The sequence below is a fragment of the Lutra lutra genome, chromosome 1 (assembly GCF_902655055.1).
Source record: "Lutra lutra chromosome 1, mLutLut1.2, whole genome shotgun sequence".
Classification (NCBI taxonomy): Eukaryota; Metazoa; Chordata; class Mammalia; order Carnivora; family Mustelidae; genus Lutra; species Lutra lutra.
Window position 1 is genome coordinate 86,231,138 of NC_062278.1, and position 71,453 is coordinate 86,302,590.

The following is a 71,453-nucleotide window of genomic DNA, read 5'->3' on the forward strand; positions in this document are numbered from 1 at the left end:
ATTATTTTGGTGAATACCTTTCCACACATTCTTGTATGCACAGATACATACAAAGTATGATAGAATTTTATTAATTTGTTCCACATGTGCTATTCCAGAATCAATTTTCCTCACCCCCTAATATGTTGTAAATATTTTTCCATGTTGATAAACATTGACCTACATATCATAATGTCAGTCTGCCTACATCACAATATTCCGTTAATGGAGATTTAGATTCTCTCTCTCTCTAATACTATAAACAATCCTGTGATTAACCTTATTATGCATATAATTTCCCATCTGTATAATTATCTCCAAAATACAATCTAAGAGGTTGAATTGGCGAAGTCAAAAGTATATATATGGGGCGCCTGCGTGGCTCAGTCATTAAGCATCTGCCTTCGGTTCAGGTCGTGATTCCGGAGTCTTGGGATTGAGTCCTGCATGGGGCTCTCTGCTTGACAGGAAGCCTGCTTCTCCCTCTCCCACTCCCCATGCTTGTGTTTCCTCCCTCGCTGTGTCTTTCTCTCTGTCAAATTAATTAATTAAATCTTTTTTAAAAGTATATATAATTTTATGTTTTGTTACTTCCAAACTGCCCTCCAGAAAAGTACATCCCTTCATTTATTTACTCAAGAACTATTTCTGGAATATTGACTATGTACCACGCCCTTTTCTATATAGTCCCTGAGCTCAGGGGCTGTACATTCTAATGTAGAATAACAGACAATAAACAAACCACTAACATGTAACATAATGTCAAGTAGAGGTAACTAATAGGAAAGCAAAATAAAACACTAGTGGGCTGGAGAGTCACAAAGTGCACGGAGGGAAAAGCATGTTTTACACAAAGTGGTGAGGAAGCAAAGATAAGGACGAGCCATGTGATCGGCCCTGGAAGGTAACCGAGGGTAACAGTGGTACAGAGAGAAGGAACAGGAAGTGCAAAGACTCTGCCATGGGAACCTGCCCGGCGGCGTGCTTCAAGGCCAGAAAGGCAGTGACGCTGGAGAGTCTTGGGAAATGTGGGTGCACAGGCAGCCAGATCAGACCTGAGAGCGCACACGAGTAGCAGTGTCCCTGAGGGGCTTCCAGCCATTTGCAGAGCTGTTTGGATTCATTATGATATTGGCCAAGGGGATCTGAGATTCCAGTCTGAGGGTATTAAAAGAGAAAGGAGAAAGATGGGACAAGATCTACTTTTGTGTTTTGCCCCTTCTGGGTCTCCTATTCATTAGACACTGTTGAGTGGATGTCTGTTTTCCTCCCCACCTTTCCCCCCATACACCCAGGGGCTGGTGAGGATGGGACACAGGTAATAACTACCTGGGAGATAACTGAAGCTTTTCTTAAGTTCATTTTACAAGTCTTATTATGAGGTCTTACTATACCTTCTAACTTTAAGCAAATGTGCAAGCTCCTTCTGCCAGCTTAACTAAACTGAGAAATTCTCCGCTTCCCTGATTGGAGACCTCTATCACCTTTTTTTTTTCCCCTTAAGATTTATTTATTTATTTGAGAGAGAAAGAGTGAGGAGAGGGAAAGTCTTAGGCAGAGTCCCTGCTAAGCATGAAGCCCGACATGAGGCTCGATCTTGTGACCCTGAGATCATGACCTGACCGGAAACCAAGAGTCAAATGCTGAACTGACTGAACCACCCAGGTGCCCGGAGACCTCTGTCATCTTAATAAAAATTCAGGCAGCAACATGGGCTCATTATAGCTGATTTATAATAATTTTCCCCAAGCCACCTAACACAGAATCTTTAACACAGAAGGTGGCATAAATATAAATATTTACTGGATAAACAAAAGAATGTATTGACAAATCTTCTTTAAAAGTACCTATACTTTATAGGTGCTCTTCTATTATTTTGATTAGCATTGATTTCAGAGGATACATTCTGACCCTCTTCTCCAATTCTGAACCTCTTTGATGATAGCTCCCTGAGTCCTGACTTTGGGCATCTTCTTACATCTGTGGGTAAGGTCCAAGGAATTTAAATGTGATAAAAGAGAGCACTGACAGTATTTAGGACACAGGTTTGAGTAAACCCAGAGCTTCACTCTGCCCCAACATACCTGCCTGAGATCACAATTTCTGCTACAGTGATACTTTAGAAGTCACAGGAAAAAAAATAAGACTAAATAAAACCCAAAGAAAGTTTTAAAAAATTAACTTCAGGAGAAAAGGTTATTTGCTGCCAATAGAAATTGCAATGTTAGTTAATTTACTGTTCTTCAAACAAAATTAATAGTAATGTTTTCTTTGGGTTATAAAAGTAATTCATATGCATTGTAGAAAAATGCTTCAATACTGAAAAGCATAAACTACACAATAAAAATTACCTAATAATCCATTATCCAGGGACAGCCACTGCTGAAATTTTGTTAGATTTCCTTCCATTTTAAACGTAATTTTGATCCTACTATACACACATAGTCTTACATTTTTCTTTTTCCCCTGACAAGTTCTGACTTTTTCCCAATAACACGTTTCTTTTTTTAAGATTTATTTATTTGAGAGAGAGAGAGGTGGGGGAGGGGCAGAGGGAGAGAATCCAAGCAGACTCCCCACGGAGGGGGCAGCCTGACGCAGCTCCATCACACAACCCATCAGACCAAAACCTGAGCTGAAATCAAGAGTCAGATCCCCAACTGACTAAGCCACCAGGCACCCCCTAATAACATGTTTTTAATACTATTAGTAAAAGATATGTAATGTTTTAACTATGCCTCTGTTATAATTTATATTATTACAGACAATTGTTTTCAACCTATATTATAAACTCTCACAGTGTTGCAGTGAACACTCTTGTACACGATCATTGTCTCTTTTCAGTGCCCTGAACCAGAGCCCAGAAGTGTAACTGTTTGGCCAAAATATATGATATTTTAAAAATCTTTTGTCAAGTATTTCAAAAGCACTTTCCAAAAAGGTCATATTAATTTACACTCCCTTCCTACTACTCTCAACCCTCCCTGTTACCCCATTATATGCTAAGAGACTTACAAAGATAGGCTGGATTCAAATTCCAGCCCCACTCTCCTAAGAAATTTATTTAACCTCATGAAAGCTCAGTTTCCTCATCTGTAAAGTGGGGATAGTAACGGTATCCAGCTCTTAGGATGTTATAAAGATTAAATGAAAGGATAACATTGAATTGCCCACTATAGTCCCTGGCATATAACAAGTAGTCAGTAAGTACTATCAACTGGTATCAGTAACCAGTAAAATCACTCCTCCCGATTCACTCCTAGCCAACGTAATATCTGGGTGCAAAATCCCCTAACACAGTCAGGAAAAGTACCAAGCTTCCCAGTTTAATAAAACTGTTTATAGCTGAAGTCATGCAATTGTTGTATCCACAAACGAAGCCTCAGTATTCTGAAAATAGCAGCCTCTGTAGTTACCACCTGGAAGCAAAGAGGATCTTCTGAAAGGTGTTTTCTGCCCTTTTTACATTATTTTCGTAATGGTATTTTTCTTATTCTTCAAGGGAAACATATTTACTTCAGGGGCAATGGCTACAGTTTGGAAACTGTTGTTGCATAAGCAGCTGCGTAATTCACCAACAGTCCTCACAGGTATGGACCTACTACATTTTGGCAGTAGCCTCTCAAAAGAAATCAATAGTTTTAGTTTTTTGGTTTTTTTTTTTTTTTTTTAATCTCCCTGAGCAACTTAACTAAGAATTTCATTCCAATGAATTTGGAAGGTCTGCTGGAACTGGGTGTGGAATTCAATGAGTTTCTTGTTCGGCTGTCCCAGAATTTTTGGTTGAGGAGATCCCAAGATAAATGAAACCATTTGTAGAGAGCCTTTTATCAGATGGAGGCCCTAAACCTGGGGCATGAAATCGGTTTAGCTCTATTGAAATCCAAAATAGATCACTTTCAATTGTTTTTTTTGAGAATACATTCACATTATTTTTTTATATAGATACTTACTGAGTGTGGGAACATCAATCTTCTGCTCTAGAGAGGAACAACTGTTCTGTGTTTGTTGTCTGAAAGGATATTACTACCACTGGAATAAATATACAGAATGTGTTCTAGATTCTTTGAAGTCCCTTGACATCAGGTAAATTTGTGTCATTATTTAGGAGAGAAACACTGGGATATTTCATGTTGTAAAAACAACAGAGGAAATGAAATTGTAGGATATCAGTAAAGGTCCGGGCTGCTATTTTCACCTGGGGTTTCTTTGGAAATCTACTAAATAAAAAGCTTTGGTCTCCTGCCAAAAGGTAGCATTGGGGAACAGAAAACTGATTCAGCTCTTCCCTTTCAGAAGTACAAATATGCCCAGTGTTTTCCTGTCCCATTTTCCTTCTCACTCTGAGATCAGTGTTATCAGACCCTATAAATTTCCCTGCTGCAGTGGGTCACCAAATAAACAGAGGTATATGATAACAAACAGTTGAGTTGAATGTCTTCCTGTCTAACTGTGTTGGCCAGAAGAGATAGGTCATTCCTCCTATGAGACGGATTCGGAGAAAATTCTAACTTCGAGTTGTCCAGAACCTGATCCACCCAGATTACTTCTAACTCCCCACTGCTACAAAGAATGACTTGCTGGACATTGTCCTATATGTCCCTGTGTGAGCCTGTGTAAGAATCTCTTGGGGAGAGACACCCAAGGTAGAACACTGAGTCATCAGGTGTGCACGTATTTAATCTGACCGAGCCACATGACTGGACATAGCTGTATCAGTCTACTGCATTGTATAAAGCATTCTAGAATCTGACATTTCCCCCCAACACTTGTCAGTATCCAATGTTCTAATTTTTGCCAATCTAATAGGTATGAAGTGATCACATTTTTTTTCCATTTGTGTTTTTCTGATTATAATATATCCGAGCATCTCATTATGCTGGTTAGCCTTGGGGGTTTCCTCTCTGTAAATCATCTGTTCATTAGCTTTGCCAGTTTTTACTGGAGTTTCTTTTTCTTGTTGACTTGCAGGAGGTCCAGGTCTACTCTCCTATTGGACAGTGCAAAATGTCTTCTCCCCATCAGTCAACGGTCTGTTAACTGTCCATGATTAACAGGAATTCATACTACAGAAATTCTTCATTTGGGGGCACCTGGGTGGCTCAGTGGGTTAAAGCCTCTGCCTTCGGCTCAGGTCATGATCTCAGGGTCCTGGGATCCAGCCCGATATAGGGCTCTCTGCTCAGTGGGGACCTGCTTCTCCCTCTCCCTCTGCCCTTCCCTCCTGCTTATGCGCACACGTGCTCTCTCTCTCTCTAGCTCTCTCAGATAACTAAATAAAATCTTTTTAAAAAAATTCTTAGTTTTTCTGTAACCAAATTTGTCAGTATTTTCCTTATGGCTTGGGGCTTTGCTGTTTTTGAGAAGTCCTCCCCATTCTTGAGTGGCAAAGATAGCCTCCTACATTTTCATCGAGCACTATAACCATTTTACTTTTTCCTATTTTTCCTATTTAGTCTTCCAAGTGGCTTTACTACCTCTGTATGCTGTTTTAGGTTGGAATCCAGTTTTATATTTCACCACATAGTGAACATTTTCTGCTAAACAATCGATGCTTTCCTCATTGACCTGGGTGCCATCTGAATCTTATACTAAATACTCATATGTACAAGTCTGTCTCTAATTTCTCTATTCTGTTTCAATGGTTTATTTGGCCATCCTTTTGCTAAACACTATTCTTATTACTATTGCTTTGAATGGCATATTTGTATCTGGGCTAATCCCCCTGTTTATGACTCCTCTACAAGTTTAGCTTGGATATTCACAGACTTTTATTTTTACATATATATTTTTAGAGTAGGTTTATTATTAAGTTCCTCAGAAAATTATTTGTAATTTGCATTGGGATTGCATTGAATATGTGAATTAATTAGAATAGACTTGAGCTCTTTATGTATTAAGATCTTCCTCCCAAGGGTATGGAATGTGTTTCCATTTAAATTAAATCACTCTATGTTCTTGATTAGATTTTTAAATTTTTTTCCAAAGACTATTCTACACTTACACTAACTCATGTAATAATCACAATCACCATTTAAACTTTTCTCACCATCACTTTCCAAATGAAGAAACAGCCCAGAGAAATAAGGGACTTGTCTAAGAACTCATAACAAGTAAGTAAAGTAAGTAACAGAGCCTAGCTTCAAAGAGTTTATAGTCCATACTCTTAACCACTGGACTGCCTCTCAATTTACAGGGAGTAACTTTATAGTTTGGCTGCTACTGTGAATGGTATCTTCTTTGTATTGTCATTCATTCATTATCTGGTATATTATTTTTATTATATTTTCTAATTGATTGTTGCAGTTGTAGAGAAATGTAGTTTGGGTTTTTTTTTTTATTTTAATTCCAGTATAGTTAACATACAGTGTTATATTAGCTTCAAGTGTACAATACAGTGATTCAACAATTCCATACATTACCCAGTGTTCTTTTTTTTTTAATTTTAATTCCAGAAATGTAGTTGATTTTTAAAATTTGGTATTTGCATCCAGTGAATTTGCTGATTTTTCTAAGTAATTCCAATTAGTTCTATTACATTTTTCTCTTGTTTCTGTTGCCCCCCAACTTTTTGGGGATATCTACTGTCAATAATGACCATTTTGTCTTTTCCTTTCCAATTTTTAAGTCTCTCTATTCTTATTCTTGCCTTACAGCATTGGCCAAGACTTCCAATAAGTGGTAGACTCTCTGTAGTAGTGATCACGGGCAAAGAATGTGTCTTTAAAAAAGCAGCGTTGCGGGACACCTGGGTAGCTCAGTTGGTTGGGCGGCTGCCTTCGGCTCGGGTCATGATCCCAGCGTCCTGGGATCGAGTCCCACATCGGGCTCCTTGCTTGGCGGGGAGCCTGCTTCTCCCTCTGCCTCTGCCTGCCATTCTGTCCACCTGTGCTCGCTCTCTCTCCCTCTCTCTCTGACAAATAAAAAAATAAAAAAATAAAAAAAAATAAAAAAAAAAAAAAGCAGCGTTGTCCCAGAAGAAAGTTTTCATTTTATCTTGGTTGTACTATACACAGCACATCAGAGAACTGTTTCACAGAGCATAGGTTAGAAATTGTGTTTGGGGGGCGCCTGGGTGGCTCAGTGGGTTAAAGCCTCTGCCTTCGGCTCAGGTCATGATCTCAGGGTCCTGGGATCGAGCCCCACATCGGGCTCTCTGCTCAGCAGGGAGCCTGCTTCCCTTCCTCTCTCTCTGACTGCCTCTCTGCCTACCTGTGATCTCTGTCTGTCAAATAAATAAATAAAATCTAAAAAAGAAAGAAAGAAAGAAATTGTGTTTGGTGGTCCAAAATCCATTCTAAGCAGACAGGCCCTGTGCTATCCTATGCCACAGAAATTACTTTTCCATAGGGGAGAGTCCTTCCAGAGAAGACATAGTTCAGTTGTTATGAATCCGACTTCATTCTGACTTGAAGTATATTTAATTCCATCCTAGTGCCCTATAGCAACAACACAGCTCTGCACCTGTCACTTGCTTCACACAATCTGCTAGATGCAATTGTTTCTGACAACACATCAGTCTCCATCCCCATGGGGGAATTCACAGACAGCACCACTGGAAGGAGCCTTAGAGAGCAACCAGTGCTCTCATTTCACACACATCTAAAAGTCCCTATAGTGGGTGCCTCCTCACACTTGAGCAGATGATCCGCCTTGGGAGCCTGATGCTAACAACTGAGAGAGCTTGAATCAGACCAGGGCCTATCATAGCTTTCTTCTAATTGGCTTCTTCACTCCATCTTCAATGGGTCCTGCTTAGTATTCATGCGGTGTCTCAAGGTTTACAGTGACTCGTCCATCCTGACTTCAAAAGGGACCTAGAGGAGAGAAAGAGGAAGCATCCACTCTTCTTGTAGCCTCAAGGCTTTTCCCTGTTCAAGATGGGCTCATCTGCACAGAAGCAGGTACTGATGGCTCCATTATGCAGTCCTGGGGCCTGAGCACAGTCAGACCCATCAGAAGCTCTGAGTAGGTGACCAAACACACCCCTCCCTTTTACACATACCCAGGGTGACTAACACTTGTGGTCGAGATGAGTGAACTGAAAAGTCCCACAGGAACCTCACACCCAGTACATCCAAAATGGAACTTCTCACCGTCTCCTCCAAACTCACTCCCCTCTTACACTAACCCCTGCCTAGGCCCTGGAACAATCCCCATTCCACCATCCTCAACACCTTCCTGCCCATCACACCTAAGGAGTTACCAAGTCTTGGCCCCTCAGCACCCTGAGAGTCTCTCTGACCCACTCTGTCCTCCCCATTCTGACTGAGGCTTTGGCCATACTTCCCAGCTGCTCCCTGTGCTCTACTCCTCACGCCTGGGATCCACCTTCCATACTACTGCTGAAGGGAATCTTCCCATCATGCCTCTCTAACCATGCCTCTTGCCTAAAACCTGAGAAGGCTCCCCACCACCCTCAGAGCAGATGTTCCTTAGCATGGCATCTACTACCCTCATAGCACAGCCCCATAGCTCTCTCTGACATCACACCCTGATAGCAAGAGCCCCAGATCCCCACTTCCCACTACCCTCCCTGACTGTGCTTCAGACCCCTGTTCCCCGGACCTAAAACCTGCATCCCATTTATTGGGAACAGTCTACTGCCCCTAGAAGCATACTGGGGGGCCCTGCTCCCGGGAGCCTTCATTGCCTCCTCACCACCTTGTCCTGCTGATGTGTCCTCTCTCTCGGCTTCTTCCAAGGCCCCGTGCATCCATCCCACTAAACAATAACTTTCTCTCCCTGTAGGAAACTGGACTCTCCGGAACAACGGTTTATTGCATCGCTAGTCTGGTTTCATCCCTTTTCATATTTAAAATAGGTACTCGAATAAAATACATTGAGTCAGATTTAGTGTGGGAGGGTCCCCCAAGGGACCTGTTCAGCAATGGGTGTCAAACGCTTAGCAGTGTCCAGCCGGCACCGGCGGACCATCTGAATGAATACATGGCGAGCGGACGACTGATGAAGGCCCTTTCAGGGCTGGGTGGGCGGTTGCGATCAGGGCACATCCCGGACACAGGTGGACAGTGAGCAGCACTACTCGGCGCTCCGTGGGAAGGGGGCGCTGCAGGGCGGCGGGGCGAGGGCCGGAGGGCGAGGGGTGGGTGGGCCTCTGAGGCCGGGACCGACGGCGGCCGGCGAGGGGTCGGGCTGGCCCCGGGACCCTGAGCCCTGACTCTGCGCCAATTTCGCTTTCGCTTTGGGCGGGCTGGAGGCGGCGGGGCCGTCCCCAGAAGGCTGCGGCGGGGCACCGGCGGAGTTAATCCGAAAGCGCCGCAAACCCCGCGGGCCCAGCTCCACGTGTCACCGAGAAGCTGATGTAGAGAGAGACAGAGAGAGAAAGCAAGCAGGAGACCGGAGTCCCGGGAAAGTCCTGCCGCGCCTCGGGACAATTATAAAAATGTGACCCCCCGGGTCGGCCTCCCACCACCGCCCTCACCTGCTGCGTCCTCAGTCCGCGTCCAGCGCCCGCCCGGGGTCCACGCCGCGTCCGCTCAGCATGTGCCCGCCGCGCGGTGAGTAACCGGCCGGCCGGGAGGCTCGGCGCTCGGCTGGAGAGGGGGCGGCAGCCCGGGGAGATGCGGCAGCAGCCCGGGACCCGCTAAGCGGAGACGGGAAGGCAGTCCGCAACCTCGTGCAGGCGTGACAGAGAGAATGACTGCGTGCTTACCGCGCGCTAAATAGGACATTGTCTCCTTATCTGGAAGCAGTCTTGTGGGCTATCATCAGGCCCACTTCACAGATTTGAAACTGAGGCCCCACGCGGTAACTTTCTTTCTCGGGGTTCCTCAGCTACAGCTATAAGAGGGCAGATCCCAGCCAGCTTCAAAGTGAGGCTGTCACCCCACTGTTTCCAAAACACTTGGCCGAGTCTGGGCTAGTCACTTCACTACCTGGCCTCAGTTTCCCTACTGGTGAAATAGAGGGTGAGCTCTGAATTCAACCCCCTTGTCGGAGCTCATTAGGGGGCCCTCACAGGGAATTGCCTTCTAGCCCTACAACAGAGCACTGCCCTCCAAGAACTTGATTCATTTCTCAGGTGTTGAAGGAAAATTGGAAATGCTGGAGGGGGGTTGGTGAGGTTAAGATGTGGATGGGTGCGGACGACCAGAATGGATGGAAGGTAGCAGTAGGACAAACCAAGCTGACGAGCTCAGCCTGCTACTCTTCCTTTCCAGGCCTCTTTCTTGTGACCATCTTGGTCCTCCTAAACCACGTGGACAACCTCAGTTTGGCCAGGAACCTCCCCACAGCCTCCCCAAGCCCAGGAATGTTCCAGTGCCTCAACCACTCCCAAAACCTGCTGAGAGCTGTCAGCAACACACTTCAGAAGGTGAGTTTTTCAATATCCTTGTTCCAATTTGCAGCCTCTCTAGGGAAGGGGTTTCTCTGAACCCCTGGTCACCTGAAAAGAACTGCAGAGAAATTGGGGACGTTAATCAGGAGCCGTCAGGACGGGGAGAAGGAACTTTACAGAGGGCCCAACTATTAGCTAAAGAGTCTCAATGAAATTGTGTCTCCAGAGAAGGCAAGAGTGGTAATAAATTATAATGGCACTCATTTTGGCTATGTCTACACAGAGGAAAGTGGATATTTACAGTGTTCCCTGTAGCCTGCCAACAGAGATGGAATTGTGTCAGGCCCACACTCTTTCTCTGACACACTTATCAATCCAGGAAAGCGTTATTAGGTGCAGCCCCTGTGCTCCAGGGGCTACAAAGATGAATTAGATTTGCCCCTCGCACCACTCACCAGCTTCCAATGTGGTGACACAGTTCTTTGTCTGAGCAACATGTTCCCAGGGGCCTGTGACAGTGGGTGTGTCACGGGTTATCTAATACGATTTACAGCTTCATTCACTTACTTAGGTTTCATATTTTAATGCAAAAACGTCCTTTTTTTCCTTTTAAAAAGTGCTTCAATACCTATACCTTCTGCTGGAACAGCCAAAGACTGATGTTTTAAAAGCTGTCTTTTGGCTCCCTGTTCTCTGGTAAATCTTTCCTGAATATTTTCTAGCTTGTTGTTTTATGACTCTCTTAAAATATACTCAAGGCCACAAGGCCTTCTTAAAGAATTCTTTCCCCCTTCTAGACTTTCACAATGCCAATTGCTCCTCACAGTTCAGTCAATCTTAATTAAAAAGGCAGCTCAGCAAGTGAAAACTGCAGAGAAAAGTGCTTGGACTCCTGAAGAAAGTTTCAATCTGGATAAAATTTAGGAGCTGCAATTTAAATAGATGCTTTATGTGAAAAAGCTAATCCTTCGACTCCCCAGTACAGCTCTAAAGGTCAAAAGATTGCAGGACTCAATTTGATAGTTTTTTATAGCATTCCTTTGTCAAATTTGCTAGAACAAATCAGCTGGCTTCTTACAGAAGAAAGAGGTGGCAAATGCATGCAGCTCACAGCCCACAGATGTGTGGAGTTTGACCCGTACATTTTGTCTTTGATTTTGAGTTTGATACCATTGGAAAAAAATGGACCTCTCATATAAGAATCCAAATTTCCGGCTTCTCTTGAAGAGAGAAGCGCCCATATTTCCAAATCTAACTCTACCACCTGCTCAGGACGGCGGCTGCCTGGGTGCGTGTGTGTGTGTGTGTGTGTGTGTGTACCTCCAGGAACAGTGTATAGCTCCAGGTTGCTGCTATAACTAAATACCTCAAAGTAAGGGGCTTCAAACAATACCAGTTTATTATCTTACAACCCTGGAGTTCGAAATCTGAAATAAGCTAGAACCCAGATGGGAGCAGAGTGGTGTCCCTTTCTGGAGACTCTAGGGGAGAATCCATTTTCTTGCCTTTTCCCGCTTTTAGAGGCAGCCCACAGTCCCTGGTAAATGGCCCCCTTCCAGCCTCAAAGCCAGCAGTGGCCTGTTGAGCTGCCTACACGCTGCATGACTCTGACGTTGACTCCCGGCCGCCTACCATTTATAGCAACCCAGCAATGACATTGGACCTACCCAGATAATCCAAGATAACTTCCCAATTTAAAGCAAGCTGATTAACAACCTTCATTTCATCAGCAACCGTAATTCCCCCTTGGCTATGTAACCTCTTCTCAGGTTCCAGAGGTTAGGAAGTGGATGGAGGGTGGGGGGATGGGGCATTATTCTGCTTACCCCAGAGATTTTGCTACTTGTTTCCAAACATGCTCTGCATCTCAAGCCTCGATTATGGCTCCTGCACTTCCCTCTGCCTAATATTTCCTCTCCTCTGCTGGTAGGCCTTCTAATCCTCTTAATGCCGTTGTCTTATCTCTGGAGAAGCCTTCATACCCTTCTCAGTACTTCTTACATGCTGACATGACTCCTTGTCATTTGGGCACTTTCCTGTCTCTGCAGTTGAACTTGGAATCTGGGAAGGGAGCGGGGGATGACAGTCCTCTTCTTCTGTTCCTTAGTCCTGTTCCTTAGTACCATGAGTCCCCCCTTCTCCAAGGAGGATGCTTTCCGAGACCCCCAGTGGACCTCTGGAACCGCAGACAGTACCAAATCCTATATTGTGTTTTTTCCTATACACACATATCTATGATAAAGTTTAATTTCTAAACTAGGCACAGTAAGAGATTGACAATAATAATTGATGATAAAAATAGAGCAATTATAAGAATCTAAGTTAAGGGAATGTGGTTTCTACGTATTTTACTGTACCATACTCACCCTTTTTCTTGTGATGATGTGAGATGATAAAATGCCCGTGTGATGAAGTGAACGGCACAGGCATTGTGACATGCTGTTAGGCTACTAGGAAGCTTTTGACTCCGAGCTGGAAGGAGGATCACCTCCTTCCAGACCACAGTTACTGGCAGGTAAACCAAGGAAAGTGAAGCCACAGATAAGAGTGGGGGACTCCTTGGACACCTTAGGCTTAATGAATGGAAAAACGATCTCAGTCTTCAATCAACTTTACTGACTTCTTAGATAAATTTCATAAATCTATTCAACGGTGCTTTCCAGCATGCTTATAAGATGACATCCATGTGTGTGGTTGCGTGTGTGTATGTGAACCACTTGTCTTTAGGTTACATGTTTGTTATATCCATCAAGTTGGGACCTTAACAGTTCTGCCTTTAGACATTCTGCTTGAAAAGGATATTCATAAAACCCAGGTGCTTTGACAAAAGGAAAAAAAACCTGTTTTCACCGGAAGCAAGTGTCACAGCGTGGTGTAGACGCTGATTAGCATAACCTGTTGAAATGATTTATAGTGTTTACATAGTGGAAAAACGGATCATTCAGAGAAATTCATCCTAGGCAAAGGGAGAGGAGGGAGGGAGAGAGAATGTAAATAACCTGTTTCCTTTTGTCTTAGGAAGATCCCAAATTTCCTACCGGTCAAAGAGATGGATGTCAGAAGCAGCCCGCGGTGTCAGCCTCCTATAAGGCCAGGTGCCTTATTAATATTATAAACTGGGTTACTCTTTATGTTTCTTACAGGCCCAACAAACCCTAGAACTTTACTCCTGCACTTCCGAAGAGATTGATCATGAAGATATCACAAAGGATAAAACCAGCACCGTGGAGGCCTGCTTACCATTGGAATTAACCATGGTATGGATGATTTTCTTCCCCAAGCAAGTAACACAGTTAAGAGCTAGGCATCAAACCTCATCTTCTTCCAAAAATGTGCATGTTTCTGGTCTCCATCACCAGGAGATTTTAATAGGTCCCACTTCAGAAGTTGAATTTGAAAAAATATGTATATACATATAAAAAACATGTGTTTTACAACAATGTGAATATACTTAATACTATTGAACTGTAGTATGCTTAAGAAGAGTTAAGATAGTAAATTCTAGGTTATGTGTTTTTTACTACAATAAAAAAGATATGTTTGAGAAAAGCCAGGAAAATGTATATTAAGAATTAATATTTTTGATGTGATTTTTTTTTTCTCTAGAATGAGAGTTGCCTGGCTTCCAGAGAGATCTCTTTGATAACTGTAAGTCAGAAAATTAAAGGTTTCAGCCCCTATGATGAATTCATATCATTGATGTCTCATTATTTTTTTTTCTAGAATGGGAGTTGCCTGGCCTCCAGAAAGGCCTCCTTTATGACGGTAAGACACAAATACCGTCTTTCCTCAGATGCAATGCGGGGGAAGCATTTTCAGCCATCTCAGTGGCTCCTTTCCCATTTTGTCCTATCACTTAGACCCTGTGCCTTAGCAGTATCTATGAGGACTTGAAGATGTACCAGGTGGAGTTCAAGGCCATGAACACAAAGCTTTTAATGGATCCTAAGAGGCAGATCTTTCTGGATCAAAGCATGCTGATGGCTATTGATGACCTGTTGCAGGTAAGACCTTCATACTCCCAGGAAGAGCACCTTCTTCACGCTGAGATGGCTAGTCAGAGTCCATGACGATTGGGAGAGGCCGGAAATCCCCCTCCTATGTCTGCTGCAGAGCCTCTCGACAAAGGGCACTCGTGAGTAGGCCACGGGGAAGACAAGCAGACTCCCGCTTGTTGAGCGGGTGGTACACACGGGGCTCCCTGCAGATGTTTTCACAGATTCTCTCTTACCATCCCTGCAACCACCATGTGGGGTGTGTTCAAAGGAGGAAAGCCAAGCTCAGAGTTAGCTGTTTGTCCAAGTGGCTTGTAAGTGGCAGAGCCAGGATTGAAACCCACATCGGAGGGGTTTCACTACTCTTAGCTTTTCGCTCACTCTGAACGCTCCAGGGTGTGCCCTGAGGGGCCATTAGACGTATCTGCAAATACTGTGGGAGAAAACAAGTGGGGCCTGATGCCTAGGTGTGACCCATTCTGAACTAAAATGTGTGTGACATAAAACAATGACCCATCACCTGGGATATCCACAACGTCACTCATAGACAAGAACTGGCTCTGTAATTTTCTGAATTACCCCAGCATGGATGCTAATACAAAACAGAAATAGTCACAGAAGAAAGAGCAGGGTGAATACCTTGGTGGCCAAGGCATGCATAAAAAGAAGTATGAGTTCTCTTTTTGTGCTGAATTATTGCTGGAAATGCAGCAATGAGCTTCCTGCAAGTATCAAAGAATGTTAGCATCTAGAGAGTTATTTCATTTTCGCGTCCAAGATTCAGATGATTTGAGCATTGGAATCTATTCTGCCAGGAATCAGCCAACCGTGCCCAAACCATTCACTCCCATTGGGACTCAGGATTTTCCCTTGTAAAATGGCGTGACTTCTCCCACCCTACCTTTCTCTTGGGCTTTTTGCAAGGAACAAGTGGACATATTGATCCCTGTGCAAATAGAAGATCTTGCATTATGTTATCAAATGAAAGGGTAACACTGAGCGCTCCGTGGCCAGGTTTATGTATCTAGCACAAACGAGTGCCTGTAGCAGACAGGTCTGTTACTCTGGGAGTTCCGATCAATAGCGATCCATCACCTCTCTGTTCTAAAAAGGACTTAGCTTCTTAGTATAACATAAAAAAATTAATTAGATATTGCAGCAGATGTCATCTGAACAGAATTGTTCCTTTCGAACATGCAACTCCCACTGACGGTTTTCTAAATAGCTTTAAGGGTCTTTTCAGAGCTCACTGAAGATACATGTGCTTGGATAATGAGTATTTCTTCTCTCAGGTTCTGCCTGGCCATCTGGCTGGGAGTAGATCTGGGTCGGGTTTAGGAGTTGTAATGAGGAAGTGGGTTGCAGACTCTGAGACATGTATTGGCTTCACCCATTTTTACGGATGAATGTTTTAATTTGGGAATATCATGTATGTCATCCTTAATATTTATCCTTATAGGCCCTGAATTTCAACAGTGCGACTGTGCCACAGACATCTTCCCTTGAAGAACCAGATTTTTATAAAACTAAAATCAAGCTCTGCATACTTCTTCATGCTTTCAGAATTCGTGCCGTGACCATTGATAGAATGATGAGCTATCTGAACTCTTCCTAAAAAGCTGAGGTCCCTCCAGATCTTAAAGCCATTCTTAAAATAATGTGAATCAAAAATATTTTTCACAGGATGTGGGTTAAGAACCAGAAGGGGGTGCCTTGACCTGGTCCTGCTTAAGCTAGTATGATAATTCTCATGCTTGTTTACATTAGTTGCCCCCCAAAATCTGAACAATGTGACTGTTCCATCCACAGGTTGCCCTTGATCAAGTAGACTTCACATTTTCTACGGAGCAGTTCTTTTTAGGTTTTCATGAGCAAATTGCTAAAGAGGGAAATGTCCTCACTCAACATGTTCTTCTTTTCCCTTTACTAGAAGAGCAAGAGTTTATAAGCTATTTCTGTACCAGAGTGTTTGTAGAAACAAACACTCAAGCATAATTTATTTTAAAGTACTTATTTATATAATTTTGTGTTCACGACAGCATGTGAATTAACTTATATTTATTTATGTCATATTTATTAAAGTATTTATTATCAAATGGATTTGAGAAATACCTTATGTTCTAAAAATAAAATGATTGAATAAAATAAGTCTCATTTTTTCTGATATGATTGGAATACTTTAAGCATTAAAATACACATTGTGGGAAAACTGAAAACACCAATGTGAACGAAATTTCCTTGGAAAGAATGTCACAATATTCTTACCCAAGTCCTACTTCCTCTAATCTCTTATTTTAAAAGGAGACTTGGAAGACTAGATATGCTTTAATACTAAGGCCATCAAGTGAGTTATGGGTTTTGAGAGTATTGTTTTGTTCGACATCTACATCTAAAAGTAAAACACATAAAAATGTTTTTCCCCATTAACTGCAACCCCATAACATACTGTGTGCCTTAGACAAATACATAGTATCCTTCAATTGGGAAAAACATCATTTAGAGGCCTTCTAGTTAAATTATTCTAATTTTTGTGACCCTTTGGGCCCTTAGGGGGAAGCTGTTTCCCAATTACAATGAGAAAAATTCTCCATTTGCTTCAAATGATCTAGAACTTCTGCCTGAACCACATGGATAATTGCCACTCTTTAACTTAAGAGATGTGCTCCTAATGACCCAATATTAAATTCCATCTTTTTAATTATCTAAACCAATCTTTAAAAGATTCACCTGGCAAAATACTATGTAATTTAGTGCTCTGATAATCATCTTCCTCCTTCATCTGAAAAGGCCATAAGAAAGGAGCTATTTAGGGGGTCCTGCCCCCTACCTCACGTGACTATTTCCCCACCACAGTCCAGCTCATATCCCTGAGGACTGAGAGGAGATGTGTACAACTACCCCAGGCCCCCTCATCTGTGTGGCAGAATGACTCATTTGTTCAAATTCTCACCCCACTGGATACACAGATAGAAGTAATCAGAAACTAGATCCCAATACATACTCCCCTTTTCTTGAGGGATTCCTCCACAAACTTGAATGACCTGCGAGCGATTCACAGACAGGAGTTTCTTGCCTTAAGTGTTGGGTTTGGGTTTCAGTGGCTTTGATAATGGAAAGAAGAGCTCAATGGCATGATGGGCCTGGGGCCTTAGAGTTGCTGCCATCCTTCACTAGGAATGATGACTGGCCTGCTGTCTGTGCCTAGAAACAAGGAGAGGCAAGCAGATCATCTGTCTATGGACAGGGCTTGTACAGAGGAACACAGGTGTTACCATGTTACTAGAAATTACCATGACCTATGCTTCAGGCGCATGACTAGCCCGAGAAACCTCTTCTATTCTTTATTACATGGTTAGTTCTTCTCTTTTTCCATTTAATCCTGGGCCTACAGTCTACAAGTTGTATAACATGACCAAGTGGTTTTAACCTCTCCTTATTTCTTCTTCTAAGAAGGGAAGACAATGCTAGAACCTTCCTCAGAGGGTCAGAGGGAGGGTTACGTAGAACAGCTCACGTCGAGCACTAGCACTGTTCCTGACATGTAGTACATACACTATAAATGTGAGCAATTTTTAAAAAATTATTAGTAGTCTTTGGGCTTGGTGACTGGGCCAAATTGGTAAAACCCTCCTTTGCTACTATTTGCTTACCTGCGAAATTCAGAAAACTGTAGGCCCTATTTCAGTGCTGTTGTGACGATTCAGACACAGTATGGGGCTGTCATTGAGTCAATGCTCAACATTAATTTTTAAAAAGTGTTAAGATTGTTTAGATTCTGCAAGGCCCTGTCCCTGCCCAGCACTCAGCACATCAGGTGCTCCCCAGGGGTCTGGTGCAAGTCCCTGCCCTCCCAGAATAAAGGACAGCAAGCAAAGGAACATGGTAGGATTGAGATACCTTCCCCCTAAAAATATTCCCCAGTCTTAGCCTGTTAGAGATTCACTTGATTAACAAATTATTTTGGAAAGGAAATAAACAGTGAAAGTATTTCTCACACTTGAGAATGACTTAATCAGAGAATTAAGATGAAAATTCACAGCTGACAGCTGCCCCCCAGAGGGTGCAGAGCTTTAGGATAAAGGAAACAGTTCTGGATAATGGTCTGGCCAGACATCCAAAGGCAGGGATTGGACAACTCAAGAGATGCAAAAACACCTGAGACAACCCAATAAGGAAAGAAAACATGGGGACAGAAAGAGAAGAAAAACCGGCTTTGATTGGGGCCAGCACGGACAGAAACTAGTGAGTCCCCTTGGCGGTATCACCCTGAAACGTTCAGGTGCTGTCCTCGCTTGAAGACCAAACACTTGGTTCTGCCAGCAGGATCTGGCTTCCTAGTTTAGGGCAGAGTGCTTTACAGTATTGCCACGGACTGAAGGTCTGTGACCCTTAAAATGCCTATGTTGAAGCACTGACCCCCAAAGCGATGGTACTTAGAAGTGAGGCACTGGGAGATAAGTTAGGTCATAAGCGTGTTCTGATGATAGGATTAGTGCCATTATAAGAAGAGAGTAGGAGAAACTCCCCAGCTCCCTGTGGGGACACAGTGACAGGTGGCTGTCTACAAACCACCATGAGAGCCCTCACCAGACACCAAATCCTTGGGTACCCTAACCTCAGACTTCCCAGCCTTCAGAACCATGGGGAATGAACATCTGTCGTTTAAGCCACCCAGTCTGTGGTATTTTGTTGTAATAGTCTCAGATGGCTGAAATAAATAGAAATTCAAACTTTATTTAAATTTTTTTTAAAAAGCCACATTTTCGAAATTGAATTGTATCAATTTTTTGGTTGAAATGTATTTGGTGAGAATAGGTCAAAAATTTCCGTTGTATTTATGTATTTTTAATATGATATTAAAAATAGGAATAGCTTCTCTCACCTGGGTGGCTCAGTCATAGAGCTCATGAGTCTTGATCTCAGGATTGTGAGTTCAAGCCCCGTGTTGGACATACAGCTTACTTAAAAAAAAAAAAAAAAAAATATATATATATATATATATATATATATATATATGAATGAAGGGGCACCTGAGTGGATCAGTCTGTTACGTGTCTGATTCTTAATTCTGGCTCAGGTTATGCTCTCAGGCTCATGGGTTGGAACCCCACACTGGGCTCTATGTTCAGTGTAGAGTCTGCTTGGGATTCTGTCTCTCTCTCTCTGCCCCTTCCCTCGCTTGCTCTCTCTAAATAATAAATAAAATTGCTTTAAAAACATAAATGTGATTATGACATCAATTTAACATCAGAGAATATATTCATGTGAACTTTTTTAGAAGCAACATTAACTAGTGCTTACTGGGTGCTAACTAAATGCTAGGTGCGTTTCTAAGTGTTTACCACAAATGCATATAATCCTCTCAATAGTTGTACAAGGAGAAACCTTCCCCTTTCTATAGATGAGGAAACTCAGGTAAGAAACCATGGATGCTTGCATGACGAGGAAGTGACACACCGTGATTGGCCCCCGGGGCGGCGTGGCTCGGGCCTGTGCAGCCACAGCAGCCTTTCACCTTTGGTAGTAGGGGCCCAGTAAGTCAAGGGACATTTTCATCACCACCCTACAAACACCATCATGGTTATCTATACGTGTCTCCCCCTCGAGACACTAGGAAAACTTCAAGTACAGGAAATGCCATGTTACCCACGTCTGTGTATTCTCAGGCCCTGGCACTGAAAGGTGGTAGAAAGCGAGAGAATGGCAAATCTTCATGGGCTCCCATATGTTTCTCATTTCTTTTTCTGATCTGGGAATAAAGAAAGTCTTTAGTCTTTAAAAAATCAAAGTATTCCCAATTACCAAAAAAAAGTTTAAAATTGTAAAAAATGCACATGTGTGCTTTCTTCAAAACAATTTTTGTGTGCTTATACTGGGAAAAATCCAAAATGCATAAGCCTGTAGATATATATAGCCCACATGTCTACAGCTTGGCATTATGTGGTCACTGTCCTTCAGAAGCCAACCCCTAACACTGGTGAACCAAAGTGTTGTCCACTTCCCCTTGCACTGGTCTCTCTCGACAGTAGTTCCAAGAGGCCCAGGGGATCACCTCACCAGCCGGTTCCCACACTGCCCCTGACAGGAGTGGTTCAGAGATCCAGCCGAGCTCCTCAACAACCCCCGATAGCCCCCAGTAGTCCCCTACCAGAGAAGCTCCTCTTCTGACCGCTTTACCCATGCAGGTTCCAGACGAGATTTCACAAATGGCCTTTACAGCTAAGGAAAAGTAAAAAACTCACTGAACTAGTCCAAGTTTCTCCAGCAGTTGAGTTTTTACAAGTAACAAAACCATCTCTTAGACTTCCCAACTTGCTTGAAAATAAAGCAACACTGTAAATGCATACAGCATACCCTCAATGAAACTCAAGGGGCGCCTGGGTGACGCAGTCCGTTAAGTGTCAGTCTTCAGCTTGGGTCTTGGCCCCAGGGTCCTGCGATCTAGCACAGCGTCAGGCTCCCTGCTCTGCGGGAAGCCTGCTTCTCCCTCTCCTTCTCTCCCTGCTTATATTCCCTCTCTCACTGTCTGTCTCTGCTGAATAAATGGATGGAATCTTTAAAAAAAATAAACAATAAAATTAATAAATAAAATGAAACTCACGCCAGAGTTTACAGCAAACAGCACAAATGGACTTCCACAGAATAACGATGGCTGACTAACTCACCAGGAATCCACATCATAAGAGAAACACACCGGATCTAAATTCCACTAGCGGGCTTCAGGGCAGAGCTGCATGTCCTCATTTAGAAACAGGAAAAACCTCAGAACTCCATGCTCAGAATTCAACCCAGGACCGCAGCTCCAGAGTGGTTACCAGAAATACTCAAACCACAGGGTGTGGGCTAGAAAAGATAAACTCCCAGGAGTTACCCAGTTGGGATCACACCCTTCAGCAGGCCGTGTGCTGCTTTAGCCCCAAGAACTTCCAACAACAGGCAACGGGCAAGGCCAAAGGCCGAAAACCACCATCCTCATGAGAACCCCTTGAAAAATCAGCAAATACAATGGCCTCTGCAGAAAATGAGAGTGAAAATGTGCTTCCACGTGTCAAAGAACGGGAGGAGAATTTCCCCCTAAAGCAATTCAATAAAATTACAAAATGCGTCCCAAATGTGCAGAAAAGTCCCATTAGGAAGATGCACAGGTGAGGAACTAATACGAACCCACCTGGTTTTAAGTAAAAACATACCTTCCAATAGCAAGGGGGCAGGAGTGTTGCTGTCATTCCTGGAGTGAGGACAGTTAGGGGGACAAGGGGACGGGCAGGTTCTTCTGCATTTCTGCAAACTCCCAGGTGAACCAGCTCACCATGGTTTATGCTGGGCCCCAGTCCAAGAACTGGAGAGCTGACAACAAAACGAGCTAATGGGGGCACCTGGGTGGCTCAGTGGGTTAAGCCGCTGCCTTCGGCTCAGGTCATGATCTCAGGGTCCTGGGATCGAGTCCCACATCGGGCTCTCTGCTCAGCAAGAAGCCTGCTTCCCTCTCTCTCTCTCTCTGCCTGCCTCTCCGTCTGCTTGTGATCTCTCTCTGTCAAATAAATAAATAAAATCTTAAAAAAAAAAAAAAAAAACGAGCTAATGCCCCAACAGCCAAGATAATAGCAATCGAGAAATATGATGCTTTGTAAGTAAACAATAATACAAAGGAGACACATTAGTACTATACAAATTTATTTTTCTTCCTTTTATCCATAGTATGAAAAAGGTTGAAATTGTTGGGAAACCAGATACATACAAAGCACCTCTGAAATTATGCTTTTCTTCGGAAAACAACTTATAAAAAAATAATAAACATTTAAAAATTCAAGTTCTTTAATAAAGTATTTATACTCCTGAATGTTAAAATTTCTTGTATTTCCTAAAATATAGGACAATTAAAAAAAAAACAAACTCATACAGCGACACTGATTTAATTCCACAGGATCCCTGACAATTAAAAATATGTTCTCCCCTATAAAGTGAATTGGTTCTTCACAGGCAAAACAATAGTTAAAGTGTATTTCTCTGATTAATTCATTGAGATTTGTTTTATTCTCCAGCTAGTGCTTACAGTAGACTAATGGTAATTTATAGTTTCTTCAAATAAGTTAACAAAACATATCCAAAATGTTAATCAACCACATGCATGATTCTGGGAGAGTGACAATGGCTATACAGACCCCAAAAAACCATTTCACCAATTAACAAGAGCCAATGTGGCTCATTATTCCCTGGGGCAAATCTCCTTCAAGAAGACATGACAGTTTTCCCTTGGTCCTTCTACAGTGATTTCTGAGTGGCATTTTTCCCCCCAGAAAGTAAATGATCCCAGGGTGAAAGTCAAGAAATGTAGTGCTTGGCCTTGCGATTTTGGAAGGTTGATGAAACTTCCAAGGTACTCTCTGAACATCCATCCGTCTTCACCGCCTGAGATAAGATCGCCTCTGAGAGTACACCCCAATGTGTGATGGGGACAGGATTACATTTCTTCTCATCACTCCAGGTCCAGGTAACATGATTGGTTTACCGATTTAACAGACCACTAGCCAGATAGGTTGGTAAAGTGAGCTATGGAAATCATCCCACCTAAGGAGATACATTGTACCTGGGGGGGGGGGGGGGGTAGGGGGCGACAGGCCTGTCACAGTGGGGGCTAAAAGAACAGGAAATCTCTCTTCATTATTAATGTCATGATGAAAAAAAGCTCAACTAAATTGGCATGAGGTTAAGCACACTACCACTTAATTGCTAAAAAGGTTTCAGATACTTGATATGACTTTCATAGTTCGCAGACTACGAAAGGAAAATTACCACATTTCTCACCTGACTGAGTGGAGTCATTTTAAGCACCTTTGTAAGGACAGATGTTGGTTGGGGAAGCAGGGCAGGATGGTGTGAGCAGGAGGTGCAAAAAAAAAGAGAAATAAATAAATGAATCTCGATGTTATAGAGGTTTTTTCTTCCTTACGTTGTCTAAATATTTTACATTTTCTGTGCCCCTGAATAATGCGAGCTGCAGAGTTTCTGCCTGTGTGAAAGGAGCTGCCTTCAGACTGTGCAGTTCAAGGTCTCATCAAGTCCATACCCAATTACCAGTTGAAGTGGTCTTTTGCAGATAAAAGTTCCTGAGGCTTCCTTTTTCAGCTCATCTTCCAAACTTCACCTTTCCTGTAAGAAACCTAAAGCAGAGAGAATCAAACAGATTCAGGGATTCACTATTGGGCGGGAAAGGGAGCATGCTTTTATAGAAAATCACATGGCATTTCAAAAACAATCTTCTGCAATAGCTGCATTTTCCTGAGCTGAAGATAAGCCATCGCAAACTCAAAAGACTCGGTCACAAGATACTAAAATATCCTGATAAAAAATGCAAAACTCCACCAACTAACTGGATATTCAGGCCACACACAAAGGCACAAAATATTGGTAAATTTTTTTGGTAGATTTTTTTTTTTTTTTTTGCTTGTTTGTTTTTAACTCAGAAGAGTTTTGTTGTCCTATGTAATGAGGGAATTGGGCTGATCAACCAGCTTATACAATCTCTTTCAGCGCTAAAAAAAATTTCATAAACCCCTTTACGGTTCTAATGTATCAGTAAGTCAGGTGTCTAGTGAGATCAGAAGCAGAGACAAAAAACAGAATAGCAACCCATTATAAAGAGCCTGTGAGAGAGACTTTTCAAGGCTTATTACTTTGATAGAAGAGGCTGTGATTATTTGGTTATGACAACACAGAGGCCATCGTCGGCAACATGCAGAAACATCTATATGCAAATAAACAGATTTCCACACATGGGCCTCAGTAATTCACAAAATTTCAACACATCCAGGAATATGAATGAAAAAACTGGTACCAAAACTCGATATTCTATCTGCTTACGGCTGCTGCATCCAAAATCTACAGAGGAAATATGCTCATGGTGTCTCAAAGCATCCTGACAGATCACAGGATGATTTTACCATTCACATAAACTTGTGGGGCATTGACACATTCTTCACATCCTTTTTGGAATAAAAAGTCCAAACAATTCCAACAAAGCCCTCTCTCTGACTTACGGAGGCTGTGGAGAAGTAACACTGCATTCCTCAACTACGGTAACAATAGGTTACAAAGGTTTGAACCGGTTTGACCAACACGCCAAATCAAGCCACACACACACACAAAAAGAAGTGATTAAAGACAAAGGAAGGAACTGTGTCGTTTTCTGGATTAAGTCTAGAAAGTTTAGCCTTACTCTGGACTCCTGGCTTTTCCTCTTTTCTCTGCCACTGGAGGTTCACTGGTGCCACCCAGTGGCCTCGCCCAGCACTGCTTCTGCACCACAAGGCCTAGGAGGCTGAATGTCTCCAGTACCCTAAGGAAACATCTTTATCCCACCTACACCCCCACCCACCCACCAGGCCGCTGACTTAGCCAGCCTTACTACCTGCCTGAAGCTCTCCATGCATTATCTTTTTTCATTCTCACAATAAACCCAGGACCTACAGCTTTTTGTATCCGTTTGCCAGAGGGAAACAGAGAGGCTTAAAGTTAGGTTGACAATTTGCTAGTCCCAACCAGCCAGCACTTGGGATGGGATTTGAACCATTCCTCTGAGCCCACCCACAAATCATCTTTATTTAGATCTCCACTTATGGCAGTCCACAGGCATACTCGACCTTTACACATTTCTCTGAACCCAAGCTCACAAATAAACAAGAAACACATTCTATGGTAGAAACTTGCTATTTGCAAAGACACAGCTTGATTCTAAGTAAACAACTAAGATAATTTTCCGCTCACCTTTCAGCACATCTTGGACTTCAACAGAAACGTTCTTCAGGCACTTGGATAAATTCTCGGCTGTGGCATTACCCTGCTCCTTTTCTTGCCACTTCTTAAGCATCCTGAAGTTACACATGGTAATATCTTCTTCCTTCTCCCGGATATCATCAATATCACTAATTTCCAACTCCAGGTTGGCAATGGCAATTTTTATCCACTCCCTCCCCAGCCTCGCAGCAAGAGTGATCAACTGTGCGTCTGTTAACAGGGTTCTGGTCTTTGCTCCATCTAAAAGAAAACAAGGAAGTCCACCGTTCCTCTCAACACACCAATCATTTATAGCAATTAATAATGAAAATGTATTCTCCTTCTATAAAAAAGGACGCAATGATTTGTAATATTAACTGCCTTTAAAATATATTTAAGTGTCCAAAACTCCCTGTTTTCTAAACGATTATAAGGACCAAAGGGAATTATTTTGTGCAATAACATTAAACCAAGGTATAATGTTCACAATGGTAATTCAGTTATTCAGAGAAAGAGACTGTTTACAAAGCAGCACAAGGTGGGTTGGAATTTAAAAAAAAAAATTAGACACCAAAAATCATTTACACAGCTCCAAAAGAAAAATATACAGTTACACCCCTGCCCAGCTTGTGTCTTTATCTGAATGTTAGTGCCTCACATAGATGCTACCCGAAGGGCCAGTAAAGCAGGCAGCAAGACATCTGAATTGAAATCTCCATTATGCCATTTCCTGGCATTTGGGGGAAAAGCACACCCCACAGAAGGGTCATGAGATGGTATCTGTAACATCTGTTGATCTCTAAGAAACAGCATCATAAGCTTGGAGGGACACGTTTGCCACTGTTAAACCACAGGCCCCATGAAAATTATGAGCCTTATCACTAAGCTAGATTTTCTCTTTTCAAGTGTTTTAGTTGGTTGTGCAATAGTGCAGCAAAGTTCACTGGTCGCCGAGATTCAGGCAAGGATCAGTAAAGGGATTACAAATACTAGAGGTGAAATTAGAAGGGAGCGAGAGGTAGTGTACTTTCTGCCCTTCCTCTAGAACCACAATACCTCCACTCATCTGCCGCTGACAATTTACTAATAGGAATGTAAACTTTGCACTGAGAGCTTTCCCCACCTCACAGATCCTTAACCTTCTAGATTGAAGAATGGGGTCTAAACCACGGCCTGCGCCCTCTAGTGGCTGTTGGAGACGCGGCGCATCGCTCCTAGCTCTCCCAACTGCTGCTGCAATGAAAGCTGCACCGGGAATCCAGGAAAAATGCAAGTTCTCAGGACCATCCCCAAATCTACTGTTTCTGATTCTGAACCTAAACTTTAACAAGATCTCCAGGTGATTCTATTGAGACTGAGTGCTGACCATATTTAAAAAGCATCAATCACACTGACAGAGTGAGTAAAACCACCAGGATGGGGGTGACTCCGTATCTCAAAGAACGTTGTGTAAATTCCTAAACCAAAGTAAATCCTTACCAAGTTATTTTGATACCACATTGTCAACTCCAAAAAGGCTAGAAATCCTTACTCCTTCCAGGTACCATTTAATCATTTTAATTCTATTTCTACCTACTTGCTATTGGAGATAAGTTTAAATAGCCAAAAGTTAAATGCATATAACAAGAAAAACTTTTCCTAGGTATCAGTTTAATATAAAATGGGTCCCAGCTATAAGATGAATATGGTCTGAGGATCTAATGGACCACATGGTGACTAGAGTTAATTCTGTATTATATACTTGTAATTTGCGGAGAGTAGATCTTGTGTATTGTCGCCACCAAAAAAAAAAAAAAAAGTGAGGTGATGGATGTACTAATTAACTTGACTGGTAAATATTTTACAATGTATATGTATATCAAATCATCACATTGTACGCTTTAAGTATAAACAATTTTATTTGTCAATCATATCTCAATAAAACTAGGAAAAATATTCCAATTTAGTTAGGTTTTTAAAATAATTCTAGAGCCTCACTTATTTTCATGTTTACTTAACAAAACAACAATAAACATTTCTATAGTGATACACAGTAAAAATTATCCACATGTCATCCTCACAGTCTCCTGTTCTAGAAAGTAGAGAGTATCTTGCTTTACAGAGAGTTTAACTGCTTTCAGAGATCCATACCTTACAATAAAAGGTATTTTGATGAAGCAGTTAATTTAGGGAGTTACTGGAGGCCCCTGAAACCTTGAGAGCTTGAGCGTCACATAATTTGAGTCTGTTTTTAAACTTAAGTTTGTAAATTCTGGCTGGACTTGAATTTTGAGCTACATACTCCATCTTCCGGCTCCTTGGAGTACTGTTGTTAAACATTTTAAATCTCTATCGTACTTTCACAACTATCAAGCCTTGGTCTCTGCCATTTCATTGTAAGAAATTGAGACTTGCCTCCAATAACTGAGCTGGAGGCTCTTTACCCCAGAGAGAGCTAGTAACCATGAAGCTAAGGAACGCACACATGGCCATTCAGTGTTTCGTTCATTCAGTCGGCGTTCATTATCTTCTACATAAAAGGCTCCATGTTCATTGCTACAGGAGAAATAAAGTTGGACAGTCCGTGGCCTGTACCCTTACAGACTGTAATGGAGCTCCCCCTGGTGACCCATTCTATTTAGACTGGGTTAAGGGGTGGAGCGGGGACTCAAACTGGAAAAAGGGTGAGGCAGACCAAACAGGACCCTTCTCCAGGCCTGAGGAGCTGGGACACGGACAAGGTATCTGGGAGGGCAGGCACAACTGGGATGTTGCCCCACAAGACTGAACCAACAACATGGGCTTGGATGAGTATCAATGGGGAAAACCAGGGAAAAGAATTCACAACCAGTAATGACTTTTTTACACACCTGAAGAGTCAACCTGCTTCATTCTCTTGTCATAGATGTCCTCATCAGGTAAGCTGCTAGTCATTTTTCGCCGCCTGTTACCTTTAAAAAAAGAAAAATCACCAAATTGGCTTTCCCTTGTATTTCTTATTTTCTACCTACCTTTAACCTGGATTTTTAAAGAAATCATCATTCAGGTGGAACCAAACTGAAAATGAATTCAAAGGTTGTTTAGATGATTAAGAGAATAACAGAATACTTAGCAGACTGTAGTAATACCACATTTGCCCAGCAAAATATAAATTCTAGTGGACAGAAGGAATAAAAGAATAGGTTAAAGGGTGCCTGGATGGCTCAGTCATTAAGCATCTGCCTTTGGCTCAGGTCATGATCCCAGGGTCCTGGGATTGAGCCTTGCATCAGGCTCCCTGCTCGGTGGGAAGCCTGCTTCTCCCTCTCCCATTCTCCCTGCTTGTGTTCCCTCTCTGTGTCTCCCTCTGTCAAATAAATAAATAAAATTTTTAAAAACAAATAAGTAAATAAAAGAATAGGTTAAAACTCACTCAATGTCCAATTAACTAGCACTTACCATTTGTACTTCTTTTCGAAATGTTCTGATTCTGATCGTGCTGAACCCAGTCACCTGTTAAAGGATAATAAGCAGCAATGGGCAACAGGCAAAATTTGACTTAAATCAATTTATCAAAGTATATGAAGCTCTAAAGTCTTGGCAATCTCTCTGAAGTTCAAATATGAGTTTGGGATTATAACTAGGTATGTATACCAAGGAGGATATATCTTTGAGATAAATACTGAGCACTCCCTCCAGCAGGTCCTACAAGGCAAATATTTCCCAAACTCAAGTCATCTGCATATAATTATTCGGATTCTTACCAAACCCACATGCCAGGTGAAAAGCTATTTATTTACATCTCTAACTACTGTAAACAGAACACTGGTATCACTTGCTGTATCGATAAGGAAGTCATAAAGATAAACATTGTTTATTTCAAATGTACTTACATGTACTCCACCTAAAACAATCTCATATATTATTGTTCTGCTCTCTGGAACACTGTACTTGGGGAGTTCTGTCTGAACACATCATTGTGACTCTACACCACGTCCCCCGTGTGAGACGCAGTCACTTCTGTGAGGTGTCTACGCCTCAGCCAGGCCTTCTGTAGGTCCCTAGAGCGATCTCAACCAACCATTAGGTTAGCCCTTCCTCCCCTACAAAACAGTGGAGACCAGAAACACCTTACCATGCAGAGTATTATTAAATGTTTTTAAAAACCAAACATAAGAGGTCTTATAAAGTGGTCTTTAAAATGACCAAGAGACTGGTTCTTAGCCCAGAAAACATGTTACTCAGATTGCTATATATTGAATACCTCTATTTAAGTACCATTAGCTGTGACCAAAAAAGTAACATCTTTCAGGTTCATTTATTTGAATAACGAAAACCCAAAAAACAACATAATCCACAAGACCCAGCCCCAACGAGGATTATGGATAAATAACTTTGGCTCAGATAAAAGGGCCTGTTTCAAACTAGCTAACTTAAGAGTATAACACTGAGAATAAGAATCAATCCCATCTACCAAAAAGGCTCATGCTTAAACAAGGACTAAGAATTCCAAAAGGCTTCGATCCCGTTTCTCTGTTAGAGTATAAAGACAGGACAGGAAATGCAGACATAACAGGCAGCATTCTGCCCGGTAGGAAGACATACAGGTATGTCCAGCACATAGCACTCAACGCCACATCATCACTAGCAGTGACCTAATTCATCTGTCTACCCATGACCCGATAGGTACAAAAGAAACTAGCTGAAAATGGACTCAAATGTTCAGATATTGAAGAGGCTTACAGAGTACTTAACAGATCCTTGTTGTTATTACATTTGTATAACAAATAAAAATTCTGGAGGATGAAATGAATAGAAGAGTGGGTTAAAACTCTGATATCCTGGGTACCTGGGTGGCTCAGGGGGTTAAGCCGCTGCCTTCGGCTCAGGTCATGATCTCAGGGTCCTGGGATCGAGTCCCGCATCGGGCTCTCTGCTCAGCGGGGAGCCTGCTTTCCTCTCTCTCTCTCTCTGCCTGCCTCTCTGCCTACTTGTGATCTCTGTCTGTCAAATAAATGAATAAAATCTTTAAAAAAAAAAAAAAAAAAAAAACTCTGATATCCTGCTAATGGCACTTACCACTTATGCTGTTTTTTGAAATGATACTGGATTGTGTATGATACCGGGAAAGAGTTAAGGCATTATAATTCAAAATGCAAATGATGCAAAAATAATTTATACTACAAACACGTGGCACTGGCAGTAGGGAACCCTGTGCCATTTGCAGAGGAAGCTACAACAGCCACAGGCAGGTTCAGAGACTTATTCACACTCCCACAGAGAGCTGATCAATTCTAGGGCTGGAACTAGAACCAGAGGACCTCACTCCCAATCCACTCTTCTGCTTCCCTTTTAGCTCCAAAATGTGCTCACTAGACACATGTCTGTTGTTTTAATAACCTTCTTCAAAGAGAATTGGAGGTCAAGGTCAGATCTGCCTGAGGAGGCAGCCACGGGCAGCTACGGGGTGTGCCCCTCCATCTCCACTCTTCCGGAGGCAGTCCACACCAGCGGCAGCCCTCTCCAACTCCTCCCAGGGCAGGAGAGGATATTGAAGAGGTTGTCACCAGAGGACTTCCCAGCACCAAAATCTTAAACGAGGGAAAGCATTCCCACCGCAGAGCCATAATCACACAGCAGGAGCGACAGTTCACTGATCAGACAGGGAGGGGGACGCAAATGAGGCAGGAGATCAGCCAAAATGCAGACGTACATCCAGGTCATGGGACAGACTTTGTCAGGATGCCCCTCATTCGCATCAAAAGGTCTGAGATCCTTTACCTCTTTGGTTAGGTTTATTCCCAGGTATCTTATGGTTCTTGGTGTTATAGTAAATGGAGTCGATTTTCTAATTTCCCTTTTATATTTTCATTGTTGTGTATAAGAGAGCAACTGATTTCTGTGCATTGATTTTGTATCCTGCCACATTACTGAATTGCTGTATAAGTTCTAGTAGTTTAGGGGTGGAGTCTTTTGGGTTTTCCACATAAAGTATCATGTCATCTGCGAAGAGAAAGAGTTTGACTTCTTCTTTGCCAGTTTGAATACCTTTTATTTCTCTTTGTTTTCTGGTTGCTGTTGCTAGGTCTTCTAGTACTATGTTGAACAAGAATGGTGAGAGGGGGAATCTTGTCGTGTTCCTGATCTCAATGGGAAGGCTGTCAGCTTTTCCCCATTGAGAATGATATTTGCTGTGGGTTTTTCATGGATGTATTTTATAAAGTTGAAGAATGTTCCCTCTATCCCTATACTTTGAATTGTCATAATCAGGAATGGATGCTATATCTTATCAAATGCTTTTTCTGCATCAACGGAGAGGACCATGTGGTTCTTTTCTCTTCTCTTACTGATACGTTCTATCACATTGATTTGCAAATGCTGAACCGCCCTTGCATCCCAGGGATAAATCCTACCTGGTCATGGTGGATAATCTTTTTAATGTATTGTTGGATCCTATTAGCTAGGATCTTGCTGAGAATCTTGGCATCCATATTCATCAGGAATATTGGTCTGAAATTCTCCTTTGTGATGGGGTCTTTACTACAGAACACTCATGAAAGAAATTGAAGAAGACACAAAAATATGGAAGACCATTCCATGCTCATGGATTGGAAGAATAAACACTGTTAAAATGTCTATACTGCCTAGAGCAATCTATACTTTCAGTGCCATCCCGATCAAAATTCCACCAGCATTTTTCAAAGAGCTGGAACAAACAATCCTAAAATTTGTATGGAACTAGAAGAGACCCTGAATTGCTAAGGAAATGTTAAAAAAGAAAAACAAAACTGAGGGTATCATATTGCCTGATTTCAAGCTTTACTACAAAGCTGTGATCACCAAGACAGCATGGTACTGGCACAAAAAAAGACACATAGGCCAGTGGAACAGAGTAGAGAGCCTAGATATGGACCCGAAACTCTATGGTCAAATAATCTTTTACAAAGCAGGAAAAAATATCCAGTGGGAAAAAGACAGTCTCTTCAATAAATGGTGCTGGGAAAATTGGAGAGCTATGTATAGAAGAATGAAACTCGACCATTCTCTTACACCATACACAAAGATAAACTTGAAATGGATAAAAGGCCTCAACATGAGGCAGGAATCTATCAAAATCCTAGAGGAGAACATAGGCAGTAACCTCTTCAACATCGGCCACAGCAACTTCTTTCAAGACATGTCTCCAAAGGCAAAGGAAACAAAAGCGAAAATGAACTTTTGGAACTTCATCAAGATCAAAAGCTTTTGCACAGCAAAGGAAACAGTCAACAAAACAAAGAGGCAACCCACGGAATGGGAGAAGATATTTGCAAATGACACTACAGACAAAGGGCTGATATCCAAGATCTATAAAGAACTCCTCAAACTCAACACACACAGAATAGATAATCATGTCAAAAATGGGCAGAAGATATGAACAGACATTTCTCCAAAGAAGACAAACAAATGGCTAACAGACACATGAAAAAATGTTCATCATCATTAGATATCAGGGAGATTCAAATCAAAACCACCTTGAGATATCACCTTACACCAGTAAGAATGGCCAAAATCAACAAGGCAGTAAACAACAAGTGTTGGAGAAGATGTGGGGAAAGGGGAACCCTCTTATACTGTTGGTGGGAATGCCAGTTGGTACAGCCACTTTGGAAAACAGTGTGGAGATTCCTTAAGAAATTAAAAATAGAGCTACCTTATGACCCTGGAATTGCACTACTGGATATTTACCAAAAAGATACAGATGTAGTGAAAAGAAGGGCCATCTGTACCCCAACGTTCATAGCAGCAATGGCCACAGTCGCCAAACTGTGGAAGGAGCCAAGATGCCCTTCAACAGACGAATGGATAAATAGGATATGGTTCATATATACAATGAAGTATTATGCCTCCACCAGAAAGGATGAATACCCAACTTTTGTATCAACACGGACGGGACAGGAGGAGATTACACTGAGTGAAATAAGTCAAGCAGAGAGAGTCAATATGGTTTCACTTACTTGTGGAGTATAAGGAATAACATGGAGGACATTGGGAGATGGAGAAGAGAAGTGAGTTGGGGGAAATTGGAAGGGGAGACGAACCATGAGATACTGTGGACTCTGAGAAACAAAGGGAGGGTTTTAGAGGGGAGGGGGGTTGGGGGATGGGTGAGCCTGGTGGTGGGTATTAAGGATGGCACGTATTGCGTGGAGCACTGGGTGTGGTGCATAAACAATGAATCTTGGAACAACGAAAAAATAAAATTAAATTAAATTGGAAAAAAAAAAGAAAAAGTCTGAGATCCAAACCTCAGAAAGGTAAGAGAGGGAAAAAAAATAAAACCCAAACCCTCTATTGGCTAAGCCCATCTGCTGCCTGAAGCGTCCACACCTCACTGAACTACCCACTTGACCAAGGGGTCTGGCTGTGGGTGCCTGAGAACCAGAGCCTCGCTGGGCTCTTCATCTCTTAATCAGATCTTTAGACGTTATGGTAATGGAACAATCATTCTACTTGTTTTCCTACCCCAACTGCCCCCCAAACCTGAGTTTTCATTCAAGATTCAAAACACTTACATTCTCTCAGTTTTGCTTTCCATACAATTTCCTCAGAATCCATTTCGACTAAAAGTAATTTAAACTCCATTGGTTGCTCCAAATACACTTCAATGTAACTTTTCAATTTTAAAAGTGAACCATCAACAAATTCAATTTCCTTTAAAAAAAAAAAAAGAGTGAATTTTTTTTTTTTTTTTTTTAATAAGAGCTACAGTCGTTGGCAACATAAAATGTCAGGTAAGGAATGGTAAAGGGGTCAGTGCTGACTTGAATGCTCACTGAGATTCTGATCTCATCCCGTAATCACAGTTCCTCTGATTCTCTTGCTTCTTCCAGCCCTTCTTTACTCAGACCTGCTTTTCCCCCTCATTGAGGCTTCCAGTACTTTGGCCCTATTTTTTTAAGGTGTAAATTTTCAGCGCTTTCTTGGGTTCAGTGTTTTATGTTCCCAAACTAATCACCCTTTCCTAAGTGTTTTTAAACTCCCTCACTGATTTCACTTCAATCATTCCACAACCTGGAAACGATTCAAGACATTTACAGAACCACACTGTTTATTTCATCCGCATTCCTCATTGAACACCACCTTGCCCCCACAAACACTTTCATTGCTATTTTATGGATAAAGATCTCAGAGAAGCTAACGAACTTGGCCAAATCCACATCTAGGAAGTGGGAGATTTGAATTCGCACCTACACACAACCACTACACTTAACCACTACATAGACTGCCCCATGCCTTGGACCTTCTCTCCTCTCCAGACTGGCTAGCAAGTCTGCAGGGAGAAATGTACTTAAAAAAAAAAAAAAAAAAAAAAAAAAAAAATCATTGAACTACACTGGGCCTCACCTTTAAAAACCAACATTCTTACCCTGTCCCCTCCCTTTCCATTATAAACCACTAGCATTATCCTCACCATGGGTCACCAAGGCCTACAGAGCCAAGAGCTTTCTCTCCCAAAGCCCTCTGCATTCCCATTTCCCATTCCCATTTGTCTGGTGCCTGGAGCCCAGCTGCACATCCCCATCACCTCACTTAGGCACGTTCAGTTCCTTCTTCCAGGAAGGTTGCCTATCCCGGTGAATCCCACTCCCTTCCAACCCAGAACAAATGTCACCACATAGGAGCTCTTCACGGAAACCCACTGCACCCATCGCTATGGTAATACATTATACATTAAAATTATTCTTTATATGACTATAGTATGTCTCTCTATATCCTAGCATCTTTTGAAGGAAAAGGTCACAACTTACTCATTTTTTAACTCTTAGCTCTTATCCCAGACTGACTTGTAATAGGTACTTTTGATAAATGTCAGTTAAACAAATCACTAATGGTCTAAAATCAGTAAGAACACCTTAGATTTAACAGAGTTTCACAACTCTCAGAGTACCCCAAAACCATTACCTTGCATAATCATTAGGCTGGGAGATTAGCCCCATTAGCCCAGAGATTTGGTAAAGAGAGAGCACACAATTGGTGACAGAACTGGACTATTTAAAGCCCTCCTGCCACCACCATCTTGTGTAAGCGACACCTCTAGGGACCACCTCAGTCCCTTCCCAGAGAGATAGACCATTTGGTGTGTATTATTCCCTCTCCTAGTGGCTCTCAATCTTGGCAGCACAGTACAGTCACCCTGGGAGCTTTAACAAGCCCAATGCCGAGGCCACTCCCAGAGCAATTAAGTCAGCATCTCTGGGGGTAGGACCCAGGCCACAGACTTTTTTCAAAGCTCCCCTGCAAATTCTATTTTGCAGCAAAGGCCAAGAATCACACCATTTTAAACAAACCCTTCGAAAATTTAATCCCACCCCCCAGACAAGACTGCAGCTGGCTTCTCATGATCACCTTGAGGTGGCGCCTGCCAGGGCTTGATCAGCTCACAAGGGCTAGGAATCAGCCTCTCAGATCCCGGTGCAAAGACTGTGGCATTAGGGGCTAAGGGCAGAGCGGGCGCAGGGCCAGGCTCATCTGTCACCTGGGTGTGGGACCCAGGCAGCTCGATAGCCTGCTCTGCACGTTAGTGGAGGCAGCTCTCTTCAGCCTCAAAGTTGTGAAACTCAAAAAACACCAGGTGGGAAGAAACCCTTTGCAGCTGGAAAGGAAGGTATGGAAGGCTGTCTGCCCAACCTGACCGCTTCTACAGGGCCCGAGGCCTCTGCTAATATGATAATGCAACACGGGCCACCCCCGTCAGCTCCCTCTTATTTCATATTTTAATGTAATGGAAGCAAAACACATTTTCAATTTTTCACAGACTAAGAAACAAACAAAGGGGTGTACAAAAAGAATTTCCACAGAGATGTCTAGTTAGCTAAGCTGCAGCACGTAGTCAGAGCACGCAATGAAAATAAGTTTCAAAAATAACTTTGTCACAGGAAAATGAAATCGCCTACAAATGTCATGGTGTATACAGTGACTAGTTGAAATCTAGTGACAATTTGCTCCCATAACTATTTTTCAAATGCCTTCCAATAAGAAAAAGCCGATAACCTTGTTAGCAACTCTTTCCCATTAACCTTCAGTGCTCTGTGACTTAAGACTAAACTGAAGGTTTTTATTCCTTTGAAGCTAACATTGTTTGAAGAATTTAAAAAACTCAAGAAAATTTAAAACCTTTCTAAAGGAAAAAAGATTAAATAGCCTATTTCTGCAATGGTGGCAAATTAATTCTGAAATTCAACAGCATCTTTGGAATAAGCTGCAAGTTTAGAAAAACAATGGCTTTCCTGTAAATAAAAATGAAAACAAAATGAATTCTTTTAAAACCTTCAAAATAACCTTAGCTACAAAATATACATCCCTGCTGCTACTCCAAGTGGTTTTTTTAAGATATATACCTCGGGGGTGATTTCAGCTTCTGGTTCACTGATCAGTCTGTATTTCTTCCCATTCTGCAATAACTTCTGGCAAACAGGAGGCTTGTCAATTTTCATGAATTTCTTAGAGGAGTGCTTTACTGACTTGGAAATATCCTAAAGGCAGAAATAGGTTTGGGCTGTGAAATGCATCAGTAACAACTGTAAGAACCATTAAGTGCCCAGGCAGTGCACGTGCCCCCAGCATTCTCTTCATGTCCCCCGCACAGAATGACCGCAACGGAAACACCTTCAGGCGCCCTAAAAAGAAACAGCGCAGAGGCTAATAAGGCACCTCGGACCCGCACTGCAAGCTTCTAGGTTTCCAAACCTCTTTCCGCCCAAACACTACAGCCAAAAGCAACCACACACACACACCCTGGCCAGCACCAAAAGTTTGCTTCTGAAGGATTTGAGAAAATTAAATGAGTGCCAGCATTACACGTTTGTACTGATCATCTGTCCATCGTGTGAACAGAAAGCAACTACTTTATTGTACACAGTTCCCCTTTACCCAGAGCTTGCTTCTACCCAGCACTATGTGTTTCCAGCCTTGGCCTCACCACTGTCCCAGACGGGCTACTGATTCGATACACATAGTTCGAATGCCCCACAGAGGCAAATGGGAGACTTTGGCCCAGGCTCCCTTGGGCAGCAGCTGTAGATGTAGCTGAACATGAAATCTGGGTTTCCTGAATGCAAAGTGCAAGGAAATCTTCCTACACAGGAAAAAAAAGTCAATCCCAGAAGGTGTAAAACTACAGCATCAACAGGAAGCCCATCCTGCCCTAACCGTGCCATGCTCCCATTGTTCCAGCGGTGGAATCAGCTCCTCATCCAGCTTCCCAGGAAGGAGAGAGAGAACACCCTTTTATTTTTTTTTTTTTTTTTTTTTTTTTTTTTTTTTTTTTTTTTGAGAACACCCTTTTAATTAACTGAATTTACATGGGATTCTTTTGACTCCATTTGAAGACTAGTTTCCCACCTGAAAGTATTAACTTAAATAAGATTATAGGAAGCATATTTCACCTTCTTAGGAAGAAACTAAAAACCTATTACTTAATAGAGTTCTTAAATTTTAACATATATCGCCAATTACAATCAATGTAACTTATGTTTTAAAGCCATCAAAACACCATAACCTGAAAACACTGGAGACAGGCAGTGTGACCTTGGAGGGGGCCAAGGGCTGGGTACCCCAAGATGGGCCACTCTGGCATGAAGATTATTTTTAAATAATAATAAATAATTAATAAATAATAATAATAATTTTAATATAATAATAATAAATTTTTTAAAAGCAATCAAGGGTGGGGGCATGGGTGAATAGATGAAGGAGAGTAAGAGTACACTTATCACGATTAGCCCTGAGTAATGAATAGAATTGATGAATCACTGTACCGTTCACCTAAAACTAAGATAACATTGTATGTTAATTATACTGGAATTTTTTTTTAATTAACTAATTCAAACAATTTTTTTAAAAAGGCAACCGAAACCCAGCAGATTCAGGAAAGGCTCTTTTTTTTTTCTTAAGATTTTATTTATTTATTTGACAGAGAGAGAGAGATCACAAGTAGGCAGAGAAAGGAGGGGAAGCAGGCTCCATGGTGAGCAGAGAGCCCGATGCAGGGCTCGATCCCAGGACCCTGGGATCATCACCTGAGCCAAAGGCAGAGGCTTTAACCCACTGAGCCACCCAGGCACCCCATCAGGAAAGGCTCTTAACCTCCCTGACAACTGCCTAAAAGACTTTGGACAGGGCGCCTGCGTGGCTCAGTCAGTTAAGTGTCTACCTTTGGCTCAGGTCAGGTCCTGAGATCAAGTCCTGCATCAGGCTCCTCGCTCAGCAGGGAGCCTGCTTCTCCCAATGCCTCTCACCCCGTCTTGTGCTCTCTCTCACTCTCTTGAATTAATAAGTAAAATCTTAAAAAAAAAAAAAAAAAAGAAAGAAAGAAAGAAAAGAATTCAGATAGAGGACCTGCTCCAGAAAGAGAACTGTCACTACAGATAACGACACTAGCACATGAACTAGGTATGGGAGACAGGGAGGAACATAGCAAAGCCTGTTTAAGCAAAGTCCTCTATGTCCCATGGCTCTGAGTGGCCCAAGAGACAGCTGTTTACCAAACATTTATTCTTTTTCATTTCCCTGTGAGTTGCGTTTCTTCCCGTTGAAGTCCCAGACCCCTGCCCCCTTCTGCTTCGATCGGAATGACCGCCCTCCCTCAATCAGAGGACTTGGCATGCCCCAGGCACTGACCCTCTGACCTCTCTAGGTGAGCGCCAAATGAGACCCACAGAGGGCAGACACTTCAGTTAACAAGAATGGGACCCACACACACGGCATCATGTTGGAACACAAAATAGTCAACACTTATTCATTCTCGTTAAATTTACCTTGATGAAGGACTCGTTATTGGTTGCTATGTACACCCGAAAAGACAAGGATGGGTTATGGTCAATGGCTTTGTAGAGAATCACAGCCCCGTGGTGGTATACAGTCTCTTCACTTTGAATAACGGGCCCCACAGGAGAAAGAGAGCTCACGCGCCATTTGACGTGGGTTGTAGAATGATCCATGGTAGATTCTAATGAGGCCCCAGAACTTTTAACATGTAAGACTTTGAACGTCATATTGGCATTGTGGTCTGTTAAAATACGAAGGTAAATCAGCACTCTGGGCAGGACATGGGCTGCACACACATACACACACACACACACGCACAAAAATCAGACATTTAGGAAACAAGTACTTACGACCCAAGCAGAGGGAATGTGGAAACTGAATGGAGGTGAGACAGGTTGGGTCACATTTAACATCAAACAAGGGTCCACCGACAACCCAGGGTTTAACAACCAGGTCTGCAAATTTGCTCCAGGACAAAACGCAATACTTGATGTCAACCTTTCTGTTAACCTCAAATATCAGACCAGTTTCCGTGCACTGGTAAGTTCCCTCTGTGTCCAACTTCAGTCTGCATCGGACAGATAAGAACACCTTTTTAGTACTTATGTTTGGTCGGGGAGGATTTCTTAAAACTATTTATGTTTTTAATTTCATTCAAAAGCACTAATGAAATTCTATAGCCTTCTGAAGAAGCATCACTACCAAAGAAAACAGTCCAAGGAAGTACATAAAGTGTGTGAAATTAATTATGTTGTTCTGTGTTTCCCCTACCTGGGGTCATTTTTATGTGTGAAGTTAAGTTACTGATGATATTTAAGTCTTCTCTACTTACAAAAACTGTTCCCTGGAAAGCGGCCTGGGGGTCACTTGCTCATTTTGTTTCTGGAGAAAAAGTACACACATAAAAGCAGGTAATACAGAAGTAATGTTACTTTCTTAAAGCAAATTAAAGAATCATACTCTATAATGAAAAGATACTTACATTTTCAACATTGCAGTGTTCACAGTGAGGTTGGATTTTTTTAGGTTCTAAATGATAGAGAAAAAGTTTTATGTATATGAATGTGGTTGGCATTTTTGAATACAAATTTTTTCATAAGTATATGCGACAGGATGAGATGACAAAGTTCAAAGGCACATGCCCCTCAGCAATAACAATATTTGGAAGAATATTTTGGAAAATGTCCGTTTATACCTGAATGCGAATGCTCTTTGGGCAATTCCTTCTCCTCCCACTCTTCCGCTGTGAACGAGATTGTCACACATGCATTGGCACAAGTCGGTCACGGGGTAAATCGTACATGACTCAAGCACCCACCTTAGCTTCCCAACCCACAGAACTTTAAACATGTATTTAAACACCTCCACACGTCAATCCAATGACACATGAGACACTATGTCTGTCAATCTCACTCTAGGTCTAAGGTGTGAAAACGGGCTTGAATGCGACTTGAGTTTTGGTGTACCCCATCTCGGCACATAAAACTTTATGTGATCTTTCTATGAGGCCATCATCCTTACACGGGACCCACTCGTCCTCCTTTCACACAAGCACGGGAGAGCAGCAGAGGAACCAGAAGTAAGCACATCGCCTGGTTCTTACTCTGAGCAAAAGCTTCCTCCACGCAAGACCCTCCTGGCTCCCCATCTGTGAAGACAAGAAAGGGCATATGAGCCATCTCTTCATCAGTTATTCCTCCCCAGGGCCAGCATCTCCGCTGGAGAGCGGCAGCCCCCACTGAAGATTCATCCATGGCCCAAGATAACGCTCAGCTGACATCATCCCTCCAGCTATTAGGGTTAGACATCAGCTTAGAAGAAAAGAACCGACATCAGATTTTAGGCCTATTTAAACTGGAACAACTGTAAGTATCTCTGATTTGGCATGTAGATTACTTCCACACGGATAAAGGCCCTATATGGTCTGGCTCTTCATTACTTCATCTTCTGCCTGCCTCCCCACACCTGCTGCCCTCCAGTCACCACCCACCATGTCTCCACCCCAAAGCACACTCCTGACTCAGGGCCTTTGCATATACTGTCTCCTGACACAAACACTCATGTTGCTTGCCCCCTCACATCTTCGTGGTCTCTGCTCAAATGTGCCCTTATCTGAGAGGCTTTTCTGATACAAATGCACACTCCCCCTCCCTGAGACAGGGCCTGCCTGACATATTCATTTCCTTCAGGGCATCTCCCCACCTGGCACACTGTGGTTTAGTGTCTTCTGCTTCCTGTTTCTCTCCCCACTAGAATGTAAGCTTCATGAGGACTGTACCCCTAGGGCCTGGTAAGTGCTCAGTCACTATTTTCTGAATGATTAGACTTCCATACTACAAAATGTATTAAGAAAGGGAAAGCAGGGGCGCCTGGGTGGCTCAGTGGGTTAAAGCCTCTGCCTTTGGCTCAGGTCATGATCCCAGGATCCTGGGATCGAGCCCCACATCCAGCTTTCGGCTCTCTGCTCGGCAGGGAGCCTGCTTCCTCCTCTCTCTCTGCCTGCCTCTCTGCCTACTTGGGATTTCTATCAAATAAATAAATAAAATCTTAAAAAAAAAAATTAAAAAAAAAAAGAAAGGGAAAGCAGGGGCACCTGAGTGGCTCAGTCGGTTAAGCATTGGCCTTCGGCTCAGGTCATGATCCTGGAGTCCTGGGATTGAGCCCCACATCAGGCTCCCTGCACAGCAGGGTGTCTACTTCTCCCTCTGCCCCTCACTCTGATCTTGTTCTCTCTCTCTCTCATATTCTCTCTCTCTCTCTCACTCTCTCTCAATAAACAAATAAAATCTTTTTTTAAAAAGAAAGAAAGGGAACAGCAATGAATTTTTCTATTATCTACACTGGTCACTAGTTGCATGAGCCCGGCCTCTCTGGTGGCATTACTAAGTGTCCCCATGCTTCACTTTCCACATCTATCAAACGGGGATTAGAATAATACCACTCCCCCCAAAAAATTAAGGAAAATTAAATGACCATTCCCTAATTCAGTAAGTGTTAGGTAACTATTATTAACTATAATTTTGCTACAGTGATAGGTGGGACTCATTAAAAAATTTACAAATTCTAGACAACAACTCCTGTCACTTAAGGCAAGACCTAATGTGTCAAATGCTTGGTTTTACATTGTAAACATCTGAACAACCTCTAAGAGGGTCACCCCATGGGTAAGGCACTCACCAACACATACACAAGGTCCTATGCCATCCCCCATGCCCATAAAGTACAGACACCCCCCAGGACAGCGCTCCACCACAACACACACAAGCTGCCTGATCTGTCAGCCTATCGGGAGCTCCAGCTTTAAAAAAAAAAAAAAAAATTAAGATAACATGGCAACGGAGATTAAAAGTATTAAAAGAGATTAAAAGTATTCAGAGTCCTGGACTCAGAACACTATAGATCTGAAATACCGACCACCTCCTCCACCACACCACCCTCCAATCGTATTTCCTCAGTCACTGTCCTATAAAGGATCATAAAATTCTACTTTATTGATTGGCTGTACGTCTGCATTGTATTTCATCCATGGCCCATGGTTTTCTGCCTTAGGAGCAGAGAAAGTGAAAGAGATCAGAGAATCCTAACCAGCTGGCAAACACCGAGCCTCTGACCAGGTCTTCCCAGCCAAAGCAGAGAAATCGATGTAATTCTCCCCAGCTTAACCACCACAGCTTCCCTTCAAGCATGGTTGCGTGACCCCAGAGTTCATGCCTGTGAGTAGAAAGCATAGCCACTCAGGCAGAGAACGGGTAGGCCTGCACTGTCAGCTAGAGCACAGAGGAGCGAACAGTCCAAGGCAGCCCACCTGGTCTTTCCACCTGACCTGAAAATGGAGGCAAAGAATCACAGACCTTTTAACAAAGAGAATAATCTTGGGGGAAGGCAGGACTCTTCCATGACCTGGGGCTCCAAAGACAAGCATCCTCAGCCCACCCACAGAAGATGCCAGGACACTTGGACTGCCAGAGAATACCAAGATGTCTAACCCAGCCAAGGGCCAGCCCCTCCATGCTCCACGTTTGCCCTGCTGACCACACTGACCGCACCAATTTTGAGCCTATCTTGAGCCTCACTGACTCCAAATGCCTTCCACCTATGTTGCCTGCCTGGGTGAGGCCCTGGCCCTGACCTAGCTTCTGGACCCTGAGGGTCCTGACTTCGGACTCTGTGTCTCTACGGCCCTTTACCCAGTTATTACCAGGGATAACAGCAGAAACCTGATCCAATGCCAGCTTTCTAGTTTCATTTCTATTTTAATCCAATCTATGGAGGCTGGACTTTCGACTGCATTTTGGAGGATGAAATAATCCATAATGTACAGAGAACTGGGGGTGAGAGGGCTGGCACACATTTTTTCTTTATGGCTATCAGAATATGACATCTCCACGAGGGTGCTACTCACATTATTACAGCTTCTCCTCAATGTATAACATGATTGCAAGAACCTACCATCACAGGTTCTCCACTGAGAAATTGCAGAGAGAATCAGATTATATAAGGACTTATGATCGAAGAGACTTCATTTATTTTAAGTACTGCAAAGGAGCCCTCTGACTGCCCTGCTACAGCATTCAGGGGCAGATCAGAGTCTAAGAACCGCGGGGAAAAATCCTACGGTAAAAGAAAATCACTTAAAATACAAGCTTAGTCACTCACAAAACTTTCGACAAAAACCATATTTTATATTTAGAATCCCCTTCAAGTGGTTTCATACTCAAGTTGTTCACGGATAGCTACAACAGCATGCCAGAAACTCCCAACCACAAATGGTGCATTTGCAGCGGCAGGCAGTCAGTGGGCCACAATCCGTGAGCAGCGAGCCCCACCGAGGCAAGCTGCAGCAGCTTACGGCTGGCCCCTCAGGCAGGGGCCTCAGAGCAGCACTGCACATGTACAGTCTTGGTACCGACACACATCACGGGCACATGCTTTTTTTGCCCTGTGTAGTGAGCTCACATTTCCAAAACACTTAGAGAAGTTTCCTAACGTTCACCTTAATTTTGCACGGGGAGAAAGATAACGAGCAAGTGATCGGCAACATAAAAATCCCAGAGGCTATCCTCCCCTTTCTTCCTTTCAACAACAAAAAATAAAATTGAGAGGAAGGATATACTCACTTGTTTGTTCTGGTTCTGGTTCCTCATTATCTACAAAAAGCAAAGAAGTCTAAATCAAACTCTTGACAACCAAGAGGAAACACGGGCTAATGGGAGAATAGGTAAGATGTTTGGCTCTCGCCAACAGCAACCATTTCCTGCCTTTCTTTTTCAGCTCATCCTGTCCTCCCACTTCGCTTGCCAAGTGGAAAGTATTTACCACATAGGCATTTCTTCAGGACTTCACAAAACCATGCTAGTAAGAGGTCCTCAAACAATATAAGGGATGTGTGCGTTACTTTAAAATAAAAATAAAGGCTCATAGGTTTAACCAGAATTCCGTGATTAAGGAAAAGCGTACGTTACTCACCAGATTCACTCTCAGAGCTGCTCTCAGAACTGCTGTCCTCTCCTGAATAGAAACATATGCCAAGGGACGTTCGCAGTGGATAAAAAATAAAAACTATTTTTTAATTATATCTATTATAAAATAGATCCAAACTCAACTAATTTCTTCCTAATTTAATAAATTCTATTGAGTCCAAAACCAGTCTGGTTTCTCTAAGAGGGGGCTTGTTTTTCTCTGGAACTGGACAGAAAATACTGAGTACGAGCTCCTGTAACCCTCTGGCTGCGGGAACCACTTCCTCTGGTTGTTTCTCAAGCCCTTCCCAGCAGTGACTCGCCCTCCCTGATCCTGTCTGGCTCCTGCATTTGCACATCTGGACATGTCACACACACTAGGCCAGTGACACAACTGTGCAGAAGTCCTGGAGTGTGCGTGCCACTGACTGAAGCACAGGACAAACATAGTCCCTATTATCCAACTACTTCTGGAAAAAGTGGTCCCCAAGAACGCTCCCTCCACCTCCTCACTCCCGACTCCATGTCTCAGTCCATTGCAATCACGCTTCTGTTCCCACAGCTTGCTGGAAATCCTCTCCCTGATGTCCCTAAAGGACCACTAACCCCCAGAAAAGAACTCCTGCAGGTAGACACCAATCACTCCCTCCTGCCCACAGGACCCTCCCAAGATGTCTGTCCTGGTTCTCCTACCTCTCTAAGAGCTTTCCACCAGTGGCCTTGCAACTCCTCTCTTCTCCCACCACCCCCATCCCCAATTAATGCCCCAGGCCCCACATTCCCAGCCTCTCTTCCCCCTTGAGCCCTCAGCAGGCATGGCACCAACTCCCCAGTAGGATCCCGACCACCACCTCCAGGGACATCTGGGCCTCTCCTGGCAGACCCCAGGAGATGCCCAGGCCCAACCTACCAGCCAGGCTCATTCCCCCACTCCCACTCCTCATTCTCTGTACCTCCCAGTTTCCAGACACTGCCTCCCCCTCCACACAGCCTCTGGATTCAGCAAGTACACACATGGAAAGCTGTTAGCATTATTCCCAAACCCTCCCTCCCTATGTTCGTAAGGAAGGAGTGGCAGCAGTTACAGGGAGGAAGGAAAAGATCTGAGAATAATGACGAGAACAATAATAACCGCAGCCCATAGCAGCTTGTTCTGAGTGTTCTATGTGCCAGGCACGTATATATGTTAACTTGTTTACATGTATTTACTCACTTTTTTTAATTCATTGTGTATATGTATACTTTACATATATTTATGTAAAACACTTCACACGTATTTACACCTTTCTCCTCACGACTGTCCAATCATGAAAGCAGAGGCCAGCCCACCTGCAGGGCTAGAAGCACAGAACAGGGGTTCTCAATGCTGGCTGCACCTTGGAACCACCTGGAAAGCTTTCTCAACACATCCATGCCCGGACTCAGCCCATCCCTAGAGGTTCTGATTTAGCTGGCCTGGGGTGGGGCCTGAACAGCAGTATTTACCTTTAAAGTCTCCAGATGACTGCAACGTGCAGCCAGGACTGAGAACCGCTGCCCTAGAATCAATCTATTTTAACTACTCCCCTAGTCCCCAAACTTGAACGCCAGGATGACTGCCGCTCCTTCTCCAAGCCTTTCCAGGTACCTTCCCACTGCCCGGAAGTCCCTCCCCCAAGCCTCACCTCTGGAGTTCCCAGGGATCCATTCAAACCCAGCCCAAAGTCACTTCTGGCGTCCTTCCCCCACCCCCCACCCCCCCCCCCACTCCAGGCCTGCGACCCCTCCTGTCACAGGGACCAACTGGCAAACAGTGGTTGCTTGTCTCCGGTTGGTCTGTGAAGCCTTAAGGACCAAGGCCATGTCTTATCCCCTTAGTTGCCCAGCACCCACCCTGACACACAACACTCAAGGTATGAACGAACATTGACCCAGCTTCAAAGTACCTAGCAGACCAAGACCAGCCTCCTAGTCAGTTTCCTCGCTTAGGGAAACTGCCACCTACCAGTCTGGGGCGGTGTGCCTCCTTCTTCAGTCTCTCCTTGCCCTTCGTGTAAGGAGGCCAGCTTGCAAGGCAGCAGTTGGGAAATGCCTGAATGCAACAGAGTAGCCGCAGTCCATAAGTAAAATAAATGATCATTCTCAAAAACGGCAAACACTCCATAGAGTGTAAGTTTTTTAACACCTCCACACTGACTTAGGAGTACCGTACCTTTTCCTTCTGAAGGGGCATTGTGAGGGTCATCACTGCAACAAGAAAAGAAAAAGACTTTGAAAAACTGATACTAATTTTATATAAAATAATTACAAAAATCTTCAAGATGATCATTATATTGTTTCTCCAGAAATGCTGCAAATTAAAGAACTCTCTCCCTCCTCAAAGGTCTTCCTGCCCCTCTCACTCTCCACCTGTGGCCTGACCCCACACACAGCCAGGCCAAACTCATCAGTGGGGCTTCTTGGGAGTGCGCCTGACCCCTTCTTGTCCCATCACACCCCCAGGAGCCAGCACCACACTTCCCAGGCTCACGGGATTGCCATTCCATGCCCAGCCATCTGGCCGTCCTCTGTCACGTCCCTAGGCACACAGTCCTAACTGTCCATCCCGCGCTGGCATCCAGCCCTCCATCTGGTTGCGTGAGTCATCCTCCCTCTCCCCGGTCATCTTGCTCTGCCTCCCTGGCCTCCTCCCTCACATATGGCACCCCAAATAGTGAGGGCTCCTGTAGCAAGCATGTAATAAGAAGGCCTCTCCCTTGTCCTCTCCATGCCTGAACTCTCTGTGCCCTATGCACATGGTCTCCACTCTCCCGCTCCCCAATCCCCCCTGCACTCAAAGCCACCTGGCTTCTGCTCTCCCACGCTGCCACTGACTTCTGGCCAACAAACCCAGTGGGCCCTCTGCAGTCCTCAGTGACCACAGCCTCACGAGATGAAGCAGGTGGCAGGCTTTTCCGTGGCTTCCGTGTCCCTTCTTACCTGGTCTGCTGGCCCCTCCCACCTCCCCTGAGGCAGTGACCTCCCCCCTCTCTGTGTGCTTCACCCCTGCCCCAGCCTCCATCAGCCTCCAGGGCAGCAGCAGCTACGTGATCAGGAGTCACCCCTGTACGCCCTTGTCTTCCCACCTCATACCACCTCAGGCTGCCCCTTCACACCAGGGTTTCTCATCCTAAATCTGCACCTCCTTTCCAGTCCTCTTCTTGGAGTTCCAGGTGCCCACGGCCTTTCAATTAACTACTTTAAATTAGCTACGCTGTTAAGCACTTTAAATTAACTACGCTGCTATCCATCTTCAGGGAGAACCTGCTCCTCCTGACCTGTCTCTGCAGAGAATCCCATCCCGGGGGCACTTGGCTGGGACCTCGGCCCTCACCAGCTCCTGCCCCTTCTTGCTCATCAAGCAGCCAGTCCTCCTGAGCCTCCCTCTAGACACCTCTCCAATCTGTCCCCTCCTCAGCATACACTCTCTGCCTCCGTTCCAGTGCACTCCCTCTCTCCCCTCTCTCTCTGTGTCTCACCGTGGGCCCTCACCTGGCTGGCTGAGGGTAATTTTCCCATAATTACTATGCAGGCCTGCAGTCTCCCTCTTCTGGCTCATCAGTGACTATCAGTGGGGTCTCCTCACACCTTTGCTTCTACCCTTCTGTGGCTTCTCACTGGTTTCTGGCTAAACCTAAGCTCCTTGGCAGGGTGCACAATGACCTCTACCCTGTTCCTTGTCTCCCCTCCATGAGCTCACCCAGAGTGAAAGATCTTCGGTGTCCCAAGCACACCCTGGATCACTCACACACACACACACACACACACACATACATCACTCTCTGTGTCACCACCCCCAACCTAGGGTCACTGCCTATGGCCTTGCAAATCATGTGCCCCAACTCTGGGGGCTCTGTGAACATGCACTCTGCAGGGGGTGTTGGGGCACCCCCCGGAGGTGTGTGTGCACAGAAGTGACAGCCCGGCCCTCCCTTTGATGCCAAAACTCCTATTCATCATGGAAAAACAGCACTTCTCATAGTATAGTCTGAGGAACATGAGAGCTATTTGAGGTACCCTCTAAAAACTGTTGTTCTGGGCCCACTGAATCAGAATCTTTGAGGAATAAATGAAAAGTGAGGAAGAAAACAACAATGATGTTATTTGCACTTATACATATTTAAAATCTTTATTTTCTCATTCCATCACCGCAAAAAGTCTCTAAAGGCCATTTTACTAATGCAGAGACTGGCTCAGACAGGTTAATTAACTTCCTCAGGGTCACAGAGCTAAGGACTAGAGAAGGAGCACCTGACTCTAGCCCTTTATAACTTCAAAGCCCACACACTTGCCTGGCACAGTGCCTTCCCTCCCTGCCCACCACTCCACCCCCAAATCCCAACCCTGGGAGCAAAGTGAGGACCCAGACAGCAAGGGCAGCAGACCAACTGCTTTCCCTCTCCCTCTTCTCCCATGTCAGTTGGGATCCCCGGATGTTGGTGTTGTAAGCCTCCTCAACTCAAGATTTTAGGTAAACGTCCCCAAGTATTTGGTATTTCCCAAGCTCCATGGTTCTAGGAAATACACACATCCTCGTTTTCAGACTTAAATCCTTTTGTTCTTTAATCCTCAACTCTTGCTCAAAAGGTCAGGCCATGGTGGCGAAGTTGTAATTGGGAAATGCTTTAAGAAACTAAGAAAGGCTAAAATATGGTTTTTGGGTTTTTTTTTAAAGATTTTATTTTTTGGGGAGCCTGGAGGGCTCAGTGGGTTAAACCTCTGCCTTCGGCTCAGGTCATGATTTCAGGGTCCTGGGATTGAGCCCTACATCGGGATCTCTGCTCGGCAGGGAACTTGCTTCCCCCTCCCTCTCTGCTGCCTCTCTACCTACTTATGATTTCCCTCTCTCTCTCTCTCTCTCTCTGTCAAATAAATAAAATCTTTTTAAAAATTAAAAAAAATAAATAAATAGAAGATTTTATTTATTTATTTAACACAGAGAGAGACCACAAGTAGGCAGAGAAGCAAGCAGAGAGAGAGGGAGAAGCAGGCTCCCTGCTAAGCAGAGATCCCGATGTGGGGCTCGATCCCAGGGCCCTGAGATCATGACCTGAGCCGAAGGCAGAGGCTTAACCCACTGAGCCACCCAGGTGCCCCTAAAATATAGTTTTTAATGAAATGTCTAAAAGAATAAGCCAGATGTGCCACCTTCTTTCTCTAGACTCCTACCTCTTATAATGCGGTCACTATGCCTTTTAATTTGAATTATGAGAACATGGATTGAAAGTTGGTCATTCTTATTGCATAAAATATGCCTGGTTAAAACCCACTTCTGTGTTCTCAACAAAACTGTTTTTCTCCTTACTAGCACTTTCATTTTCCCCTTTCTGCAGCTGCTTATCTGTTTTCAGACATGTATCCATCTGCTTAGATACTACAACTTTTGCTAAAACCCAGAAAGCCTCTGCATAAAGCCTTTATTTTCTCCATGAAGTAGATGAGAGTGAGTGGTGTCCAAGATGAGATTAGTGAGGCCCAGAGGTAGAAGGCCCCCACCCTCAGCACAGAAACACCAGGCACCAACAGCGGGACAGTGATGCAGGTGGGGCTTAGACCGGATGAAGAGGACGCAGCTCCTCTCCCCCCACAAGGCAGCTCTCTCCCCCACCCCCATCCCCCACCCCCGCCTCAGGAAAGCCAGACCCCAGGGGACCCACAGGGCCTCTTGCAACTGAATGAATGTCAGGTGGCCACCCTCTCTTCTATGATGGGCGCTGTCCTAAAGTAAAACCACAGCAACTATCAAATGAGAGCAGCTAGTCCAAATGCTCTCAGTGTAATTCAGGGACTGGAGAGAAGTAGGAAAGGGGCAGGGACATCTATTCAGGACCTGAAGATTCTTAAATACTGATATGGATTCCATCATTGTTACTAGGTAGAATTTTCCTGCAGTTCCGACACCAGCATCAAATATAAATGCTGCAGGGGCGCCTGGGCGGCTCAGCAGGTAAAGCCTCTGCCTTCGGCTCAGGTCATGATCTCAGGGTCCTGGGATGGAGCCCTGCATCGGGCTCTCTGCTCAGCGGGGAGCCTGCTTCCTCCTCTCTGCCTGTCTCTCTGCCTACTTGTGATCTCTGTCAAATAAGTAAATAAAATCTTAAAAAAAAAAAAGAATATATATATATAAATGCTGCCTCCTACCTATCAGCTCCCAGCCCCAGACTGGTACAGTCCCTTCCCTTAAGGGGAAACAAAAACACCCTGCGTCCTATTAAGTGACAGTGTTTATTACCTGTTTGTTGGAAAATGTGGATTCTGTGAAACTAAGTGCAAATGAGTAAAACCAGTTGTTGTCAGAATTAAGTCATAGCTGCAATTAAATGAAACCTGAGAGCAACACCAAATCCTCACGTAAGTTCAGGACCTTAAAACTTCCAAGAATGCTTTCAGACCCACAAGAGCACCAGCTCCTCACACGAACTCTGCCAGGAAGACGTGGCCAGGACTGCCATCCCCACGTGCAGATGGGGACACTGCAGCTCAGAGGTCTTGCTTGGGTCATGTAGCCAAACCCACCTGGGGCAGGAGCGATGCAGGAGAACCAGAACACAAGCACTCCAAGCTCTTGGAGGAAGCCCCATGTCCCCCCTTGGCAGCCAGCTTGACTCTGTGCAGCCTGGACAGGTGGCTATTGGGCATAGGAATGATTTCACTCCAATCTGGCTCTATAAGTAATAGGTCTCCACCTAAAGATTTTTAACAATCCTTAAAGTAAAAATAAAGTCTCAATATGATAATGGCTTGTATTTGTTAAATGTTGGCTGTGTGCTGGAAATTAAGCCAAGGACTCAGCCTATGTCGATCAGCTCATTTAACCATCATGGCCATCTTTTAAGTGCCTAACACTGGGCTAGTATGTATCCCCATCGCACAGAAAAAGAAATAATGCTCAGAGATCTTGGGTGACTCATTCAAGAATCATGGTCTATCTGATTGCAGAGTCCAAACTTTTATCAGTACAGTTTAATGACAAAAAGCTAAAAATTCTGCCAAGCAGAATAATGACAAAACACCAGTCTTTCTTCCTACTAAGGTTCCTACTGCCGATGAAGGTAATTCTCCACTGTAGGTAAACAGAGTTTTTAGGCATAATTACATCCATAATAAGCCCCAAATCCTCCTCTAACTAACTTCTCACCAGAATTAAACCATCTGTAACCAAACTAATGGTAACCCCCAGGTTTTACTTCTTTTAGTCCCTATCGACCTTCTAGAAAACAGACGATAACAAGTAAAGTAAAACCCATAAGTAAATCAGTTAAAGAAAGTGAAAAAGATTTTATGTTAGCCACAAACTAGAGTTAAAATGCACAATCATGAAATAACTATACTTCCCAGGGCATAGTCCCAATGCAAATAATATTCTCTATAACATAGATCTCTTTCCCATCAACTCAGATGAACAAACGCCTATTTATCCTATGACAGGTGCTGCACTTGGCAGAGGGGATATAAAAGTAACACAAGACACATGAACCTTGTCCCAGGGGAGGAGGAAGGCAGATCAGAAAACAAATACATTTGTATATGGGCAGGGAGAGTAAAATAAAAATAAACATAAGTATAGTGTTAGCCCAGAGCAGGCTCTGAGGAACTGGGAAGAAACTGAGCTCTTATGCTAAGATCACAGGCACATGACTAACTACACAGCCAATTAAACCATAATACTAAGGCCATCTTGCATTTTCAAAGAGTGCTGCTTCCCCACAAGCAGGATCCTCTAGCTATTAGGCTCAGAAAAAGCTGAAAATGAAAAGGACCCTACAATATCTTCCAGTCTGATGCATCATTCTACAAGGGGAGATGGGAATCTAGGAGAGGGTAAGTGAATATATACCCACGATCACAGAGCAAGTTATAAGCAGCACAATATCACAACTTGTCCCAGGTCTCCTGGTTTCTTCATCAATTTATTCAACTAACACGTGTGGAGCGTGTGTGCCAGATACCAGTAAACAAAGGAACAGGTCTGTGCCTTCCCCAGCCCATCAGCCTGATGGCGAAGCCTGACTTCCTGTATCTGAGACAGGAAGTGCTTTGAGAGAATGACAAGAAAGCTCCTCTAAGATTGAGGAATTGGGGAGGGCTCCCAGGGGAAGTGACATTTAAGCTGAACGACAAAGGACAGCAGAAATGGACAGGAGAGAAGAACTGGGAGTAGCGCGGGGCAGCTCCTGTCGGAGACAGGAAAGAGTGGATCAAGGTCCAGAAACAGGAGGAAAGCAAGTGTGGTCAGGGGGAGAGAAGCAGGGGATGAGGAAGGTCAGGGAGGGGGAGAAATCCTAACACTATAACCAAACTGATAGTAACCCCCAGGAGGCTAGTGGCAATGATTCAGTCTGCTGAGTAGTCTCTACATTTCCATCCTGGGAAGACTGAAAATGTGAAAGCAGAGAAGGAAGTCAATAGTGCAGGGTCCCAGAATCTGCTGTCCTCAACGTCTTCCACGGGAACTGCCTAAACGTATAAGACCCTCTGACAACCTGCAGGTTAAGACACTGCTTGTGTTGAGTCCAGAGGCCTAAGCATTTCCCCAAAGAAAACCTCAGTCCCCCAGGCCACAAGAGCCAGTCCCCCTGCCAGGGCAGTTGTAGTACTAGGTGACAAAAACCTCCCAGGGAGCTATGTAACTTTAAAGCACACTCCAAGGAAAGTGTCTTCATTCAGAACCAAGCTCTGGAAGCCAACAGTGCCCTCCCCACAAGCCAAGACAGAAAGACTTCCATCCATGCCAAGCCCTCCAGGACCAGCCCTGAGGTAGATCAGAGACTCAATAAAGGGAAGTTAGAGGCAGGTGGGGGAGTGGGGGCAGGAGAGATGTGGGCACCTGGAGCCACCAGCTGTCCATCCCCTTGAGGATGCTGCCTGAACCAAGCCGGCTTCCTATCATGACCTATTTTCTTTTCTTCTTTCTTCCCAAAGATCACCACTTCCAATTAGCTCGCTCACAAAAGAAGCCATCCTATGGGTTTTTTTCTTCAATGTTCAGGTCCCTGAATAAAAGCACAGTCTTAGGTTCTTCCAAAGGTCCTTAGCGCTGGCAAAGATGGAAAATGCACGGAGCTGGCTCAACCGGCCGGCTCCTTCACCCACCCCATCCCCTTTTTAAGTTACTCCAATAGGAAAAAATAATGGTGGAACTGGTAGGTCTTTGGGTAACAAAAGGCTGAAGGACTCACTGTATATTATTTGTATTAGGCAAAAACTGGAAGCAACTATCATGCTCACTAAGAGTAAGAAATGGATGAACAAAAATGTGACATTATCATATAATGGAGTACCGTGAGCAATGAGAATGAAAGAGCTGCTTACACACAACACTGTGGATCCATCTCACAAACATAATGTTGCACAAAACAAGCCAGACATGAAGATTATATGCTGCATGATGCTATTTTTAGAAAGTTTACAAACAAGCAAAATTAATCTCTTGTTCCTTTGGGAAGGAGAAACATGACTGTGAGTAATCAGAGTATGAGAGGGCCATCTAGGGTGCCATGTTTTATGTCTTGACCTGGGCAGTGGTTACATAATGTTCACTTGGTGATGTGCAACTTATAATGCTTGTGTTTTCTGTCTGATTGTGTACACATACACATACACACACACACACACACACACACACACACACACAAAAGGGTTTTTGGCATGTGGGGAAAGGAAAAGGAAAGTATCTAGAACTTCGGCTTTACACGCCACAGTTGTGAATGGAGAAGGACCCTGGCTGGTGGGAGGGCAAGATGAAGAGGCTAACTGCATTGGGGATATGGCCTAAAAGGCAGCTAGCTGTGGGGTGGCAGGAACGCAGGGAAAGAGTTTCAGGGTTTATTTCCTTTCTCCTCCTTGTACCTGTCAGTGAGAGCTTTGCAAAACGTACTCCAAAGGGAAGTGGGGCCAGGAGAGAAATGGGCTGGAACCACGCTGGCAGGGAGAAGGGAGGCAGCTGGGACATTTCCAGCAGTGAGAAGACAAGAAGGGAAGGAGGAAAATAGAAGAGAAATCCTGAGTGCCTGGAGTGAACAAAGAGAGCTCTCCTGAGCTGAAGATGTGTGGGGTGGGGGAATTCCCATGACTCAACCCTGTTTCTCTTCTCCCCTCCCTGAACCAACAACATGCGATATACACCTGCAGGAATACAGTTATTGCACTGCTCTGCTGTAATTTGTTTCCAAGTCTGGGAACTAGAAAAAACAATGAGTGAGAGTGAAGGGGTGTGTACAGCCAAGGAGTCCACATCCCCAGCATCCAGCACATGGTTTGGCATATAATTTGCACTGGAAAAAAAGTGTTCATTGAACAAATATGCGACAGAAAGAACAGGGTAGACATAAAGACTCTATGCCTCAGTATTTTTAAAAATCTATAAGAAACAGTTTAAATGGCCAAAACTGTGAGAAGGGAATGCTGTGCAGCTACTAAAAATTATAATCAACAGTAGCTAGCATCTGTGGGGTGCTTTCCAGTTTACAGAGACTGGCACCTCACCCTTGGCTGATACTGAATTTTATGGACTTTGTTGCCATATTGAAACATGAAAATGACACATTAGGAACAATCTCCCTGAAGAGGCCAGAAAGATCAGAGATGGGGGACTAAGGAGTTTTGGTGCAAAGAGTAGGGGTGGGTCCATATCCTCCAGCAATACCAGCAGGGGCTGGTAGTTCTGGGTAGTCAGCAGAAAAATTCAGTTAGCTCTGTTTGTGTAAATAACTGTGTTAATGTCACATACTGTATTTCAATTCACTTCCTCTCTTTATTGTTCTGGCAGGGGGGAAAATTTACTTCTAGTGAAGATTTAATTCAGAGCTCTTTAACAATCATTCCCAGGACTTGCTGTTGGGTAAATATCCTCTGTAAGCAGAGTTTTTGATACTCGATGTGGACTCAGTTCGTGTCCTGTGGTTTTGCCCGTGATCCTAACCTCAGGAAACCAAATAGTCAAACCTATCTACACACAGACTTTTCTAGGCTGCCTTTCTGATTGCAACAGTGTTTTAAAGAAAGGCAGGGGCAGAAAAAACAAACCTCCCTCCTCCCTGTGAGAAACTGGACCTGATGTTTAATGACCCACGAAAAAGTTAAGTCATGGACACTTTAAACTTGGGCACTCGCTCCTTGCTCTAGTTGTTCCTGTAGAAACTTGGTTCTGCAGCAGTGACTGTCCTAAAAGAAAATTTTCTGCAGTCTGAATCCTTGCTGAGCGTTTCTGCACTGCTTTGGGTGACTTCCTGCAAGCGCTTAACGGCAATGAAAGGATTACCTAAAGGATGTATTTCACAAAGCGCCCATCACATACTTGCAGAAATACTACATCCGATGCTAAAAGCTCCTTTTGCAAATGACAGTAACTCTGGAGAACACGCCCACAATACCCTTAGAGCATCCCCAAACTAGCTCTTAATAAACATTCCCATGTAAAAAGCAGCTACTTTTAAAGGTCTGGTGACAAACAGAGGCATTGGCTCCCTTTACAGTAATAGCAGAAATCCTTCAAGCAATGTTAATTGGAGCCTGCCGTGCGTGAGACGTGTTAGCGCCACATGGCGGGTGAGGGGCTGCTGCTGGTAGGGCCGCCACACATGGGCAAGGCGGGGGCGGAGAGGGGGCGTCAAGGGAACCAATCCTACCCTCGACTTCGACTCAACAATTTAAAAGCCGACAGTGTCTGGCAAAACGCCGGGCACCCTCCTGGAGCGACCTCCCAAGTCCTCTTCCAGTACGGAGGGCGCAGGAGCTCCCGAGAGCTGAAGCCCGGGAGCTAGGGGCAGATGAGGACAGCAGAAACCGAGCCTCGGGGGCGGAGAGTCACGGCGGAGGCGGGAAGCGCGCGAGTCCACCGCGGGGAGCAAGGGGGCGCCGCAGGGCGACCTGCCCTCCATGGCCCCCACCGGCCGCCCAAAGCCGCCTCCACCAGGAGGATGTGAACTACCTCGGGCCCACCTGCCACTGCGGCGGTGCCGAGCCCAGGCGCCCAGGGAAACGCGGCCGCAGGCAACAGCAGCGCCGCCTGTAGGCCCCACCTCTGGGTCGCGAGCGCGGGGCCTCCGGAGCTGCGCGCCGCCGCCTCCTCCCGCGCGGGCACCTGCGCGCGACCCCGCTACCGCGGGCCCTACCCAGGTGCGGCCCGCCGAGACCCCGGGCCAGGACTAGAGGGCAGGAGTGGGGCACGGGGGGCGCACTGGCTCCCCACGCTCTGGGCCCGCGTGAGGCTGGCGCCGCCGCCGAAGTGTGCTTTGTTTTCGCGGCCGGAGCGGGGATGTTGGGACGGGAGTGGAACCCTCACCCCCGCCCGCGCAGGGCAAGGGCAGAGCCCGGGAGGGTCTGGGGGTTGCCGAAAGGAGCAAAGCCTTTTCTGCAACTCGGCGACGTTGGGCCCAGCCGTCGCCCAAGCCCGCTCCGCCCCTTCTCCTTCCGAAACCCCCAGCCCCGCAGATGCGCTCACCTCCTTTCCGCGACCCCCACGCCGCGGCTCATCGTCGCTCTGCAGCTGGGAGGGGGCTCCACGCGCGCCCCGGGCTCGGCGCTCAGTGCGCGCCGGGCTGGCTGCTGGAGGGGCTCGCGGAGGGAGCGCTGCCCTGCACACTTGGAGGCGGCCGACGCTGCGGGGGGAGGGAAGAGGGCGAGCGAGAGCCACCGTGGGAGGGGACTGGCTGGGAGGGGGTGCCGGGCGCGCATCCGCAGCGGCCGCTGCAGCCTGAGGCTGCAGAGGCTCCGGTAACGGAAACGCACGCTCGCCAGCGGCCCCGCGCGCGCACACTGGCGTGTACACCGGCGTGCACATTCGCACACGTGCGCACACCGGCCCAGCTTTGGCTGCTGGTCGGCACCCTCGCCCTGAGGGAACTCGGCTTGATGACCCTAACCCGCGGTTTCTGTGAAGAAGAACCAGCGCCATTCTTTCAGAAGGGGTCAGAAAGCTCAAGTCATCCAGATTGGGGCTGGCTACTCCAGTATCTGGGGATTTTCAGCTGGGGACCATGAGACACACACACACACACACCCCAAGAGGTTCCCAGATTTGCTTCTTAGGATCTATAAACCCCCTGAAATTGTCAGGTTTTGAATCTAAAATACAAGTGCCTGGAATGAGGTGCCACAGCTTTTATCAGATTAACGGCTGGCTTAAACCGCCCCCCCCCCCAAAAAAAACCATGAAGATGGATGGATTAAACCAGTGGTTCCCAAACTTTGCAATGTATTAAATCACCCAGAGAGCTTTTAAAATAGCAATGCCCCAGGTAGCATCTCAAACCAATTAAACCAGTGAAGTGGGACCCAGGCAGCAATATTTTTAAAGTTCCCATGTGATTCCAATGCTCAGGAAAGCGTGAGAACCACTGCCTAGACGGTTAGTGGCTCTCACCTATCACTGTTCTCTTTTACCCCGTTTTTCAGCATGGTTGCTTGTCTGTCTTCCATGAAGTGGTGGCTGTCACAGCACCTAGCCCAGGTCTGGCTCACTACAGGGCGACTGGAGGAAGGAGGCAAAGGCAGAGTCCAGGATGCCAGCCTTCTCTTTGCTGTTTCTGAAATTCTCCCCAGGCTGAAATACCCCCGACCTCCTGGAAATGGCCTCATGTAATGCCTGAAGCTGGGGAAGAAAGTGGTTCATTGCAGCTTGAAGAGACATCTGTCTTTTAGATTCCTCCAAAAGTCTCAGCCCCCTGCCTGCCTCGCTGTGACCCAAGGTCCTGTGCTGGCAGTGTGGGCGAGCACAATAAAAGTCATAATCCCTGCTGGTGGAAAACGCGTGAGTCCAACACTGTAGTCGATACTTTATATTCTAAGAGCTACCCTGGCACTGTTACTGGGCTTGGTGTTCTTCTGCTGAAATCAACAGTTTCACAGAACATCAGCATCAGACAAGGCCTCTCTGGGACCACGATGGATCAAGACAAGAACAAGACCAAGAACAACACAAGAACAAGACAAGACTCGCCAATCATGTCTGAACAGAGACAAAATGTGAACATGATCCAAGCCACAAAATACCAAACACACAGCTGTCCTGGCTAATAAGAGGGACTGCTGCTTCTTGGCCACTCATGGCCTTAGCCTTACTCTAATCTGCCCTCCCTATGGCTAAGATTCATGAAGACACACATTCATAGAACGATCCCTGCTTTCTTTCTTTCTTTTTTTTTTAAGGTTTTATTTATTTATTTGACAGAGAGAGGGAGAGAGTTCACAAGTAGGCAGAGAGGCAGATAGAGAGGGAGGGGGAAACAGGCTCCCTGCTGAGCAGAGAGCCCAATGCGGGGCTCAATCCCAGGACCCTGAGACCATGACCTGAGCCAAAAGCAGAGGCTTTAACCCACTGAGCCACCCAGGTGTCCCCGATCCCTGCTTTCTTAAGCCTGCCTCCAAGTCAGTTAACAAGAGCCCAGATCCTTTAATAATATTTTCTAACATCCTTTCACTGAGACACCTTCATGGTGTCCCTCACTGCAATGAGTAATAAATCCAGCTTGTATGACTACAGGTGTATTCCAAGTGGTCTTTGGCAAGAGGGCATTAAAAATAAATTTACTTAATCATTGCAATAACAACACAAGGTAAATATTACACCCTCTTTACATACAAGCTAACTAGGGTTCTAGATCATATAATGGAACTCACACCAGGCCACCAGCTGTCAGTGAAAGGCTGGTTCATGTTCACATGGGCTTGTGGGGAGCCAGAGTAGAGTATTGCCTACCCACACAAACTTTGGCTTCCCGATGAGCCTAAGCTCTAACCCCAGCTCTGCCCTCTTCTATCTATGAGAATTTGAGCAAGTTACTTAACTTTTCTCAACCTCAACTTCGTTGCCCCTCCCCGCAAAAGGGAAGACGTCTAAGAACTCGTATTTTTTTAAGATATAATTGACATACAACACTGTATCAGCTTCAAGTATACAACATAATGATTCCATATTTGTATATATTGTGAAATCACCATAATAAGTCTAGTGAACATCCATCACTGCAGTTACAGATTTTTTTTCTCATGATAAGAACTTCCAGATATACTCTCTTAGCAACTTTCAAATATATAATACATTATAACTAACTATAAGGCATTGGCATATTTTGTATAAGCTCCCCAAGTGGCCCAACCCAGCCCCTGTTGGCCAACCCTGGTTTGGACTCCACTGGCCTAATCTCCCTTTCCCTCCTTCCCATTCACTTCTCAACCAATTGTAACATTGTTCCTGACCCACTGCCCACTCTTGCTGAGGTCAGCAGTTACCTTGCTGCTGCTAGATCTGAAGGATACTTTTCCATATGCCATTGACTCACTTGACCATTCTCCCCTTCCTAAAATTCTCCTTCTTTGGCTTCCAGGAGGCCCACGTAGTGTGGTAAGCAACTGAGGCCCAGAGAACTGAAACTCTTGATCCAACAGCCTGTGAGACACTGAAGCCTATAAACAACCATGTGAGTGAGCTTGGAAGTGGATCCTTTACCCCAGCTGAGCTTTTTCATGATTGCAGCCCCAGTGGGCCAAGTCACTTCCCGATTCCTGACCCATGCAAACTATGACATAATAAATGTTTGTTGTTTTAAGCTGTTAAATTTGGGGGTAATTTGTTTTGCAGCAGTAAATAACTAATACAAACAGGAAACAAGATGCTTTGGTTAGTGCAGTGGAATAACATCACTTGTGCTTCAGCTTCGGTAAATTCAACCTTAGTTGGTTTGCAAAAGAGGGAGAGAGAACAGTTTACACGGTGTTGACAATTCTGCCTGCTATTCCAGTGCAATAATATGGTAAGATGAAAGAGGTGGGTCTGGTTTCATTCATCAGTCTCTGTCCCAGTCCTGGGCATCTCTCACAGAGAAGCAAGTCTGGATGCTGACTGCGCTGCTCATATTTTTAACTATCCATGTTTTGTACAAAGTGGGGAAAATGAGGTTAATTCACTAACTTGGGTTCTATATATAATGTGGTCAAAATAACCCCTGAAATCCCCTAACTAATCAAGATCTGAGCCCAGGAGTCCTCCAGCCAAAGAGCAGTACTGACCATAGGCCAGGGCCAACCGTGGGAACTTGTTTCAGAGGGCCCTACAGTGGGCCTCCTCCTCCTCCTCCATTTGTATCTCCCACAGGTTGAGGAGCCAATGAGCCCCAAGGGATGTGCCATTCTAGAGACTTCTTCCCCCACCCAGTTTGTAGACCAAACTCAGGATGAGAGACCCCAGATTTCCTGTCCAAATGGTCCTGAACCCACTTCTAGGGCCTGCATAGACCTTTTTCCCAGGTCCAACTTTCTATGGGTGGAGCGTACCCCCAGAGTGCACAGGCCAGAGTAAGGGGAGACCAAGGGCAGCTGCTTGACGGGATATGGATGGTGCTTGGGTGGTCCACGTGGGAGCTGAGTGGTCCACATGTTTGTACAGAGCCCTTCACCATTTGTACAAAGCAAAGCAGTGGAAAACCAAGAGGGTGGCCCATGGACCCCGAGCCAGCTCTCCTAATGCTGCCTCACACTGGTGATGGACTCTGAGAAGTCTAACTCGACCGGGTCTTCCACATCATTTTACAGGAATATCTGTAAAGTCAGGAAAATGGAATGTATTTCATCTAACTTTTAAATATTTAGACATATTGCATATGGAGATTAGTCTTTACTATAGCCCTGCGTCCTGCAAATGATCAGGGAGCCCTGGCCAAGAACTAAATTGTTTGTATTTACTTCAGTTTACTCAGTTTTGGCCTCTCTTTGCCTGAGGAAGTGGAGGCCAAGGCATCATTTGAATGGGAGAGGACAGCAAGGGATAAAGTGATTACTTTTCCATCTCCTCTCCTTTTATTTAAATATATTTGTTTATTATTTTTCCCAACACATATGGTTAAACCCATGAAGATGGTGTGTCTTCTCTCTCTGAGGTCCAAATGAGGCTTGTTCTTGGGAACTCCTGTTGATAAAGCCCATGCTTGGATTTTTTTGTTTTGTGGTGGTTGTTTAATCCTTTCCCTGGGGTAAGTACTCATCTCAGTTAGGAGTGTTCATTCCAGACCATTTTCCCCAAATCTTCCTATATATTACAGAAAATACCATTTTTATATATGTTTGTCTCAAAAATTATGTGATACGTGCATTGTTTTTCAGTTTGATTTTACTCTACAGTGTATCTCAAAGGCCTATCCATCTTAAGGACAAATTTTGCTATTTATCTATTTAGCACTATTTGATTCATATAATTTTTATCTCATTTTGATACTAAAGATACTATATGAAGTTTGTATATGAGTTGTGCTTGTTTTTAGATTAAACAGCAAGTTTATTTATCTTAATTCTTGGAGAATGGAATGTTAGTGGAGAGATATTTGAAGAAAGAGGGTTTCCTGAAGCCATCTTGGAGAATTCCTTAAATCCTATAACATCAGGGGCACCTGGGTGGCTCAGTTGGTTAAGCGTCCAACTCAGTCTCAATTCAGGTCTTGATCTCAGGGTCGTGAGTTCAAGCCCTGCATTGGGCTCCATGCTGGGTATGGAGCCTACTTACAAAAAAAAAAAAAAAAAAAAGATACTGTAGGACTAAGAATCGTTTCTTGAAGTTGTGAATAGGAGAAGATCATGCATTTCCTGATTTACGCGTGGCAAAGACTACTCAGGTTTCTCTCCACATCCGTTTTCTCTGTGTCACAGACTCTTGTCTTCTGTACCAGGTCTGGAAAAGCAGATGCAGCCAAGATACGAACCCTAAGAAGTTCTTTTGCTAGTGACATTTTCTAGTGGAAGTCTGTAGTTATGTATTCAAACAGCTCTTGGTTTTCTTCCTAAAGGCCATTGATCTATTCCCTTGGGTTCTGAGCCACCTTGGAGTTTTGCAATGTTTGTTTTCTAGAATGAGGCATCCAGCTTTCTGTTGAAGATGCTTTTCACGGCATCCAGGGACTTGCTGTGCACCGCTTTTTTCCAAATGACAAAACAAGCCGTCCTCCAGCTCCCATGGAGAAGGAGTGTTGCCCCCTGCTCTGCTGTCAGTCAGAGCTCACAATGGTACACCTTCCTTCCAGTGAAACACACCACAACTGACAACACGGCCCTTTGCCCAGAACTGCCAGACTGCCAGTGTAGAAGTTAAATCATTTATCTAGAAGAATCTTTATCTTGTTGTAATGGACTGAATGTTTGTGTCCCCTGGCCACATAATTTAGATGTTGAAACCCTACCCTCTGATGTGGTGATACTGGATGTGGGGCCTTTAGGAGGTACTTAGGTTTACATGAGGTCAGGATGGTGGGACCCACTCCCCAAAATGAGGTAAGCGTCTTTATGGAAAGAGGAAGACACCAGAGCTCCCTTTCATCTTGTGAGGAAATAGCGCAAAAGTGGCCATTTGCAAGCCAGGAAGAGAACTCTCACCAGAAACCAAATCTACCAGCACCTCAGACTTGCCCAGCTTCCAGAACCGTGAGAAATAAATGTCTGTTGTTTAAGCACCCGGGCTGTGACATTTTGTTGTGGCAGCCCAAGCTGACTCGGACACTCGTCTTTAGCCGTCTGTTGTTAACAAATGTTACTATATTTGGGGGAGGACTATTCTGTTTCTGCCTTTATCCAGCTAGCCTTTATCTCTTGGCTTCATTTACTTAGAGACAGAAAGTGTGTGAGAAGGAATTCAAGGGAATTAACTTCAGTTAGGAAGTTTTCATTCTTCCCTCCTACAATCCCTGACTTCTGCATTCTAATAGTGCACCTGAAGAATAACTACTCCAAGATTGACTTCCAGATCTAGTTTCCTGACACATCATCGTGTCTCCGATGATTTCTAGGGCTGGTACAGAATGACAAAATATCGCTCAACACAATTTTAACTCACCTTTTTTTTTTTTAAGATTTTACTTATTTATTTGTCAGAGAGAGGGAGAGAGAGCAAGCACAGGCAGACAGAATGGCAGGCAGAGGCAGAGGGAGAAGCAGGCTCCCTGACGAGCAAGGAGCCCGATGTGGGACTCGATCCCAGGACGCTGGGATCATGACCTGAGCCGAAGGCAGCTGCTTAACCAACTGAGCCACCCAGGCGTCCCTCACCTTTATTTTTTAAAAGTAGATATCATCTGAGTTGTTTTTTTTTTTTTTTTTTTTTTAGGAGACAACAGGATAATTGTAATTCCAGAAAAATTGGAAATGTTCCTTTTGTGTGTTTTAGTATCATTTTATGTGTAAATCCTACCTCCCCATTTCTGATGACAGAATCCGTAAGTAAGGTCAGGGTGTTAGCTTGCGCTGAGAACAAATTTAGTAAAGGCCTTGCCACACAAAGTGAGATCCGCAGGCCAGCCGCATCAGCATCACCTGGAGACTTGTTAGAAATGCAGAATCCCAGGCCCACCCATACCTACTGAGTCCCTATCGGCATTTTAACACAACCTCCGGGTGATCTGTAAGCACTGCACAGCTATGAGAAGCACTGATCTAAAGACACTGGGTTGTTCACAGACTCTCCAGGAAGGCCAGAGAGCCAGATTTGGGGTATTGCTGTCTGGAACACACCCCAGGCATCCCACAGACGGGCTCAGTGAGGCCAGGAGCCTGGGCAGACACTATTGGGTAGCAGACTCCATTAACCATTGGAGTCCGTGTGGGTCCAGTCCCTTCTTCATCCCTCTAGCTTCCCAGACAAGGCATAAAGCAGATGCAGAAGGTTGCTAGGGCCCCCCACCTTAGGGGACGCCAGGAAACGGAGCGGTATTTTCAGTTTAAGTAGTGACAGGAGGGGTGTGCCTCAGAAGGGGAAGAAATCTTCAAAACATAGGCAAGGGCAGCTGCTGGCTGGCCATAAAAAACTGCAGAACTCCACTCCCTACGTATTTCTTTTTGGAGGAATGCTGGAGCCCAGCTCTGCCATTACCTACCCAGTCACCTTTAGCAAATTCAGGAACATCTGTTTCCTCGTCTTTCATATTATTTTAGTATGATGCCTTTTTATTTACACAGAGCTTTACAGTTTGCAAAGCATTCCTATATGCATGTTCTCATTGGAGCCACAGAACAACTCATGTAATAAAGAAAGAAGGTAGTGTTATGTCCACTTTATAGGTCTGAAAAGAGAAGCACAAAGTGACCGGTCTGCAAGTACTGAGACCACGAATCTTCAAGCTGCTGTCACCCATAACCACAGTCACGTGAGTTAATGCCTGTGAAAGTAAATTGAAAGTGTAATGTGTTGTTCCAGTAAAAGGTATTCCTTATCAATTGGTATTGTTTGACAAATACACTTCCTGGTGGGACTGAGTCACTGACGTGATGATTCTGTGGGTCCCAGAATCAGCAATCCCCTTTCTCCTCTTGTGATATGGTAAAACTACTGCCAGGAAAAGTTAATAATTAGTATCAGTGCTGGTATGAATATTAATGAGCAATAAAAAATACCACAGGAACCCAGATGGAAGAACTAAATAAATTAAAATTCTTTCAATGTTTACAGTAACCTGCAGAAAGGGTCTGAGAAAATGTTAAGTGTTTCTTCTAAACTCTTTTTGAAGAACTTCAATTTTAGGCCACCAATTCAATGATTTGTTCTTTGTCCTCATACTTTATAAATTCTTCTGTAAGTCCCGTGTCCAATTCTAGGAGGTAAAAAGGCAGCTAGCCAAGGGACCAGGACAATGATTAGACCAGAATTCAGGTTTTCTGTTCTCAAAATCAGTGTTTATTTTGAGTTATTAATGAGTCTTTTCTATTTTTTTTTCTAAAAAGACACAATAGTTTCCTTTTATCTCTTTTAACAGTAGTCCACACCCTATGTTATGAATTCCACTAACTCCAGTCCTTTGTCATTGATGTTACATCAAGTGAAAGACCTTTCAACAGGGTTCTTAATTGGGTGAGGTCTCAAGGTCAAATATCTTTGGCAAAGCCTGCCCAAGGAAATAAGTTTTCAGCTAAAGTAGTGGAGGAAAGATTATTACTTTTTTTTTTTTTTACTATTATGAAGTCCTGGCTATGCAAGTATATGATAATAAATGTGACTACCATCCCCTCTAAACTGAAATAGTTTTATTCACATTCATTTATTTGCCTGAAATTGAGAGCTTTTACTAAGAAAGAGAAGAAAAATGAGTATTAGGACAACCAGGTGCCTTCTCCTCCTTGAACTTCTCTGTGACTATGACCTTGGACAAGTTACTTGTCCTCTCTGAGCCTCAGTTCTGTTCTTTGTACAATGAGGATACTAGGATAATAAGCATATTGTGAGGATTTAGCTAGTGCATGTAAAGTCACTAGTTTAGTGCCCAGCACAAAGTGAGTGCTCGATAAATGGTAACTACTGCTAATCCTGAAAGGACTGTATGACTGAAGCACTAGATTGGAGCTACAACGAACAGAACGGTATGATGGCTACAAAACTTGAATTAGAGTGTCAGCATATAACAAGGATTATTTTGCTGGGTATTATATTATCGCCGTGCGTCCTCCTATCACTATTTCAAGGAATTCTGGGAGCTAAATGGAATATTAAAATTAGATAGTTTCAGATTCTTAGACAACTGAGGTTTCATTTCCCTAGGTAGAAATGGTGACCACATGGGGCGCCTGGGTGGCTCAGTGGGTTAAAACCTCTGCCTTTGGCTCAGGTCATGATCCCAGGGTCCTGAGATCAAGCCCCGGCATTGGGCTCTCTGCTCAGCAGGGAGCCTGCTTCCTCCTCTCTCTCTGCCTGCCTCTCTGCCTACTTGTGATCTCTGTCAAATAAATAAAATCTTAAAAAAAAAAAAAAAGAAATGGCGACCACACTAGTGTCAGATGTGTGTTAGCCTGCGTTATCTAGACAGAATATCTAGATAGTAGCCTAGAACACTGACACTAGCTTCATTTGACAAAACTTCAGGTTGTCTCCAGATATTTGTAAGCATACACAAATTCTTAAAAATAAACTCAACTAAAATAAATTTTTATGCATGCTATATACACTATGTTCTGATATTATTTTATGCAACATTTACTGAGCTCTGGCGAGGTACCAAGCACCCTCGTAGGTACTGGAGATACAGTGCCAAGTGAAGGTAGAGATGGGCTCTGCCTTGCTGGAGTGGGCAACCTTTTAAGGGAGATAGACTTTAATCACATAATTGCCCAAACATTATGAATAGGAAGTACATGGTGCTCTGAAAATATACAATAGGGGGAAATGCTACACAGGAAGATGGGGAAGGTTTTCCTGAGGAAAAGTCATGCCCTTTTTCCATCTGAGGCATGAGGAGCATAGTGGATATGTTCTCATGCAATCTGGAATCAATCAGGTTTTTGTGGCACCTAACGAGTATATAATTTGGGAAGCCCTCTTTTAGAAAAGGAATACAAACATATCTTACTTTGGAAACTTTGTAAAAACACATCGACCATGCAAACACATTAAGGGCTCCATGTCAGTGAGCAGCTCTGAGGCACAAGCTTCATCAGCCTTTCAAGATGGGGTAGACTAACTTGATGGCTTTTGAGTGAACAAGGGAATTTTCCAGATCCTGCCCAGGGAGACGAGTACTTAGATTCCCTGTTAGAGCTAGGGACCAGTGAGAACTTTTAAAGCAGTCTCTATAGTAACCTCAATTTTTAATTAAAAGACCCAAAAGGATGGGGTACCTGGGAAGCTCAGTTGGTTAACCATCTGCCTTTGGCTCAGATCATGATCTCAGGGTCCTGGGATTGAGCCCCATGTTGGGCTCTCTGCTCAGTGGAGAGTTTGCTTACCCCCCTCTCAAAAAATTAATAAATAATCTTAAAAAAAAAAACAAAAACTCAAAAGGGTTTGCTGGGTTACTCTAGGGCCTGGATTATAACTTTCAGATTTTTTGAAAGCAGTATTCATGGGCAAAGAGATCCCTCCATCCTTCATACCCATGATGTGCAACTCAAGGCAAAACTCAACTAGTGTGACCAACCATCTCAACTGGCTTGAAATTCTCCCAGTTTTAGCACTAAAAGTGCCTCATCCTGACGAAACCCCTCAGGCAAAAGGGGACATATGGTCACCCTCATCCAGCAGAGGGCAGCTTGTGAGTCCTTACCACTGAGATGTCTCTTCTGGTGAAAGTGGATGTAACAAGCATTATTACTGTTCACCCACTTTCCCTTCCCTTTTACTTCCCAACAGGAAGAAGGTGTACATTTCTCTGCTCTTTTGAAGTTAGGTGATGTCATGTGACTTGCTCTGTCCAATGAAACATGAGTGGAAAAGATGTTTGTGACTTCTGGGCAGAAACATTTAAGAACTAGCATGTGTATTTCTCCCTATTTTCTTCCTCATACCATGACACTGGCAATGTCTTAGATGGTGGAGTCTGTCCATCTGAGTCCCTGAGTAAAGACGACATGGAGCAAAGGCCCCCACCAACCCTCAAAGTCATGCAGTGTATGGAATAAACTACTATTCTTTTAAGCCACTACAGTTTGGATAACTTTTGTTACTGCAGCATAACCCAGTCCATCCTGATACAGAAAGTAAAGCCAAGACCCTACTTAGAGTCTACAGAAGTGGTATGGTTTCAATGACTTTCTTGTAAAAAATCTTCTATATTATTACTATAATAAAACTGTTGTACATATACTGATAGGATGTTGAAAGGGAAGAAAACCAGTGTCACTTTTCCAAACTCTCTGGCAGGAGAAAGGCTATAGACTAACCTGAAGACCGAGTGAGAAAAACTCCCTGGGCTTGGGATTACTCGAGCAGGTGCCACCCTCTTGACCTCACAGGATTAGACAGGTTCATGATGCCCAGCCCTTCAGAGAAAATGAGTCTCTGCCACAAGTCTACACTATAGAATACAAAATTTAACATGTGTTCTCAAGTAACAAGGTTAAATTAGATTATATATACATAAATGTATATATGTATATATTTAAGCAAGTTTATGGAGGTATCATTTATATACTATAAAATAATTGTAAATGTACATTCCATGATTTGTAGTAAACTCGGCCAGGTTGTGCAACCATCACGTTTTCACCCATTAGAACATTTCCATCACCCCAAAAAGATCCCTCTTGCCCAATCACAGTTAATACCCATTACCACATCCAACTCCAGACAACCACTAATCTACTTTCTATCTTTCCAGATTTGTCTTTTCTGGACTTTTTTTTTTTTTTTTTAGATTTTATTTATTTATTTGAGAGAGTGAGCAAGATAGAGCACAAGCAGGGGAAGCTACAGAGGGTGAGGGAGCAGACTCCCCTCTGAGCAGAGAGCCAGATGTGGGACTCGATCCCAGGACCCTGGGATCATGACCTGAGCTCACTTAACCCAGTGAGCCACCCAGGTGTCCCTGGACATTTTATATAAATATTATCATACATTATGTATTTTTTGTGTCTTCTTTCAGTTGACATCATGTTTGTAAGGGTCATCCACATTGTGGAATGCAGTAATACAAACACAAACATCAGTATCAGTATATATATTTTTACATAGCCATGTATTTTTTTGAAGAGGGAGGGTATGGTGAAGAAATCATAGGCTTCAGAGACTATTAAACTTGTGTTGAATTCTAACCCCTGGAAGCTCTCAAACTGTCAGTTCAATTAATTAACCGATCCCCAGTCCCCTAAAAGAGTAACAAAGTCCAGGGTGCCTGGGTGGCTCAGTGGGTTAAGCCTCTGCCTTTGGCTCAGGTCATGATCTCAGGGTCCTGGGATCGAGTCCCACATGGGGCTCTCTGCTTGGCAGGGAGCCTGCTTCCCTCTTTCTCTCTCTCTGCCTGCCTCTCTGTCTACTTGTGATCTCTGTCAAATAAACAAATAAAATCTTTAAAAAAAAAAAAAGAGTAACAAAGTCTGTACTTGAATACAAGCATCGCTATCATTCCCCAACATCTTCTTTCTCAAGGTTTATATGGAAAGGTGTATATACATCGGAAACAATATCTCCCTATGCAGGGATGGGGAGCAGGGGCAAAATCCCAGAAACCTCACCATGGCCATTTCCTCCTCACTCTGCACAACATTTCCTCAGCCCCTCATACAGAGCACCTGGCATGGTCTCTCTCCTTCCTCAGGCCAGGTTTCCAGGGGTGCTGAAGAGCCCTGAGTAAACCTCCCAGAGACAATCAGCAGGAGGACAGGAAGGCAGGAGAAGAGCGGACAGGATAACTCAGAAACCCAACAAAGCAGCAGCAAATAACGCTGCGGATACAGCCCAAAGAGCCTTTGAGAAAAAAATTCTAGGCATACAGAATGAGGTACAGATACCAAAACACCTGTACGTAAAGCTTTTAATTTCCTCACTATAGATTTTATATGCCCCGGCTGCTCCCACAGTGCATCAAGTATTTACTCCACTCGAAGGTAACACAAATGTAATTAAGAAGACATCACGATATTCCTGAAAGCATTTAAGCCCTGAGCTGAGGGAAACTGCCAGGGGAGACACTTTCGAAATGCCCTCGTCCAGTGGTTCCCAGCCCTGGCTGCACACTAGAACCCCTCGGGAACTCTCAGAAACACGCAGTGCCCCGGGCCACACCCCAACTGTGTTCGTTCCCGGGGACTGGCAAACAAATTACCACAGGCATGGTAGCTTACGCAACAGAAGTTTATTCTCTCACAGTTCTAGAGGCTGGAGGTTTGAAATCAAGGTATGAGCACAGCTGTGCTTCCTCTGAAGGCTCTAGGGGAGAATTCTTCGTGTCTTCCAGCTTCTGGGGTCTCGAGATGTTCCCGGGCTCGTGCCCACACGGTTGCGATCTCCACTCCATCATCCTGCAGCCTCCTCTTCTCCCTCTGTCTCTTCCCTGGTGTCTCTCTAAGGGCACTTGTCTTTGGATTTAGGGCCAACTGGGATAATCCAGGATGATTTCCTCTCAGTATCCTTGGCTTAATTACCTCTGCAAAGACCTTTTTCCAAATGAGTTGACATTCACAAGTTCTGGGGGTACACACACCTTTTTGGGAGCGCCCATTCCACCCACAAACAGCTGCTAGAGAATGAATGTTCGTGTGCTTCCCAGATTCCTATGTTGAAGCCTCGCCCCCAGTGTGATGGTATTTGGAAGTGGGGGGGGGGTCTTTGGGAGGTGATTAGGTCATGAAGGTGGAGCCCTCTTAAATGGGATTAGTGCCCTTACTAAAAGAGAGTCCCAGAGAACTTCTTCATCCTTACTACCATGTGAGGACAGAGCAAAAACACAGCCGTCTATAAATCCAGAAGCAGGCTCTCACCACACACTGAATGTGCTGGTGCCTTGATCTTGGACTCCCCGGCCTCCAGAATGATAAGAAATAAATTTCTATTCTTTATAAGCCACCCTGTCTACAGCACAGCCTGAGTAAACTAAGACAGAAATCAACCAACTAAATCAGACCTTTAAGGGTGGAACTGGACGTCAGCAATTTTCTTTTCCTTCCTTTTTTTTTTTTTTTGAGAGAGAGATTGAGAGCATGCGGGGAGGGGAAGGGGGACGGGGTGGAGCGGAGCGGGCAGAGGGAGAAGCAGACTTCCCGAGGAGCAGGGAGCTCGGCATGGGGATCCATCCCAGCACCCTGGGATCATGACCCAAGCCAAAGGCAGACATTCAACTGACTGAGTCACCCAGGTGCCCCTGGGTATTAGTATTTTTTTAAGTTTCCCAAAGTAATGCCAACTTGCAGCCAAATTTAAGAATTACTGCTATTTGAACTGCCACTTCCTGCCCAGCAGAGGTCTTGGGGTGGAAACAGCAAAGGCACAAAGAGAGCCCAGACAATGGTCCTGTTTCCCAATGTGTATCTGAAGCTGAGCAAGATTGAGTGGACTGCCCGTCACAAAAGAGGAAGAGAAGGCAATGTGGGAAAGAGGGAATCCCTATGGAATCATGAAAGAAATGCCCGATGGAATAAGAGAAGCTTGTAGCTTCTAAGATTTATAATCTATTCACAGGAGGGAGTTTTGCTAAAGGTTAAGGGCAAGGCTTTGGCATTGGATAAGCCTGGTTTCAAATACTGGCTCTGTCATTCTTTGCTGTATGACCTTAGGCATGTTAGTTGTCTCTCCACACATTAGCTGTCTCATCTCTCAGGATGGATGGGAGACAGCAGCTACACGGCCCTCAGTTACTGGATATAAGGGTTACCAACAGAATTTAGAAGTGATAGACCAATTCCCAAAGGGCAGGCTTTACTGGGTACAGAAAAAAAATGCAAAAGGATGGGAAAGAAGTTTAATACACAATCCCTTGACTATTTTAA

At 44.2% G+C, this 71,453-nt stretch overlaps 2 protein-coding genes and 1 long non-coding RNA gene across 5 annotated transcripts; 1 reads left to right on the top strand and 2 right to left on the bottom strand.

Annotated features, from left to right (window-relative positions):
- Window positions 1-6,941: 6,941 nt before the first annotated feature.
- On the bottom strand, window positions 6,942-21,084 carry LOC125099691 (uncharacterized). Of its 3 annotated transcripts, none has more exons than XR_007127321.1 (4): window positions 20,943-21,084; window positions 20,426-20,496; window positions 19,928-20,026; window positions 6,942-7,796 (listed from the first exon to the last, which is right to left on the bottom strand). It is a non-coding gene; the product is annotated as an uncharacterized LOC125099691 (long non-coding RNA). The 3 variants fall into 3 exon arrangements; XR_007127324.1 differs by having other exon boundaries at window positions 19,924-20,026; XR_007127325.1 differs by lacking the exon at window positions 6,942-7,796 and adding an exon at window positions 16,456-17,478 and having other exon boundaries at window positions 19,924-20,026.
- Window positions 9,088-16,324, top strand: IL12A (interleukin 12A). Its single transcript, XM_047728976.1, has 7 exons — window positions 9,088-9,500; window positions 10,164-10,318; window positions 13,426-13,539; window positions 13,889-13,930; window positions 14,006-14,047; window positions 14,143-14,286; window positions 15,737-16,324. Exons 1-7 carry the CDS (start codon window positions 9,485-9,487, stop codon window positions 15,890-15,892), a joined length of 669 nt encoding a protein of 222 aa, XP_047584932.1. The 5' UTR covers window positions 9,088-9,484; the 3' UTR covers window positions 15,893-16,324.
- Window positions 21,085-21,930: 846 nt separating the features above from the next.
- LOC125099700 (uncharacterized) lies at window positions 21,931-57,033 on the bottom strand. Its single transcript, XM_047728999.1, has 17 exons — window positions 56,737-57,033; window positions 46,468-46,502; window positions 46,261-46,347; window positions 44,284-44,325; window positions 43,935-43,964; window positions 40,421-40,465; window positions 40,013-40,060; window positions 39,800-39,846; window positions 39,650-39,699; window positions 39,168-39,385; window positions 38,808-39,058; window positions 36,390-36,524; window positions 33,564-33,702; window positions 28,468-28,521; window positions 27,900-27,980; window positions 25,042-25,311; window positions 21,931-23,438 (listed from the first exon to the last, which is right to left on the bottom strand). The coding sequence occupies exons 1-17, from the start codon at window positions 56,967-56,969 to the stop codon at window positions 23,419-23,421; spliced, it is 1,785 nt and encodes a 594-aa protein (XP_047584955.1). The 5' UTR covers window positions 56,970-57,033; the 3' UTR covers window positions 21,931-23,418.
- Between the last annotated feature and the right edge of the window lie 14,420 nt (window positions 57,034-71,453).

Bases quoted from the DNA above. Each gene is read 5' to 3' on its own strand.
- LOC125099700 (XM_047728999.1), bottom strand. From the start codon at position 56,969: ATGCGCGCCCGGCACCCCCTCCCAGCCAGTCCCCTCCCACGGTGGCTC. The intron at 40,061-40,420 runs GTAAGAACCAGG...TCTCGTTCACAG, and splicing joins GGAGGAAGCTTTTGCTCAGA to CGGAAGAGTGGGAGGAGAAG. The intron at 39,059-39,167 runs GTAAGTACTTGT...GTATTTTAACAG, and splicing joins ACATTCCCTCTGCTTGGGTC to ACCACAATGCCAATATGACG.
- IL12A (XM_047728976.1), top strand. The intron at 10,319-13,425 runs GTGAGTTTTTCA...TGTTTCTTACAG, and splicing joins TCAGCAACACACTTCAGAAG to GCCCAACAAACCCTAGAACT. The intron at 14,287-15,736 runs GTAAGACCTTCA...TTATCCTTATAG, and splicing joins CTATTGATGACCTGTTGCAG to GCCCTGAATTTCAACAGTGC.